This window comes from Nicotiana sylvestris, chromosome 3 (assembly GCF_000393655.2).
Source record: "Nicotiana sylvestris chromosome 3, ASM39365v2, whole genome shotgun sequence".
NCBI classification, from domain to species: domain Eukaryota; kingdom Viridiplantae; phylum Streptophyta; class Magnoliopsida; order Solanales; family Solanaceae; genus Nicotiana; species Nicotiana sylvestris.
Window position 1 is genome coordinate 23,040,418 of NC_091059.1, and position 72,089 is coordinate 23,112,506.

A 72,089-nucleotide genomic window follows, 5' to 3' on the forward strand; every position below is an offset into this window, starting at 1 on the left:
CGGGGTTGGTTCTTCTCAGTTCCACCGGAGCAAAACACCAACCTGATCGAGTCAGCCCTTGCGCTTCACAACTAACTTCCTCCACTTGTTTTCCTTTGTACATCACCACTGCCTTCTCGTATTTCCAAGGCACGGCCTTGCTATCAATCATCGGCAGCTGGACTACAGGTTTTATAGTGACCAGTTCCCTGTACACCCCTTTCAACACAACTGCAGGCGTGGGTGGAGTCCCTGATATTACCAACTTGTTTGGCTCAAGTTTGCTTGTTATGGCGGACAGAATCTTTCCCAATATCACTACTGGCTTGACGCATTCTTCCTGCGACTGTACCCCCGTCCCTCCATTGGTCGATCCTTCTTTTGGAGCAGCCTGGATCATCATCACTATCTGTGAGGGCTGTCTCAACTCTCCTCCCTCATACACCAACTCGATCATGTGAGTCTCGTGGTGCGCTGACAATGGGTTCTGATTGATGTTAGGTGCCTCTGGCGTCTGGACCTCAATTTTGTTAGCATCAATGAGGTCTTGTATCGCCTGCTTCAGTCTCCAACATTTTTCAGTTTCATGTCCCAGCATTCCTGAGCAGTACTCACAGCTTATTGACCTGTTCACATTTTGGGATGAGGGGTTTTGCTCTCTAGGTTCGACAGGACTCACCAAACCCAACCGTCTCAATTTGTGGAATACGGAGGTATAGGACTCTCCTAGCTCAGTAAAGGCTCTATGTTTTTGTAGCCTATCATTCTTAGCAGCTTGACTCCCTCGAAATCCCGTCCCTGGAGGGCTGCTGTATGCTCTTGGTGGAGGGTAGGTATTTTGTGGTGGTGGGTAGGTATTATGTGGAGCTGGGTATGTATTGTGGGGAGCTGGTGCGCGCCATTATGGATGAACCGGAGGTTGGGTATATGTCTGGGCTTGATGGACGGTAAAATGCGGTTCTTGGGGTGGATAGTAGTGATGTGGTGGGTTGTATGGGTAGCTTGGCCTGTGAGGTCTGGGTTGGTTGTAGTGTGGCCTGCCAGACCCGGACCAACTGCCTGCCTCGATCGTGGCAATTTCTTCTTTCTTTCTTCTCAGCGCACCTCTCGTGCCATTCTGATTAGCCTGGGTCGTTGCCTTGAGTGCTGAGTAATTCAGGATTTTGTCAGACCTCAGACCCTCCTCTATCATGACCCCTATCTTCACCACCTCGTTGAAGGATTTTCCAACTGTCGTCACCAAGTGACCAAAGTAGGTTGGATCCAATGTTTGTAAGAAATAGTCCACCATCTCTCCCTCTCTCATGGGAGGATCGACTCTGGCCGCTTGCTCTCTCCAGCGGAACCCGAACTCGCGAAAACTTTCCCCGATTTTCTTCCCGGTCCTCAATAATGTGAGACGGTCAGGGACTATCTCGAGATTGTATTGGAAATGACCCGCGAAAGCCTGCGCCAGATCATTCCAAGTGTACCATTTGCTGGAATCCTGCCTGGTATACCATTCTAGTGCAGATCCGCTTAGACTTTGGCCGAAATAAGCTATCAGCAGCTCATCTTTGCCGTCTGCCCCTCTCATTTTGCTACAGAATCCTCGCAAATGTGCCATGGGATCACCGTGCCCTTCATATAAATCAAACTTAGGCATCTTGAACCCAGCCGGGAGTTGGACGTCCGGGAAAGGGCATAGATCTTTGTAAGCCACGCTGACTTGGTTGCCCAATCCGTGCAGGTTCCTGAAGGACTGCTCCAGGCTTTTGAACTTTCTCAATACCTCATCCTGTTCAGGGGTTTTAACCGGCTTTTCAATCTCTGCCGCTACCTCCAAGTGCGGATTGTAGGCCTGTGGTTCGGGGACATGGAATGTAGGCTCAGGGGGATAGTATTGCATATCGTGGGCCTGAAACAATGACTCGCTGGTCGTTCTTTGCAAGGTGGCTGATGTGGGTCCCACAAAAGTCACAAAAGTGGGAATATTTGGTGTTGGGAGAGGTTGATGGGGTGGTGGAGCTTGGGAATCATGGGGGCTTCTTTCCTGATGATAACGAGTATTCGGGAGGCTTGTTGAAGGGCCGGAGTGAGGGTATTCCGGCATGTGCCCCAGTGGCTCAGGGCTCTTTTGTGCTTTGGCTAAAGCTAGCTGCATTGCATTCATCTCTAGTCCCATTTTTTCAATCTTTTCCATTGCTTCTTTTAACAATTGGCTCATCGGCCTTTCTTCCTCGTTACTATTCTCTGAAGTAGTCATGCTTGTTGCTACCGGTCCTTTGGATCTGGTTTGGTAAGGGTGTGTTGCCAGAATTCTTTAACAACTAACTGTCTGGTATCAGACAACAACAAACTTTGTTAGTGTTAGAGTTTAACAGATTTGATCATAACACATAGAGGATGCAATGCTCCTAGGCAGTTAACCGTTTCTACATGCTTTGTTTCAAACAACATGCGTCATCCCGGCTTGCTCATTTGTCCCTTTTTAAAGTACTTTGGGAAACCCTGTATTTTTTGTATTTCTTTCTTTCTTTATTAAAAGCGGTCGAATCTTATGGGGATTGCCTACGTATCATGTCCCCGCGCGAATCAGACCAGGCATAGTTCTGCCTTAAAGTAAAGACACATAAAAATTCTTCTGGAGTCACTTAATTTCATTATCAAAGTTTGCTATTACAAATTACTTCAAACGAAGAATAGCAACAGTACAGACTCCACAGTTTTTTAACCCTATTATATTAAAAGGAAAACAACATATGGGAAAGTAACAAAGCCAAATAAACAGGACTCGACCAAAGATTAATTTTCCAATTTAGGGGCCCACGAGGCATCTTTCGGCCCTTTCGCGGCCCTAGGTGTAAGGTCTTTCTGCAAGCTTCTCAATTCGTTCATGATCCGATGGACGCAGCCCATGATGGAATCAAGGAGGGTTTTCCGAGGCATTTGCTCGCATGCTAGGCATCTCATGTAGATGTAGTACCCAATCTCGTCGATCCTTCCTCGAATGTTGTCCCTTTCAGCGAACAATTGCTTTATTTGCCGGTTCTTTAATCCCAGTTCTTGAACATTGTCGGCAAGTCGATCCTGGAACATCTCCATTTGTCTCTCCATGCAGGCCATTGCATCGTAACAACATCTTCTGTCGGCCTGAGCGTCTCGTGCTTATTTGATGATCCGATCATGTAGAGTGGAGTTCGTTTCCCTTAATATCCCGATGCTCATTTCATAATCCCTTATGACCTGTTGCAGACGCTGCCTCCGGGCCATTGTACCTTTTGCCCATTTGACCTTCATCCTTGCTATGCAAGCTTCTGATTGTTCTAATTCTTCTTGGCTTTGGATGACCTGATTTCTCAAACTCGCTATCAATCTTTCGTCGGAGCGACGCTTCTGTCGGTCAATATTACTCTTACTGGCTTGACGAAGGCGGGCCTTCAGGGTCTGGTTCTCTTGGTCTAGCTTGTTTCTTTCAGCCTGCTCCGAGGCGACTTGCACGTTGTTTTCAAATACAAGCCTTTCAACTTGTCGCTTTAGCTTCCCGATTTCAACCCGGTAACCTTCCTCTTTTGCGAGCCAGCCCCATTGTTCTTGTGATGACTCAACAAAATCTTGGAGGTGAGGCCGTTTGGTTGGCCGCTCTGCAATGTTCTTCTTATTATGCCAAGCGAGATAGGCCGGCGAGACTTCACCTCTAGATACATCACCTACCCGAGTATTTGCCGTCAGGTACTGGCATTCACCCCATATTCAACGAACTGTCTTTTCAGGAAATTGGCCGTCACTATTGACCTCGACTGCATAAGTGCTGAGATCTTCGTCCGGGTGCACCACCTGACACCTTCCCAATTGCCTCATCACCCTGTAAGGGGCATAAGGCTGAATACCTCTAAGTCCCATTAAGAGGAAGTGAGGACCAGTGGCGGGCATGTATACAATTTCTTCCACAGGAAGCCAACCCAAAGTCCAATTTACTTGTTCTGCAGTGATGGCCCGGAGATAGGATATCCATTCTTCAAACTCTTCTGGTAATCGGAAACCTGAAACCCTCAGGTTATAACCTTCGATGCAGTCCTCGTTTGTAGACATGTAGCACATACACTGAGGATGGCGACACAAGTGTTCGATCATCCACATCAGTAATAACAAGTTGCACCCTTCGAAGAAGTCTGTCCCGGCCTTACAAGCCGTGAGGGCTCGGTATATTTCCGACACTACCATAGGAGAAAGGATGCTTTTATCGTTGGTAATCAGGACTTTGACGATTACAGCCACCTTCAGATCGATATTTCTATCTTTTCGGGGAAACACCACAATGCCCAATAATGCCACCATGAAAGCGAACCGCCTATGCTCATTCCACTTTGCCAGATTTCCTCTACTGCAGACACCACTTTCTGGATCATTGAATCCTCCTATGTGCCCGTACCTCTGGTATATGAATTGCAGGGTAGAAAAACCTCTATCCAGTTCAGCGTATGGGACTCCCTTGCTTATCTTCAACAGATCCATGAATTTGTGTGAATTCACAGCTCTTGGAGCGATCAGGTATTTGTGTCTCAAACCTTCAGTGACGTCCATGTAACCTGCCACTTCTTCTAAGGTTGGGGTGAGTTCAAAATCCGAGAAGCGGAATACGTTGTGGGCCGGGTCCCAAAATGTAACCAAAGCCTTTATGATGTCGCATCGGGGCCTGACATTCAACAGATTTGCCAGACCTCCCAGGTGCAGTTTGATCTTGTCTTGCTCTGACTTTTCCAAATCCTCCCACCATAATCGCACCTCCAGAGGGATTTTGCTCCTAACTATTACTGGCAAACTTGGACTTATGCTCATTCTGCATGTTTATTGGGGGTGATTAAGCAAAGATCCAGACTTATTTGACTCAAATACCAAATTGACACACCTCTCTTTCCTAGAAAAACGAATTTTGGTTGTTTCTGAAAAGCATGATGTCACCTTGACTATTTCAAAACTTTTGTTCTTTTGGACTGTACCTATTTTTGAAAAAGTAAGTTGGGCCCGATTGGGGTTGCCTACGTATCTCACACCCTGCGAGAATCAAACTGACGTAGTTCGGGCGGAAAACATAAACCAAATTTTGGAAACCATATTTCTCATGACAAACTATTTTTCCTTTTCCGTTCAAAATAAAACAAAGACTCTTTTTTTTCTCTCTTTTCTATTTTCTTTGGCTTTTAATAAAACAAATTAATAAGACACATTTTGTTTATTTTCTCAAAATTCCGGCAGAGTTTCAACCATTTTTGGGTATTGGTTTTTCCGAAAATAATTAATTCCCTAACCGTTACTTCCTCTCTTTTTTTCCTTTTTTTCACAACATTCCCGATATTCAAAAGTCGGTCAGCATGCAAGTCTGAAACAAGTAAATGCATAAAGCAAACAGGATGTAGCAGGATGGTCTTTCATTTTAGGTTGCTAGTCCTAGACGGACCCAACCCCTGTGTTGAGTCCCCTAAGTCAAATGCACATGATGCGAATAAGCGTTCCTACTAGGGATCCAGCATGAGGCTTTGTTATGCTAAGTTTAAAACCTGGGTATTTGTTCTAGACCTGGCTTACCCGAGCGGACAACTCGAGCCGAGGATGGGAGCTGTGTACCGGTAACCAAAAGGCCATCCGGTTTTGCAACTCCTCCGAATCCTCGTTCTATTTTGGTATATGACGCTAACAGAAAGAAGCCACGACCAGCGTGCACTCCTCAAGAGAGAGAAGAGAGGGGTTTCGGCACAGTTTATATATACAGTTCAGATAATATCAAAGCGGTAAAAACATCATTTTGCACATTTAGGTTAAAACATATAATAAAATCAGATAATAAATAAAGCCAAATAATAACAATTATTCTAAGCTCGAATTCTTAACCCTGAACCAGTGGTTCTGGGTTTAGAAATCCCCAGCAGAGTCGCCAGAGCTGTCACACCTCCTTTTTCCGCCCCGCAGGGGTGCAAGGGAGTTTTTTCCATTTAAAGGACAATCGAAACGAGATTTGTTTATTTATTTCAGAGTCGCCACTTGGGAGATTTAGGGTGTCCCAAGTCACCAATTTTAATCCCGAATCGAGGAAAAAGAATGACTCTATATTACAGTCTGCGTACCAGAAATCCGGATAAGGAATTATGTTAACCTAGGAGAAGGTGTTAGGCATTCCCGAGTTCCGTGGTTCTAGCACGGTCGCTCAACTGTTATATTCGGCCTGATTATCTGATTTTATACTAATACGAATTTATGTGCAAATTTTAGCTTTTTACCGCTTTCATAATTATTATTATTATTTTTATAAGGGATTATAACGTTGTGAAAACATATCTCGAATCACGTTACATCAATGCACCCGTGGTTGTTGACATATCTTGACTCGGTTGAGATTTGGATTTGGGTCACATAAATGTGCACCCGAGTTAAGGAAAATAGGTTATTAAAAGCGTGCCTAAGCAACTAGTGTGTTGTTATTTGGAGAAGGCCGTAAAATTCGCTAGACGGCCTGTCCCGAATTCTAAGTACTTCAATATATATATATTTAGAGGGCCCCATGACTTGTACATTTGTTTGTCGAGGCTCGTCTCATTTATTATTAAAGAATTTGCAACGTCATGGAAATGCATCTCGGGCCACACCATAATCAATATACCCGTGATTAGAGACACATTTCGATTCTGTTGAGATTTGGATTTGGGTCACATAAATGTGCACCCGAGTTTAAGGAGATAGCATTATTAAATACGCGCCTAAAGCGACTAGCGTGTCATTACTTTGGGTGGGGCCGTGAAATTTGCTAAACGACCCGCCCTGGAAAACTGAACGCTTTGATATATACATTGAACGAGGGCCCCGCATCTTGTGCGTTTTTATTTGTCGAGGCTCATCCCGCCTTTATTTTAAAAGGATATCCTATAGCAGCTACGTTTCTTGTCGCGTTTGTCTCTACTAATCGAAAGCAGAAATAGCCCTAGTTAATTACATGCTTGCCGGTTATTTACAGCAGGATTCCGAATACTTTTACAAAATTCAGAAACAGGGCCACGCCTACGGACACGCGATCGAATCTCATGGGCCCAAACCCAGCTTGTGCGGGGTTGGCCAATCCTGGGCCACTGACTTTCTGACGAGGGCCTGCTTGGTCCGTTTCAACTTGGGCTCGACCTTCATGAGGTTGAGACCGTAAACTTGTGTTATTTGTTCTAAAGGTGTGGTTTATCAATTATAATAAGGCAGTTTATCAAAAGGGAAGGAGGTTTAACTAATGATGGATAGTTTTCATGCATTAATGGACATGCTAATCACAGACATAGCTCATTTCTGAGCTATAGCCTATTATACTGTCAAACCTTTTATCTGTCAACCTACACACATAATAAAATATCAAGTTACCCTACCATTGGCATTTGCTATGTATGAGAGCTAACTCAAGTATCCAAACAGAAATGTAAAACTACTATACATTCCGTGATATTCAGTATACAAGCTATGTCTAAAAATGAACAATCTTCAATTCTTCTCTTTTGTATTCATGCTCAACTTTCAAGTTACATGGACAGTATTGATCGTGTACCTCAAACGAAACAGGTTTGGTTTTTTAGGGTTCTTGAACTCAGATTTGGGATTCGACAAGTTCTGCTTGCATTTGACCGGAACCAAAGCTGATTAGGGCCTGAGGGACGTTAGGGGAGTGACTAGGGTGAATATGGGGTGGTTTGGTGTAGATCTAGGTTTGGTCTCGGATCTTCGAATGAAGATTCGAGACGTTCGGGGAAGATTCGAGGTAAGCTGAGTGTGGATTTGGAGAGGGGGGTCATGGTGGTTCAGGGGTGTTAGACTCATGGCCAACGGCACCGTTGCCGCCGTCTTTCAGGCGAAAGGGTGGGGTGGCGGCTAGGGTTTGGGTGTTAGGGTTGATCAGGGAGACGATGAAGCCGGGGGTGTTTTGGATAGGGGGCGGGGTGACCAAGTTGGGCTTTATATATGATTTTGAGGTTTAGATCCTGGCCGTCGGATCATGTGAGATCAAGGGCCAGGATCTACTCATTGAAGGGGGACGACGTCGTTCGGGGGTGATGGTGGGTTGAGACCGGGTAGGGGAATGGATCGGATCAGATTTGACGGGTCTAGGGGAGGGCTTGGATCCATTGGATCGATGGGTTTGGACGGCTCAGATCAATTTCGCCTAAAACGGCGTCGTTTGGACTTAGCAGGGGCCGCATTGGACCGTTTGATTGCAATGAATCAACGGCTCAGATTGAGGCGTTGATACGACGTTGTTTGGGACGTGCCCGGGCAGCCTGTGTTTGGACTGGACCTGTGTGCTGGTGTTGGGCCTCACTTTGGGGCCCAATCCGATTTTCCCACAACCTTTTCCTTGCAACCCAATTAACAAAATTAAAAATTCCTAAAAATAAAACTGTAAAAATTAAAGATGAAATCATACACATGTTGGTTAACACCTATAACAATTACCACACAATTTAACGTTAAATACAATCACTCAATGACAAAAGACACTTAGGATTTTTTTTTTTGGAGTAATTCCCGCGAAGCAAAAATCACGTGCTTACAGTCCTCTTTCAGGCGAGGTCCCCTTGATCAGATTTTGATCCATACACCACTATGACACAATTTGACAATAAAACTTATGTTTGTATTGGCCATTTCCTTAGTCCAAACCTCTTTTAGGTAGGTTCCCCAAATAGTGAATACATTTGCAGTGGCATGATGGAAAACCGTCCAGATCACTACGATATTCTCTTGTAGGGATAAGTTTTTCTTGTGGAGATAAACCTCCCTAGCATAGTCTTTTAAATAAAATAGTGTATCAGAAGCATATCTGATGCCATAGTAATGCTTAAATGTATTGGATCCATCCCATATAATACATGTGAAAGAAAAGTTTTTTCTTTTGGTAAGAATTGCACCATCCAGATCCATGCTTTGTCAAATAAAAATTTGACTGGCAAGGAAAAGTCAAAGAAGAAGACAAGTTTGGTTAAGTTTAATATTATTAATGACATCACTCATATCCTTGAGAGGTTCTTCACCTCTCCTTCAGTCTTAAGACACACCAAACAAAGAACAATTAGCAGAGTAGCAAAATACTATATGAAGAAAAATATAGAGTTTGAGCGGTATGGTAATGATGTGGAAAAATCCAAAGAGGATTATTTCTTGCAAGTGTGTATTTTTCCAACAATTGGTAATGGAGATTTCTTCATATGACAAAGAAGGATAAAGGACTTACTCATCCAAGAAGGGTTAAACATTGCACTAGATGGAAAAAAAGACCAAGCCCAAATTTGTGAAAGTTGAGGATTGGGCGGCCATAGATAAAAAGGCGGCTAGTGCAATCAGATTGCACTTGTCCGATGAAGTGCTCAATAATGTTGGCAACGAAAATAGTGCATTCACATGCAATGCATGTGAAAATGCCTCTTAGAGTCTATGTAAGTCTGAAGAAAATATGTTTATATTTGGCTAATTTCCTACAATCTACTTATTTTAAAAAGTACTTTTTATCACTAGTGCTATTCGACAAAGTTCTTTGAAGAATTTCACTTTGATTAATTTAAAAAGCAATTTTACTAATATTGGAGTAACAAATTGTGCTTGGCAAGGTTTCAAAAGTGTTTTTGGAAAAAAGTTATTTTTTCAACTTCTGTCACTACACAAAAGTTTTTTTCTTCTTCTAAAAACTTAGCTAAATAGCTTATCTCTAAAATAAACACTTTCTTAAAAAAATAATATATATATATATATTTGGACCAAAAGGCATAAAAAAACTTGTGAGAGTAAAGAGAAGATTGAAGAAACTTGTAGGGCGAAAAATACAATAAACTATTTTATCTTTTTTGAGATGCGATGGGGAGGGGAACCAATAGGGTTCATTACTTGGTTCTAGATGTTAGGGCACACACACACTGTTTTGTAATTCCACCTCTCCAACTCCAACAAGTCAATATTAACTGCAAAAAGAGAAGATGGAGGAGTTGAAGAAGAGGAAGCTTGATGAAATGGCCAATAATGGTCAAAGTGATTCTAACTCAACATCATCATTATCAGTAGAAGAATTGCGGTCTTTGCTTGATCATTTTGCTAAACCCCAGCTTGTTGATCTTCTCGCTAAACTGTATGTATTTTTAATTTTCTTGGTGATATTTCTCCATTTTTTTCTGTTTTTTTTCTTTTTTGAATTTTTACAAGGTAAGTATTGGGGATGTTTATTGGGATGAAGGGTTCCGTAGTAATAAATGCTAAAAGTTGGTTGCTTTTTCCAATTCTGAAAAGCCCTTTAGTTGCTTTTATCATGAAGTGTGTGTAATATATAGAGGCATTTTTTTTCGTGAGATACTTCGTCCCGATTTAGGGGCGGTATTTGATTAAGCACAGAGTTTCAAATTAAAGACTTTTGAAATTTGTACCCTAAAATAAGTAATACACATTTGTGTGGCTATAAATCATCTAAATGTGTGGCTATAAATGATTCTTTCGGGGACAAACTTAAAGAGAGTATAATTTAGCTGTAACACTTTGGCTGTCTGAGAAGAACTTCTTTTTGTTAAATGAGAAGAAGTTGGAGCTGAGCTTTTGATTCTTATAGGCAAGTTAATCATGTCCTCAGTTACTGGTCAGAATTAAATTATTGAAGGAAACTTGGTGGACCATTGATGGAGAATATGGTTTTATAATTTCTCAAGTTATATAACAGGGTTAAAGCCGTTTAATGAAAGTAGAGAGGGGCCGGGCTTCTTCAAGGTTTAAGTTATTGGTTGAATGTGTCGAATGAGGAAACATCTGTGTTATCAGGAATCAAAGACTTTAGTGCTAATAGTAACACGTCGGTGACCTATCATTGAAAATTTCATCACATGCCTAAGTATAAGTAGTATATGTCATATACACTATCTCATGATTATCGTTTGGCCTTCTTATTGAGTTTACATCTGATTTTTTAAAAAAGTATTGATTTTAGCGCTCAATCTTGACTAGCAGAAATTCTTCACATTGAACATTGAATCACTTATTTGCCTATGGCGGGAAGTGGAACAATATTAAAAACATACTTACAATCTTATTTTTTCCTATTTTGAGCGAAGTTTAATGTAGGGTTTAGTGCAGTTTGGTCTTTCATGTTAGCACTAGTCTTATGGTTCAGTTTGAGTATATCCTATTTTCTTTTGATGGTGCTCGTTAGGTTATGTGCTCGTGCTAGGGGGACATTTTTTTATGTTCCTCGTAATTGTGTGTGGTGTGAATTGACATTGTGCATGTGTGCTTGTTTGCATGTTTGGCGTGAAGAGGGTCACAATACCCTTCTATTGCAGAAGAAATTAAAAGTGTTGCAAGCGCAGAACAATCAAATAATAAAGATAGTGTTGCAAGTGCAGATCCAGCTCTTCGAAAGCTTTTTGTCCGTGGTTTAGCTTGGAATACTACATCAGAAACTTTGTGTGCTGTGAGTGCATTGCTGTTTGGTGCTTGTGACTTTGTGTTCTCTTGGTGATTGTGCAAATGATGATATGAGTCCTTTAAAGGATTGTGGTCATGAAGTTTCATGTCACCTTCTTTTATCTTTTATTGAATCTATTTGATGTGACCTCTCTCAAACCTTCAGCAAATGCATGCATGTTTCAAATAGCATCATTAAGGATGATTGTGTCCGCAGGCGTTTACAGAGCATGGTGAAATTGAAGAGGGTGCTGTGATTACTGACAAAGTAACTGGAGTATCACGTGGCTATGGTTTCATCACTTATAAAGACGTGGAATCTGCTCAGATGGCCCTTAAAGCACCAAGCAAGATGATAGATGTAAACACTTGATTCTTTGATTATGTTGTCTTGATATTTGAACTTTGTTGGAAATTTATATGTAGTTTTATTATGTCGATTGCTTGATGCTAACAATAATAATAATAATCAAAAGAATTGCTTTATGCTAATATTTCACTCTCTTTTCAAGAAGTATTTGTAGGCCTACTGTAGCTAGATACTCTGCAATTTGGATTAAGTGAAACAAACTCTGAAGCATGTGTTGAACTTAAGTTCTTGAAGTAAAACTTACCTATCAAAACACAGGATATCTCAATATCTCACTTACCGTTTGGACCTTCTTGACTCAAGATAAATGAGATGTAAAGTTTTCTTTGCTAACATACCTGTGCAGGGTCGCATGGCTGTTTGTAACCTCGCTTGTGAAGGTTTAAGCAGTACTACTGTTACCGCTGACCAAGCCCAAAGGAAGCTGTATATTGGAGGTTTATCATCAGACACAACAAGTGAGATGTTGCTCAGCTTTTTTAGTAGGCATGGTGAGATAGAAGAAGGTTCAGTTGCATATAACAAGGACACGAAGACATCACGGTAAGAGATACTTCTCTGTTTGCATAATAAATAATAAAACTGTTCCGTCTGTTAGCATATCTCTAACAAGTTTGTAATTTTGTATGAAGTGGTTTTGGTTTTGTCACATACAAGACGGTTGAGGGTGCAAAGAAAGCTCTAAACGATCCACAAAGGATTCTTGGGGTAAGGAGACGGTCAGCTATCTTTCTACAGATGATGCTCATAAGTTTTGTACTATTCTGCATACAGTATATAATGAGACATTTTCAATGCTGTGAATATTATGGTCTCCTTGCTAAGAGTAGTACTGGTGCTCGGTGAAGTATTGAACTAGGAAAATTTTGTTATTATAGAATGAAATAGATAATGATTGTTACGTGTTGCTGGTACAATTAAGATTTCCAACTTATTTGTCGTCTAAAGATTTTATGTTTATTTATTATGGTTGCAGGGCAGGAATCTTACTGTGAAGCTTGCTGATAATCACAAGGGTAAAGTTACTCAGTCCCAGGTACGAGCAACTATGGTGCCAATGTCCATGCCATTGGCACCTGGGTATCCACAAGCTCAGAAGACGCATTCCGGCCCGGCAGCACCTGTTGGTTACGGTTATCCGCAAGCAATGGCTGCTTACACAAATTCAACATACTCAAGTCAACCAGCTGCTTACACAAACTCAACATACTCAAGTCAACCAGGTGCAGCTCCTCCATACTCGGGCCAGGCTCAATTTCCTTACCCCCAGTATCCTGTTAAGCAAGAGCCTCAAACAACACCAGCTTCTTTTGGAGGTTATCCATACTACATGGGAAAGCAATGAGTACCGGCACCTGAATCCTAGTAGTATTGGCCTCAGTTTGTTGTCTAATTATATAGCTACTTTGTGCTAGTCGCTTCAAAGTACCTGTGCCATGTATTTGATGTTGTGTATTCTTTCTTACTGTTAGAATACATACATTTTTTAGCTTAGAAGAGAATATGTAGTAAATGACCTGAATGTAAGATTAGATTTTACTCATGGAAGTTAGTTAAAAGACTAGGAGCCTGTTTGGATGGGCTTATTTTAAGTGACTTTTAAGCCAAAATAGCTTTTAAGCCATAAGTTAGGAATTCTAGCTTTTGACTTTTGGCTTGTTTTTGTCATTTTAGCTTAAAAATAAGTGCTTAAAAGTGCTCTTTTAACTTTATCCGAACACTACAAAATGGCTTAAAAGTTATTTTGGCTTAAAAGTACTTAAAATAAGCCAATCCAAACGCGCTCTAGAAGTTTTAGACAACGTGGAGGTGCAGGTCTCTGGTATCAGCTATAAGCTAACATCCTAGTACATAGATAGAACACGAATACGAAAGAGGGTGTGGCCTCTGATTCTTTCCTTGGATAGTTCCTTGTAATATTGCTTTGGCATCAGTTATGTTATTGTTGCATTGCCCATAGAAGTCAGAAAAAGCTCAAAGGACATCACCGTTGTCATTCCTGATAACTCCACCACCTAAATTTTCATTCCTGATAACTCACGACCTAAATTTCCTGGGTTATCCTTACTACAACCATCTTTATTAAGTTTGAAGCAACTTGGCCCTGGCTTGGTCTACCCGACGAGAGAACTTGATTTTCCTTCAATTGCAGGGTACTAAGCCACTAACCACTTCATGTTTGGGGAAATTTAACCTTAGAAATAAACATAAATCTACACACCTGTTGAATAATAATTCTAGTTGGCATGTTAATCTCTTCAAACTTAGCAATTCATCTACTCTTTATATTTCCCACAAATAACAAAGAGGAGGCATTAAATTACGTGAATCAAACTGTTAGCCTTAGCTAGGGGTGACAAATAGGCTGGTTGAATCGGATATGTGCGGGTTGAGAACAGATAATGCAAAAAAACGGATAAATTATCCAACCCGACTCATATTTAATACGGATAAAAAAAAATGGGTTAATCAGCCGATAATATGTGAGTGCCCTTCCCTCTTGCTTCCTCATCTTTTTCCAGATTGATCTGTAGGTGAAGTCACCTTTGGGATTTAGAGTCCAGATGGGATGATATGCCTTGGCTTTCTGTATCTGGATGTTGTTCCTAATAGTGAAGACCACTTCTCAAGGTGGGATAATATTGAGCAGAGATTTGTTTGGTTACATGCCTCCTATCTATAAATTCAGAGACCTCAGTATTCTTGTGAGCATTAATGTATTGGACCAATCTGGCCAGAGGATCCTTCCAAGTCCAGTAATGCCAAGTAACACAAATAATTATTAAAACAAATAAACTCAGGGTGGTTTGTCTATGAACAGGTTATACTAGGATAATAATGTGATGGTTATAATTTGAGGATTACGTAATGACGATTTATTTAATAAATATACTTTTACAGGTACCAAATATGTAGTGTATAATACAAAAATATATGTTTATTTTTATGCTAGATAATTCTAATTTTAACCTTGACTTTCTTAAAAGATTTTTTAGAAGAGTGGAGAAAAACAACTATATCATTTTATTATGGGATAAATAATCTCAGAATTGTTATCCCGCATGAGTATTGTATAAAAATAATACCACAATTGCAATAAAAATAATCCTAAGAATTATTTATATCGAAATAAAATAATCCCTACTTTATACTCTTTGGTTCACAATAAGCGATCATTTTACCTTTTTATTTTGGTCCAAAATAAGTGTTTATTTACATAATCAAGAAGGAATTAATTTTTATATTTTCAAAATTTGCCCTTATTTACACATTACAATGTGTCAAGGTAACAATTAATTAAGGTTACATTAGTGAATACATTTTTTTTTATAGGAGTTCGTATTTCTTTATTGAGTATGTCAAAGATAAAATAGTAATTTATTATGGACCTAAACAACATCATTTATAATTGTCCTTTATCCTCGTAACCAAACCACCCTCAAGAGATAGTTTTTGCAAATTGACAAGAATGACCCGAATTTCTTTTAAAACTACCACATTACCTACCAGTCCTAAAACCCTTTTCGATTTTGGCACAGAGAAACGACTTCTCTCCCTGAAGTTCTGCTTTGACAACTCTGAGGTCATCAAACTTGAGCTCCTCGAATGGCTTTCACCTTGCTATAGAATCAGCATACGTCATTGTTGTCAAAGCTCAAAACCCCTTTTCCCCTCAGAATCCAAAGCCAATATCCCACAAGTCTCAAGGTAAGGCATTTCTTGAATAAGCATATTTCTTGTTCTGTGTCCATTGCTTTACTGCATAAAACACAGATACCATTAGCCATGAACCATTTACAGAAACTGAGAACTCCATTAATTCTCAAATGGGTTTCTTTTGATTTTGTTTTTAACCATTCTAAATCATCAAAATCGATTCTTTGGGCAAGTGGGTCGTTCCACATTGCTGAAAAGGTTAGGTTTTATGCAACTAAAAAATCTGCTAAATCTAAATTAGAAGAAGAATGTCATATACCTCGTGCGGTGAGGAAAGAAGCACAAGCTGCTTTGTTAGAGTACTTGCATTCCACAAGAAGTTTGCAGTTTATGGATGCTGAACACATGAGTAAAAACTCACCCTTTTTCCTTTCCAAGTTGTTAGAAAGAGTGGATAGTGAGACTGATATTCGTCATTCTTTAACTCGATTCTTGCGATACCATCCAATCAATGAATTTGAACCATTCTTTGAGAGCATTGGTCTGAAACCTTCTCAGTACTTGGCATTCCTTCCCAGAGATTTGATGTTCTTGAACGATGATCAGAGGTTGCTCGATAGCTATCACGTCTTGTGTAATTATGGTATTTCGCGAAATAAGATAGGAAGGATTTTTGCTGAAGCTCCAGAAGTTTTTAGATATGATCCTGGAGAGCTGGACTCGAAACTTCGTTCTTTTCACGGGGTTGGGCTAGATCAGTCTGCTGTAGTTAAGCTTGTTAGTGCAAGTCCGCATCTTTTGATTGGGAATGTACATAATGAATTTTTTGAAGTTGTTGAGAAATTGAAGGGAGCGGGAGTTGAATACAGTTGGATTGAGGAGCAGTTGAATGGAAATTCCTTCAATTGGAACCAGTTATTCGAGCTCATGTGCTTCTTCAACAGGTTGGGGTTTACTGATGAACAATTAGGAAAACTAATATGTCAAATTCCTGGTCTCCTGTTTGATTGTTCCGGACATACTACATTTTCGCTAATTGGATTCTTGTTGAAATTTGGTTTTCAGAAGCCCGAATTACTTGATGTATTTCTACACTTCCCACAAATTCCAGTAACGAAATTTGTATTCAATATGCGGCAATGCTACCAGTTCTTGATTGAAATTGAGATGTCTGTCCTAGAGATAGGAAGTATTGTTCATTCTCACCCTACATTGCTAGGGTCGTGTGTTTTGAAGAAAGCTACCAGCCTGTTGACTATCCTGAATACTGGGAAGAAGCGGCTTTGTAGTGTGATCAAGGAGAATCCAGAATTTTTGAGGAATTTGGTTCGTGGAGCCAAAGTTGAACGATTGCCAATAGCTGTGGAGGAACTAAGATCCAAAATGATGAAAACTAAGTTCCTTTTGGATTTGGGTTTTGCTGAGAACTCGAGCGAAATGGAGAAAGCTCTCAAAGTATTTCGAGGAAAAGGGGTGGAGCTCCAGGAGAGGTTTGATTGTTTGGTAAATGCTGGTTTGGATACAAAGCATGTTACGTCAGTGCTGAAAATATATCCGCAAATACTCAATCAAAGGAAAGAGGTGCTTGAAGCAAAGATTGATTTCCTTGTGAATAAATTGGGTTATCCGCTGTCTGCTTTAGTTTCGTTTCCATCTTACCTCAACTACACAATTCCAAGAATCAGGCTTAGGCTTTCAATGTATAATTGGCTCAGAGATGAAGGAATAGTGGATTCAAAGTTGGCTTTGAGCACTATTATAGCTTCCTCAGAGAAATTATTCATGAAGGCATATGTAAACCCTCATCCTAAAGGCCTTCAAGTTTGGCAAGATCTGAAAAAAGAGATATATCCTGATTAAGTGATATATATCCTAGTCGCTCCATCTGGCTACATTCGCAAGGGAAAGGTTGAAGCTTGAAGTCTATTTAAAGTAGCAGTCTCCTGCTTAGGTTAAGATGAGTACCATTTCTAAATGTGTTTAAACGAAAAGGAGCAGCCAGCCAGGTAATTCCGGTTACTGATCCACCATTCAACTAGATTAAGGCTTGTAAAGAATGTTCACGTTTGCACGTAATGTTCGCTGTCTTGATTTCACCTTGTCTGTCTTTTCCAATGACAATAGCTTCTAACTGCTTTTATTGCCTATTCAAAAAAAAAAAAAAAAAGAGAAACTGTGTTTACTTGCTTTGCTATACTGGTAAAAAATTCTTCGTCTCCGTTATGAACTGTTCTTAACATTGACCTCTCACTTGCTTTATGATTGGTAAGTAAACAAAGGACCATCTTACTTGTACTAGGACTTCTTTTTTGATATGGTGACTTGAACCCACAACCGTAAGGTTCCAGGCAGAGGCGGATCCAAAACTTTGGGAAGATGGTGCACTATTATGAAGAGGTAAATCCAGGAAATAATTTTACAGGTTCAACCTTTACTTTTTTCGTATATATCTATACTACTCAATGTGTCAGACTTGGAAATTCATACACCAAACAAAGAAAGGAAAAATAAGAAAAAATACTTAATTAATACGCAAGAAATGACTCCAGGCATGCCCATCTCTCGTGGGTGCGGCAAATTCTAGAAAAAAAAAGGAAAAAAAAAAGATAGACATTAGATTTAACTCCCAACCTCACTTAGAAAGGTGCACCCAATAACCATTGCATCGTATGATACTTTGAGATTGGGTGTACACTTTAAGCATAACATTACTATACATGATCTTGGAAGAGGAGCATGGATTCACGTGACCCCGGGAATCCCGCTTAGATACACCCCTGGTTCCAGGTGGAGAGTAATTTACTCTTGAGCTAGCCTCTCTTGTTTGTCCTTGTACCAGGACTAAATACAGATCGTAGGAGAATAATGTTTTTCTTTTGCCAAGTGGAAGACTAAATTCCGGCATTTTGGGCTCATTTTGGTGCTTAGCATTCACGGAAAACTCCCTACTTGTGATCAATAGCATGCTCAAAGCACTCTATTTTGCATCTCTGGAGTTTGACTTTTCAGAAACCATTGAGTCATCATAGATGATAAAGAATGTAATTTGCCACTTTTATTAACGTCAATAAGTTTGTAAGTCTTCTTTCTTTCTTTCTTTCTTTCTTTCTTTCTGTTTCTTAAGTCAACTCCATAATTGATGAATCTAGTAACTAGATAACTGTAGGATTGACCAGAATTCAAGAGAATTGTTATCATTTTGAATACGACCAAATACTGGGCTGGAAAAATACATCTACCGAAAACTTAGAATTCTTGGATATTTATGAAGATAGTATTTAGCAAAATAGCAAAACACAGTAAAAAGTCAAAATGATAAGAACAGTTAAGGAAACCATAAAGGAGATCTACATAGTATGTATCAAAAAAAAAGAAGGGAGAGACTGTAGATAGCACTAGAATTTAGATAAGGGTGGCTGGGGTATGCTGCGGACATGAATGTACCTCTTCTTCTCTCTCCGTTTCCCTCTCTCTCTCTCTCTCTCTCTCTCTCTCTCTCGCTCTCTCTCTCTCTCTTGTTCTGCCTCTTCTTCTTTATTGAGTTGCCATTCTGTATATGGTGAAGCTATGGCACCAATATGCTCTTTACTCTAGCATGGTTTTCATTTCATTCTCTTTCCACTGTTTTATTTTCCTTTCTGCCCATAAATGGTTCTCTTGTTTTATCATTCTCGTATCTATCCATTCCACTGTGTATTTTGACAGTAAACATCATGCAGGTGCATTTCAGATCAAGGTATTAAACTATATGACATGCAGCATGAAGACCCAAAGCCAACTTTGCGTGCATGCTGTGCACATTGATCAATGCAGGAAGAGGTGAGGATAAATACAAATAAAGAAAACTAACAGATCCCCTGCTAAGACTACTATAATCAATAAAAGGCTTTCTTTTTCATTTATATATCCTTTTATTATCAAACATAAAACCAAAACCTTCATCCACGACATGCCAATCCAATCTAGAGTTGTATCCTTGGCAACAGGAATATTACTTGCTATATTTTCATGGATTAGATATTTCATGTCTGAATGTTGCTTTCAATCCGCAAGCAAAAATGCAGTCAGAAAAATAAAAATGCATTCTGTTGTTGCTAGCTTCGTTTTATAGTCACTTTGATGTGTTTTATTCTTCTCCATAATTCCTATACAAGCACTAATTAAAGGAAAAAAGGAAAAAAAGACATCTTTTATAAACAATAAAGTTCCCTATTTTTATCATTACACATTTTCTTCTGGGGCCTCCAGTTAGTTGCATGGAATTTGCATTGTTCTGTTATTGGTCATTGTTTATACAGGGATAATCAGCTGTACTCTTTACTTAATATCGTATAGCATTAGTATGTTTATATTTATGAAAGAGTGGAATACACAAGCCTGTATAATCATGTCAAAACACAATTTTTCCAATTTTTTTTTTCCTTATTCAAGTTCACATATATTGAGTTAAATAGTTATTTCATTAACCTGAGATGTCTCACATACTTTATCTCAAAATAAAATTATGTTGGATATTATAACATTAATAATTTTTCATATTTAATTTTGGGCAAGTAAACTAGTTTCCTAAGCTTTACATTCTATGTTTACCTTAATTTTTCCTTGTTTTCCTATTTTTCAATTTTTTGGTTGTTTTCTCTTAATTATTGATGGATCAATTAGATTGATGTCACTGATCATTGCCTGCAGCTGTTAACAGATCGGCAATCTTTCTGGTTGATCGCAATAAGGGAATCGGAGCTGGGAGGTGAACAACATCAAAGGTAATTTGATGGATGACCAAGTTTTGTTCTGGTATAGTTTAACTTTTTCATGGATGGATAGATTCGATACTCGTGCTAGCCTTACTATTTGCCTTTGTACATTCCTGCAATGTCTTAACAGTTCCAAAAGCAGCGCAGAATCACTCTAACAAGTAAACATCACGACAAGAAATCTCTAAGGTCTTATGGAATCACAAGATTCTGCACAATTGTCTGTTTAACTTCAAGAAAACGAGCAAGGTCAATAAGGTTGAATGAAGGCTTTGACTCTTCCCTATGCATTCCAGCTATGAGTTTGTTAGGGTCAATGCTCACAAGTATCTCAGCGAAAACTCAGTTTTGTTCTGCTAATATGTAAACATGGTTCTTCTGGTTCCTTTGTCCCAGCTGATTCAACCATGGAAAAACTACATTTTTATTTGTTTATAGAGGAATGATTCTCTCATATGAGAACCGCCATTCACGCAATATTCTCCTCACTAAAAAGTGTGATCAAGAATTCTTAGTCCTCATTCACTTTCAGTGCTTTCCCTTCCCGGTATGAATGTGCCAATGTGTAATACACTGACAAGAACAAAGAAGGGTTGTTACCTCAAAATGCAGGTTTCAGCTCCCCTGTATTAATGGTAGTTTCAATTTTATCCATGCAAAACCTTTTTGAATGTGTTTGGTATGATAGAAGTCATTTTCGTAAGATGTTTTCCGGTGTTTAGTGTGATCTATAGCTCACGGGGTCGAGCCGTGGAAGCAGCCATTAATGCTTGTATTAGGGTGGATTGTCTACAACTCTACATCATACCCGTTGGAGTGCAGTCGTTCCTCGGAAACTGCGTGAATACGGGATGCCTTGTGTACCGTGCTGCTCCCCTTTTTTTGGTTGGAGAGTGAAAAATATTTTCAGAAAAAGAACATTTATCATAGATTGATAATGATATTAGCAAACCTGGTAATGTCCCAGGAACCAGTGCATTGTTAAGGGCAAAGTGATTGCTTTGTTCTTATTTTGGTAATCAATGTTTGATGTGATAGAAATTTGGTAGACAAGACGGCAGTTTTCTTTCGATCACGTGTGCTTTATATCCTTATTTCATATTTGTCCGAAACTGAAATGATGTCTTTCTGGACATAAAATACGTTTATACAGTTTAAAAAGAAAAAGTTATATTTCTAACTAATTTTACATTAACGGAATTTATTAAAAAATTGTTTTTTAAAGGGAAACGCAGTGTAATACTACGTTTAAGGAAAATGCAGTATTATACTGCGTTTCCCTATAAAATTGGCCCCACCAATAATAAGAGTTCTGCAGGACTGCGGAGAATATTTGTTTTTTTTAGTGTAAAACGTATTATAATACTACGTTTTACACTGAAACGTAGTATTATACTGCGTTTACACTAATTTTTGGACCCACCAATAAGTGTTCTGCGGATAACTAACATAACAATAATTCAAATACATAAAACGTGGTATTATACTCCGTTTTACATAAAAAAAATTGCACCCCAAGCTTCGACTTGCCTTATTTAAAGGCGTTTGATTTTTATGAAAATTCATTCAAAACTTTCTTTCAAACTTCCGTTCATACTTCTCTCTTCTTCTTATCAAGCATTTTTTTATAATGTCTGAAGAGCCAAAATAAGGGTTTCATTTTATTGGGGGGGGGGGGATGAGGTTGTAATGGAGAATAACTCTGTGAGGTATAGCTCACCTCCACAGTGTCATGTTAAATTGCCGCTTACAATGGAGTACGATAAATTGGTATCGTTGTTACGTGAAAAATGAGTGTGAGGAAATGCTCGGTGAACCTTAAAGTAACCGGTAGATTTCCGTATTCAGAGACTCCGCAGGGGCTTGCTTATTATTCTGAGTTTAACATCGAAGATGATGAAACTCTTAGAGATTTTTTGCGGATTCTGGATGAATACAGGGAATTTATTGTAATAAAATTGTTGGAAATGTACGTCAAGGTTGAAGACGTTCCCAATAATGAGGGTGTGCATAGTAGGGATAACCCCCAATCATCGAGTGACTATTCTGGAGCAGTTTTTGCCGGACAGATTGCTGATGAAGAGCTTGCCTTGATTTAAACTTGTCACCACCGGCGAATGAGCAGCCACAAAATAATTTTTCGACTTTATATAATCCACAAGACGACTGGTAAACTTTAATTTTTCTACGCTTTAGCTATGTTTATTTTATGTTTTAATTGGATTTGTATTAACACTCTTATTTTTCATAGGAGGTACCGTCCGGATATGAATTTTACAAGTTATGACCCTGCCCCTAGTTGGAATATACGTAGTTCTGGCGTATTGGACCACGGTGGTCCATCCAGGAGTCATCACCAACAAGAAAATATCCATCATGGAATGTCAACACAGTACGACTTGTAAGTAAAGTGATATAGCTATATGTAAAGTATTTATCTAGTTGGATAGCTTATCATTTTGTTCTTTTTGTGCAGTGAAAACGAGCAACTTGATGTTCTTGACCTCACACAGTTGCCCATAGACGACGTACTGACTCGTGATTTGGCAGATGCGCAAAGTCAGGAAGATGATAGTGATTATGACAACAATGCCGATGAGTCTGGAGACACACCCTTCCATGATGAGGATGATGACGAGGAGGAAGTGGATGCCGAACCTGAGCTGACGAGGGAGCATGCTCCTCCACCTCCTGTTAGACCAAGAGCGTACGAGTCTCACGTTCCCTTTCATGAGCGGAATATTCCCTACCTTGATAATTTTCCAAGTATGCCGGACGTGGATGCCCTCACAAGGGATGATGATGAATTTCGGTTAGCAGTGTGGGATGAGTCTAGACCAGCAGTGCTTGCAAAGGGCATGTATTTCCTTGATAAAGCTCGCCTAATCAGGGCTGTAAAAATCTATAGCGTAAGAGAGTGCCGTGAGATGACGGTAAGGGAGTCAACTACGGAGGTATACAAGGCTGTATGCCGTAGAGACTTTATGGGTTATCACTGGATGTTGCGTGCCAGCAAGAAGAAATCAAGTTTGTGGAAAGTGGGTAAATTTATTAGCACCCACAGATGTGAAATGGACACATTCAATGAGAATCACTACAATCTGGATGTAGACTTGATTTCTCTTATCTTGATTCCATATTTGGAAGTGTCCATTAGATTCAAGATTAAAGAGTATATTACAGCCGTCCACCAGGAGTATGGTTGTACTATAACCAAAAGAAAGGCATATCTCGGTCGCAAACGTGCCTTTGAACTTATTTATGGTGACTGGGATAAGTCTTTTTCATCTCTGCCCAGGTACATAGCCGCACTGCAACACTTTAACCTCGGGACTATTGTTGAATGGAGGCATGAGCGGAGTCTGGACAAACCCGAATATATTTTTAACTATGTGTTCTGGTCATTTAAACCAGCAATTGATGGTTTTGTGCATTGTCATCCTGTAATTTCCATAGACGGTACTCATGTCTATGGAAAGTATGATATTAAGCTTTTGATTGCAGTTGCAGTAGATGCCAACGGACAAATATTTCCACTAGCTTTTGCCATTTGTGCTAACGAAAGCGAAGAGACGTGGACGCTTTTTTGAACCACTTGAAGCAGCATGTTATCAAACAACGTTCAGGTATTTGTCTAATATCTGATCGACATGGTGGTATTTTAAGTTCTATACGGCACTTGTCTGAATGGCAGGAACCCTATGCATACCACCGTTACTGTGTGAGGCACCTGAATGCCAATTTCTAGAAGAAATATCTTTACAAGGCCTTGCATGATTTAATGTGGATGGCTGCAACTGAGCACCAGCAGTGCAAATTCATGAGGCACATGGAAGCGATCCGACAGTTAGATCCACGTATACTTGGCTGATGGGACATGAGCTTCACATGTGGACATTGCATGCTGATGGCGGCAGATGATGGGGAGCCCTGACTACAAATGTGTCGGAGTCATTCAACGGCTTGTTGAAGTCTGCCCGTGGATTGCCTGTCACTGCCATGGTCCGCATGACATTCAAACAGAGTGCAGAGAGGTTTGTTGAAAGGCATGGAGCTGTATCGGCATTGATGGACAGGGGTGTTCAATTTATGCCAATACCGATGAGAAGATTTGAAAGGTACAAGAGGCGAGCACATTGGCATTCATTTTTACAGTACGATCACGTCCGGGATGTTTTTGAAGTTAAGACCGCTATCCGCGGACACCAGGGGAATAATCTACAGACAGTGAATGAAGCTAGCAGGTTGTGTTCATGTGAGAAATGGACCATCTACCACATGCCGTGCACACATGCCTTGAAGTGCTTTCAATAAGTTGGTTCAGGGGCAACCAACTATATTGATAGGCAATACAGTGTTGCTGCATACGTAGACACGTATAGTGGGCAGTTGTAGCCATTAGGTGCTGAGCATTATTGGCCACCGAAACCTTTTAAGATGGTGTGTAACAAGGACTATTTGCGCAAGCTGCAAGTGCAAAAGAGAACGCGTATACGGAACCAAATGGATGTTGGTGACACCATTTATGCGCGTAAATGTGGCATATGCTCTCAAACAGAACACGACCGTTGTAAATGTCATTCTGGTAGTCTACGTGGCGGTGGTAATCCAGCTCTTGGGTGCAAGTTCGTCGAATGTACCCAATTATCAAGGAAACACCTAGTCTTTTGTTTTCGTATTGTTTTTTGTAATATATGTCTGTACTTGTGTATGTTGCAATATCTATCAAATAAAATTATGTTCCACAATCTTGGTACATCTTATTTTTTAACATGACCTTTTGAATTGGGATGCTGATATGGTTGTACAAATATTAAACTTATTGGTGTTAGTAAAGAAGACCAATCTAAAAATTAAAAAAAATTTATAAAATCAAGACATCCTTTATTATCCTTCGTAAAATTTAATACGTAAAGCATGGTATAATACTACATTTCGTGAGTTGTCTTGTCGTTCTGAAAAAGCTGAAAACCATGTGAAAAAGCTATTTCGTTCCAGAAAAATTAAATATGTAAAGCGTGGTATAATACTACGTTTTGTGAGTTGTCTTGTCGTTCTGAAAAAGCTGAAAATCGTGTAAAAAAACTGTTTCATTCCAGAAAAATTAAATATGTAAAGCGTGGTATAATACTACGTTTTGTGTGTATGTAAAGCATGGTATAATACTGCGTTTTGTGTGTATGTAAAGCGTGGTATAATACTACGTTTTATGTGAAATCTTGCCTATAAATAACGGGCGCATTCTAGTTATTTTCTATGCTTAACAATAACCAATATCAAACATTTCCATAAAAACAAAGTTTCTCTTTAAGAAATGTCTCAACAACCCCTTTATGTCCCAAGGTGCGAGTGCGAAAAAATTGCATGATGTACGATTGTTGGGAAGAAGTTGGACGACGCTACTGGGCGTGTATGAACAAGTTTTATTGGCAAAACGACGAGCCTACATGCAATTTTGAAGTATGGATTGATGAACCCTGTCAGCAGGAATACTACAAAGGCCAGTTGTATTTTCTTCATAATTTGTGTACGAGGTACCGGGAAAGAGAGCGACAATCCAAGCAAGAAGTTGAGGAGTTGAAGGCAAAACTCAAGGAGGTAGAAGAAGAAAAAAAAAGCTGGAAGACCAACTCAAGTGGTTGGAGCAGAGAATACTAGGCGGTCGTGACTAAATAATGGCATGTACGTATTGAGCGCCGTAGTGTATCTTTATGTTTCCCTTGTCAAGCGTTTTCATTAGTTGTACTGTTTGTGTTGTTTTAGGTTTGTTATGTTTGTGTTTGTGTTGTACTGTTAAAATAAAATTGTTGTTAAAATAGAATTGTTGCCATTATTTACATAATGTAGTATTTACACAAAATACAAACAAAAGTAAATCAATGAGTCTCGCAGCCTGTGTGCTTCAATGCTGCAGCTGGCCTGAGTCGCATCCCCTGTCACCCGGGTACACTATCAGGATCATCATCATCAAGTTGTCTCTTTATGTGAGGATGCGCAGCATCATCGACAGTACAACTGGCAGGATCAGTAGAAGGGGCCGTCGGGCCGTCAGCAACCTACAAAACAATTACTAAGCTTAGCATGTGAAAATATATATTAGTATTGTACGTGTTAAGTCAAAAATATTTTCTCACCATGGTCTCGTCGGCCTCTTGAGTATACGCATCCGTGATGTCCTCATCATCGCATACAGTGGCCTCCGTGATGGGCTGCGACAAAGCGACTGCATCATTGTTGCTATGCTGCTGCATCTCCTGTCCCAACCGGTAGAACATGTGATGCCCAATAGCCTACACAACATTTATAATATTGATTAAATAACGCTATATCACAATTATAAGATATTAATAAGCCACAAAAACATACCAGTGCCTCGGGCCTCCCGGCGTATGGTCTGTACCGATCGTCAAGTACATGAATGGGGTTCCTGATCATCAGTCGGGTGTGACGGCGATACCATGACATATACAGCTCAATAGTCGCCTCGTGGATCTATGAAGGTGGTGGCGGAATCAACTCCTTTCGCTGGTCCTAAATATGGACCTGCTCCTCTAGCCATCCTACAAATTCATTGTCCACCCTGATACGGTCATCCCGCTGATAATGTGTAGGCACCCATGCAGGCTCCCCTGGTATCCCCTGGGGATGGTAAAACTGGCGAAGTACACGCTCTTTGGCATGATGCTCCACCACATCGAAGTACATCATTGGGACGGAAGTGCTCCGAAACCGTCGGTCGACTGAGCAATAATCGGGCAGCTGAGCTAGCAACTCGTCGTTGTATGGCGTCCAGATGAACTATGAAATAATAACATAAAAGTGAGTATGCGTAGCACAAGTGAATTTATAACAAGTAAGTTTAGGTACATATTTACCTGTCCGGGCACCAGCATATCTAACACATCCCTGACAAGGGGGAGATTATGATGAGCATCAGTCCCTCGGTAGTTCCCACGCCGGAGAACCCACCTCGTAGCTAGAGGGAGAAATGGAGGTACTACACCCGGCTCTAATGGTGGTAGAGGTGGCTGCAACGGTAGGATCCACTGCCAAGCCCAAACCTAAGATAAAAGGTTGACGTAAAATTTAAGAGTCATTTTGACTATATAGAATTCAGAGTAATGAACAAAGTATTCGAAAATATTGTCACCTGTAGAAGTGGTAAAAAACCACATATGTCCACTGGGTGCCCATGCTCGCCCAGCACATACTCTTGTACAGGTATGCTAGAACAGTAGCACCCCAGCTGTACTAGGGTAACTCATCTAGCTGCTGCAGATGATGTAGAAAGCGCATACTCACTAGATTTCCCGAAGTGTTCGGGAACAAGACACCCCCAAAAAGAAGGAACATCGCCAATCTCATGTACCGGTCAATATGGATATTCTCTGTCTCGCCGGTAATATCGGGGTGCAATACCTCCATATGCTCTCTGATAGCTGTCACAGAAATGCGACTGCCCCCCCTCTAAGTGCAGCCTCATCCTGTGGTCTGAAACCAGTATACTGCCCCAGCAAATCCAAATACTGGGGACGCGTCATAGCTCTCATATACTGGGGCAGTGCAACGGCCAGTCCATCTATGCTCAGCCCATACAAAACCTGAACATCCTGAAGCGTGATGGTGGCCTCTCCAGTAGGCAGGTGAAAAGTGTGCGTCTCCGGTCGCCACCGCTCTATCAACGCCGTGATGAGAGACCAGTCGAGCTGCATCCGCCCAATCTCAAAAATCCTAAGGAAGCCCGTAGCACGCAGGCGATGGACTACGCGGGCATGGAAAACTCTCCCCCTTAAAAAGTCCCACAAGTCGTCCGGTCTCCTAGCGCGGAGAGTTTGATCCAATAGATGTCCCTCCCATACATAGGAGGACCTATGCTCGCCCTGTAACACTAATACCTGATCCGCGACTGGTCCAGGATGCACAGGCGGCAAGTCCATGTCGTCTACTGTAATTTAAATAATATTAATTGTGTGTTTGTGTTATAATAAATTAAATAATTAATTTTATAATTGGACAGAGTAATTATCTATGGGTTCTAGGCTCGATATTTGAGGCCCATTAGCACCAAGTTATCCTTAATTATTATGTGTATCAATTTCAACATTTTTAGAATTTTGTTAGTTTTATAAATAAAATAATTAATTTTATAATTGGACAGAGTAATTATCTATGGGTTCTAGGCTCGATATTTGAGGCCCATTAGCACCAAGCTATCCTTACTTATTATGTGTATCAATTTCAATATTTTTAGAATTTTGTTAGTTTTATAAATAAAATAATTAATTTTATAATTGGACAGTGTAATTATCTATGGGTTCCAGGCTCGATAATTGAGGCTCATTAGCACCAAGCTATCCTTAATTATTATGTGTGTCAATTTCAACATTTTTAGAATATTGTTAGTTTTATAAATAAAATAATTAATTTTATAATTGGACAGAGTAATTATCTATGGGTTCCAGGCTCGATATTTGAGGCCCAGTAGGCAGTAGCACCAAGCTATCCTTAATTATTATGTGTGTCAATTTCAACATTTTTAGAATTTTGTGTGTTATAATAAATTAAATAATTAATTTTATAATTGGACATAGTAACTATCTATGGGTTCCAGACTCGATATTTGAGGCCCAGTAGCACCAAGCTATCCTTAATTATTATGTGTGTCAATTTCAATAAGTTTAAAATTTTGTTAGTTTAATAAATTAAATAATTTACTATTTAATTGGACAGAGTAATTATCTATGGGTTCCAGGCTCGATATTTGAGTTAATTTGACAATATATATTAATTTGTTAGTTTTGTAAGTTTATTTTATAAATTAAATAATTAATTTTGTAAAGTGTAATTGGATAGAGTTTGTAGTTAGTACATACTTAAACTGCATAGACTCTACGCTAAAAGGCTCTATATTTTACTACGCTAAAATGATCTATATTTTACTACGCTAAAAAGCTCTATATTTTACTATGCTATAAGGCTCTATATTTTACTACGCTAAAAGGCCACTATTCTTTAAGCAAATAAATAATCTAAACTAAATAAAATCAACAAACATATGAATATAACATTCACAAAATTACATATAAAACAGTAAAAGATATTTGTGAGCAATTTCATTAACAATAAAAATTATTTATCAAGTTTTAACTATTTTTTGTCCCAAGGCTAATAGTTCAATCCGAGTAAAAATAACATACAAATTTAATCGCAAATATAACACAAATTAACGTGGAAACACATTCAACAAAACAAATATGCATATGCTCTACGAGTTTCGACATAAACTAAATCGAAATACCTCGATTTAAGTTTTTTGAAATATCGAAAATTCAAAATTTGACCCCAAAAGAAGGAATCCAAAGCTTGGGTTGTATGCGGGACCTACGCTCTTCACTTTTTGTGTGATAGATGGGGCCCAAGAATCTTTTTTAATCGCGGGGGGGGGGGGGGGGACAGCAGCGGTGGGGTGCATTTTTTTTAAAAAATGGAAGAAGACAGATCGTGGGGAAGAAAAAGGAGGGATTATATTTTATTATAGGGAAACGCATTATAATACTGCGTTTTCCTATAAAAAAATTATTTTTTTAATAAAATACAGTATTATACTGCGTTTAACTTTAACGGCTAACTTTTCGTTAAAATAAAACGCAATATTATACTGCGTTTTATGTAGAAATGTAACTTTTTTTAACTGTATAAACGTATTTTAAGTACAAAAATACGTCATTTCAGTTTCGGACTCGACCTCTGGCTCTGAGATAATAGTAGCCTCTACTTTTCTGCACAACAATACAATGTTCTTTGAAGAGATACAGACTTTTAATTCATTGACATTTAGTTTTGCTTTCTTATAGATTATTCAAATATGAAAATATTAGATGATAGATTAATAGAATCAGCTGCAGATCTTTTTTTCCCCTTTTGGGTGAATAGGTTGGAGTTATTGTTTAGTCTACTAGTTGCAACCTTACTTTTCACCAGATAAGTGAAGGATCTCACAGAATATTTTGGGGTTTTTTTCCCACTTTTAGCCCGCACCAAAAACTATTTATATTCGATAGCCGAAAAAGTATATAAAATTGGATAAGATTCAAAAATAGCCAGATTTACAAATGGTAATTGAAAAATAGCCACTGTTTCAAAAGTGATTGAAATTTAGCCACTTTTCATGTAAAGATAAATCTGAACGAAAATACTGTTCAAAATACGAAAAGTATTCTAGCATAGTATACCGGAGTTCGAATTTTTTACATGTGAACTTCCAACATAATATATTGGACTTCCAGCATAATATACTGGAGTACCAACATAATATACTGGTCCAGCATAATATGCTGGAAGTTCATACACAGGTGCTCCAATCTCCAGTATGTTATACTGGAATTTTTCATGTGCTGGAGTTTCAGCATAATATGCTGGAAGTTTATACACAGATGCACCAATCTCTAATATATTATGCTGAAACTTTTCGTGTTGCAACAAAATAGTGAATTTATCAATGACTTTGCAAACGCTGACTATTTTTCAATTACCAATCCGAAAACGGGCTAGCCTGCGTTATTTTCACTATAATATTTGTATCATTTTTGTATATAACATACATAATATATGTATACAAAAAATATTTTTTCCGACTATTATTTTGAGAGCGGCTATACAATGTCATTAACCAATATTTTCATTTATACTATTCACAGGCCTATCCTTCAAAATAATTTTAAAAATAAAACAAAAAGAACTAAAAAAATATCTAAGAAGCCGAAAGGAAACAACTTCTAGAACTTATCCATCCTTTTCAGCTCATCAGCTGACATCGCAGGCCTAACCTCAGGCTACACTGCAACAACAGGCTGAACCACACCAATTGATAACACTCCTGGGGTCTGATACCCATACACCATATGCTCTGGAGTATGAGCGGCGGGAGTTTGAGCTCCTCCTTTGGCTTGTGAAGTAGCTAGTGTCACCCGAACCATACTTTCTATTAAGGCCAACCATACGGACCAAAGCATCCTAATGCACCAGGGTAGCAATAAAACCCTTTAGAATCTAAGCTGGCCTTACCAGCTCAACCTGAACTGGAATCCCGCCGTTTGGAGCTATTTGGGGCTCGATAGACAGTGCTCTAGCATGAGCGTGAGTAACTGTAGGTGCCGTTGCACGTGCTCTAGGTTTTGCTCTACCTCTTCCCCTGCCCATACCTCTGGTAGTGGCTATGACATAGGGCTCTGGCTCCTACTCTGTTGTGGCTGAAGTGCGTGTCCTCACCATCTTTGAGAGAATAGAGAGTAACGATTCAATCTTTAGGATATAAGAAACACTCACGATAGAAAAATAAAGAGAGAAAGTTTCCTAAAAGCCTTATAGCCTCTTGAAGATAAGTACAAACGTCTTCGTACCGATCCTCAAGACTCTACCAAGCTTGCTCATGACTCGTGAGACCTATACAATCTTGAACTCTGATGCCAACTTTTCACGACCCAAAATCCCAACCAAGGGGTCGTGATGGCTTCTAATCTACTTGCTAGATAAGCCGACACATTTACAATAAGCAATAAAAAATAACTAAACGATTAATAATATATAAATAAGGATAATAGCTCTAAAATCACATATTAAGTCTAAACTAGACAAGTGAGGCTTGCTCAGTTGATAAAAGCACCTCCACCTACGACTGTTAGGTCCTGGGTTCGAGTCACGCTAGAGGGAAAGTGTGGAAACACTATAGATCATCCTAAATTAGGAGAGGTTTAAAAAAAAGTCTAAACCAATATTCAGTCTGAACAAATCCCCAAGTTTGGTATTACTGAGTACATGATTTCTAAGGAATAATAAATACAAAGTCTGAAATAAAATACTATATTATCTGATACAATAAACAATAATAAAAATAATGAAAAGGTGACTTCAAGGCATGTAAACGAAAATGCAGTACTACCTCGAGTCTCCTGATTGGTAACGGCTAAGCACCTCTTGGAATCCGCTACAGAAGTATTATATGAGTACAACCAACCCAATGTACTCAATAAGTATCGATCCTAGCCTTGACGAGGTAGTGACGGTGCTATAATAAGACGCTTACCATATAAACATGTACAATAATAAGCAATAGAAATAGCAATTATAATAATAGAAATAAAGGCAAATAATAGTAAAAGGATTCAATAAAAGAAGTTGTGAGCACGTGATTTTTGCCCTATATGAGAATTACTCCCAAAAAATTCCAAAAATAAAACAATGTTTTGTTTGTTTGCATTTTTGTGTTATTTTTCTTGTATTGTTTGCATTTTGTCTGTGCATGTTTATTTGCTAAAATTAATAAAAAATACAAAAATACGTCGCATTTGCATTTAGGATTTAAGTTTACAATTATGAGTAATTAAGTTTGTTTTACAAGAATGAAAATTACAAAAATAGGCATCTTTTGCATTTTTAGCCTTTAATGTCCAAATTGCGTGATTGTATTTTAAATTGTCATTTCATTTTATATGATAATTATTGCTAGGAATTAATTAGTATTTTTAATAAGTTAATTTAGTTTATACTTAATTTATAATTTTAGTTTTATTAATTAGAAAATAAAAAGAGAGCAAAAAATATAAGAAAAATCGGATTGGGCCACCTTCTAATTTAAATCAACCCTGGCCCAAATCAAATAACCCCACCGGGTCGACCCGACCCAGTCCGCCCCATAACCCAAACAAGTTACCCCCCTTCCCATTTTTCATTCTTCATTTTCCCCAAAACCCTAAAAAACACCCGCCCCCCCCCTCTTCTCTCCATCTTCTCCAAACAACCCCAAGCCCCCTCCCATGGCTTCCGTCGCTGCTTCTGCTCACCTCACGTCCAGCTGACCACCAAAACCTGCCTCATCATCGTCGTTCTCCGACGTCAACCTCCATGTCCAAAACAAGCTCCATCTCCGGCAACCATGGTTGCCGCGTCTTCATCTTCTTCTTCTTCACTTCTGCTCCATCTCCTCACGTCAAACGACCACCCAACGCCATCATCTCCAGCCCCAGCTCGTCAGAAAACAAGCTACAATAGCCACCGCCCAAAAAATCAAACAGCACCCCCCCCCCCCCCCGTTGCCGCTGGACAGAAACCGACGAGCAACATAGCCATTGCTGCTTCTGCTTCTTCCCCATAAAAGACCACCCACTCAATCTTCACCTCACCTCACGTCGCCATTGACGCAGCAGCTGCTCCGGTCATCTTCTTCTTCGTTCCACCTGAAACCCCAGTGAGCTCCATCTCCGCACAACCCCTACGGACTGCCCAGCGCCCCACTGTTGCGTTCTTGCTCGTCGAGAAACCTAGCTCACTCGTGCGTCGACCAGTCACGACCCTCGTCGCCCACCAGCAGCTGAGCAGCTCACGTTAACCATCGTCGAGGTTGTCCACCAGCAGCAGCTTCATCTCATGTCGAGGTCGTTGGCAGTCTTGGTTCGAGTTTTCCGTTTCCGTTCAAGTTCGTTGTTGTTCATTTCCAGTTAGTTAGTTTAAGTTTCATTTCTGTCTGTATTTTGTTTGATATTCTCGGATTTGAAATCAGTATATGTTTAATTCTTTTCTTGTTCGTCGTTTATCGTTTTTTGATTATTTCTTCAGATTGTTTTATGTTCTTGTTTAGTTTAATATAGAAGTTGTTGGTTGTAATGTTGTTAGATTTAATTTGAAGTTCAATTGATTATTGAGTTTAGTGATTTGAATCTACTTGTTTGTTATTGTTGTTGAATCTGAAAGTAGGTTTGTTGTTAAAAAAAATATATATATTGTTCAGTCAAAATAATTCCAGTTGTTTCTTTGTTGTTCATCATTTAGTTTGAATTTGTTGATTGAATTTGATTAGGAATTGGTTATAGTTGCTGTATTTTGGTTAGAATTGATTAAGTGAATTGGTTATAGCTGATGGGGGTAGAATGGTAAATGGCAGTATTTCCAGGGGTAAAATGGTAATTTCAGTAATTTCAGAGGGGTATTTTTGGAATTGAAAATTTGAACAATTATTTAATCTGAGTGTTCCGTCCACTAGGTACTAATAATATTAAATTAATATATTTTTTAATACGTAGTGGGGGATAAGATATAATGGTGGGGAATTAATACATTGTTTAATATAGTGGGGGACAAAGCATGCAGTAGTGGGGAATAATGGAATTAAATAAAGAAAAGATATGTGTTAGTGGGAACTAATATATTTATTTAATATAGTGAGGGACAAAATATTAAGTAGTGAAAGTTAAAGGGGGATGGGTGGAAGATGGTGAGATTTTAATTTTAAATGCTTGAAGTTTGGCTATAAATAAGGGGTCTGGATATTAGAAGTAGGGAGAGAATTCCGAAAATATTGAGAGAGAATAGGAGATTTTCTGAACATTAAGAGAGATTTGAGGATTTTTAGGAACAGAAAAAACATTCTGGAAATTTAAAGACAGAGTAGTATGCACTCGATATACAATCTGAATACACTAGATATACGGATTCAAAAATTAAGGGTTAAACATTAACTGGTCTTTCAATCTGAAAAAGATTCACTTTGTTTCTGCCCGTTGATTGTTGTTGGTGTTTCTGGATTTTCATTTGGTTTGTTCCTTGAGTTTGGTTGGTTATTTGCTACTACTTCACTGGTTGTTGCTGGATTTCTGCTCGGTTTTTAAATCTGTTGCTGGGTGTTGCTGTTGTTGTATGCTACTGCATTCCTGCTGATCTTCCTTTTCTTTTGCTTCCAATATCAGGTACACAACTAACACGCTGGTTACTGTAAACTGAAACATGAAGCATGAATATGAAATGAAGAGTTGAAGTTCTAAATTTATCTTAGTTATATTCTGAATTTTATTTGTATATATACATTATTTAGCTTCCTCTAATCAGAATCATGTAGTTGTTTAATATATATAATGGAACATCTGACAGTAGCTTAGTGGACGAACTGTCTATGTATTGCCTAAAAAATAAATAAATGGTGTAGTAACTCTGTCCAGTTAGTTCGTTATCGTTGGATGATTATCATGTCTCAAAAAGCATGTTAGCTGATTTAGACTATTCTTAAACATTCAACAGTTAGCTCATTAAACGAATACACCATTTCGGAACTTGTAGGAATATTGTTTAGCTAGATACTATTGGTTAATTTCAGCATGTAAATGGTCTATGATTAAAATTAGATTGCCAAGTTTTTTTTTATTTAACAACTCGTAAGCATGTAAATAAATTAGGACCTTTTCTCTTTCATTTTTTAGAGACAAATTTAATAGAAAAAATGTAGGCACTTTAGGATTATCCTTTTAAAATAAATGAGATGAGCCTCACCCAATAAAACGCACAAGTTGCGGGGCCCTCAATAAATGGTTAATAATTGTATAGATTTCGGGATCGGTCGTTTAGCAAATTTCACGGCCTTACCCAAAATAATGATACGCTAGTCGCTTTAGGCGCGTCTTTAACAATTTATTTTCTTAAACTCGGGTGAACATTTATGTGCCCCAAATCCAAATCTCAACAGAGTCGAAATATGTCGGTAACCACGGGTACATTGATGTGACGTGGTTCGAGATATATTTCACGATGTTGCAATTCTCGATAAAAATGGTCTATGATAAAAGCGGTTAAAAGTTAAAACTCGCCTATATGTTCAACATGTATTGTGTCAGATCATCAAGACGAATATGACAGTTGAGCGACCGTGCTAGAACCAAGAACTCGGGAATGCCTAACACCTTCTCCCGGGTTAACAAAATTCCTTATCCGGATTTCTGGTGCGCAGACTGTTAAATAGAGTCAATATTTTCCTCGATTCGGGATTCAACCGGTGACTTGGGACACCATAAATCTCCCAAGTGGCGACTCTAAAATAAATAAATAAATCTCGTTTCGATTGTCCTTTAATTGGAAAAAACTCTCAACCGCACCCCTTTGCGGGCGGCGCGGGCGAAAAAGGAGGCGTGACAGCTCTGGCGACTCTGCTGGGGACATAACCCAGAATCTCTGATTCAGGGTTCAAAATTCGAGCTTAGATAAATTGTTATATTTGGCTTTATCTGATTTTGTTACATGTTTGGGCCTAATGTGCTAAATGCTTCTTTTACCGCTTTGATGTTATCTGAACTGTATATAAACTGTGCCGAAACCCTTCTCTTCTTACCTCCGGGGATGTGCTTGCTGGTCGAGACTCCCTATTCTGTTAGTGTCAATACCCGAAATAAGAAAGAGCCCGGACAAGTTACTAAGCCGGATGGCCTTTTGGTTCCCGGTACGTATCCCCCTCCTCGACTCGAGTTGTCCGCTCGGGTGCACAGTCTAGAACATATACCCAGGATAAACCTAGTATAACAAAACCTCATAACCGGATCCCTAGTAGGAACGCTTATTTGCATCATGTTGCATTTGACTTAGGGGACTCAACATAGGGGTTGAGTCCGTCTAGGACAAGCAACCTGAAATGAAAAAGACCATCCTGCTGCATTCTGTTTGTTTTGCACATTTATTTGCTTCAGATCCGCATGCTGACCGGTTTTTGAAATCAGGAAATTTTGAAAAATTGTGAAAAAAAAGAAAAAAAATATAGCAGTGTAGGGAGATAACTACTTATTTTTTTTAGAAAAAAATAAAACCAATGTCCAAGTAGTGTCAAAACCCTGCCGAAATTTTGAATTTTTTTTAGATTGATTTATTGGAAAAGAAAGGAGTATTGTTTACAAAGTTTAGTTTATATGTGGCGAACTACGCTGGTTTGATTCTCACCGGATGTGAAATACGTAGGCAGCCCTAATCGGGTCCCAACCTCTCCTTTGCAAAAATAGCCAAAAAATGTCGAATTTTTGTCATAGATAAGTCGGGTAATGCCACTCATGTCAAATATATCCAAGTGTCCCCAAAAGGGACGCCAGAAGGCTGACTTTGCATAAACGGCCACATTTGGTCATTCTTTTAGAATTTTGATCGGTTATCCACACAACCTTAAATTCTTCGTTCCCGAGGCGCTGAAAGGCCATGTTTGCAATACCGGGTCTTTTATTCTAATTTGAAAAAAAAACAAGAAGAGAGTCATAAATAAGTTGGGTCACGCCGTTTTGTCAAAATTAGCCAAATGTTCCCAAACGGGACGCCGGAAGGCTGAATTTTGCATAAACAGCCACCTTTGGTTATATTTTGATTTTTGACCCTCACAGCCTTAAAATCTTCGTCCCTAAGGCGCTGAAAGGACGTATTTGCAAAACCAGGTCTTTTATTATTTGAAAAATAAGAAAATAGTCAGTGGTCTAGTGAATACTGTTTGGTTTTTAGTTAAAATAAGCCGGCCCGGCTTCGGTGATGTCTTAAAACCGTTCTTGCCGAGATAGCCTTAGAGTATCTTTCAGTTGTCGAAGGGCTATTTTCGTAAAAGAACGAACAAGTTTGTGAAAGGTCGTAAAATAATCCTTCCCGGCCTTAAAATTCATGTGAAATTGAGAAGGGGCCCAAAACAACCATTTGGTTAAAATTGGCATATAGGGGAAGGAATCTGGCTGTTTGTTTTTGAGTTTGTAATTCTTTGATTAGAGTATGCGGGTTATTTGATTTTCGAGACCGTTTGTTGTCTTTTGTCAAAGTCTGTCAGTATGGTCAGTTTTTAAACTTTTGTAATCAAGTTTGTTTTATTATGAAAATTAAAAATTCCAAAAAAATATTTTATTATTATTTATCTTTTATTGGTCCGAACTACGCAAGGTCTGATTCATGCGGGGACATGATACGGAGGCAATCTACATAAGGTTCGACCACCGCTAAAAAAGAAAAAAAAGAAAGTGAATAAAAGAAAAGAAAAAAAGAGAGGGAGAGAAAAAGAAAAAAAGAAAAAAGAGGGAATGGAGGGTTTCCGAAACACTTGGAAAAGGCACAAATAAAACAAGCCGGGAGGATGCATGCGGTTGGAACAAAAACATGTTAGAAATGGTTAACTGCCTAAGAACATTGCATCCTCCAACGTGCAATTGCAATATCTGTTAAAACTCTAACGCTAACAGGTTTGTTGTTTGTCCAATTCCAATCAGTTAGTTGTTAAAGCGTACTGGCACCATACCATTATCAAACAAGATCAAAAGGGCATATACCAGAAAGCATGACTGGCTCAGAAAATAGTGTTGAGTCGGAAAGGACGGCACATCAGATGCTGAAGGAGGCAATGGCCAATATAGAAAAAATGAGATTGGAAATGAATGAAATGCAGCTAGCCATGGCTAAGGTGCAAAAGGGGCCCGAACCACTCGTCACTCCTACTCCCTCACCAGGACACATGCCGGAATACCCTTCCCCTGGCCTTTCAACAAGCTTCCCAAGCTACCACTACTATCAGGGGAGAGATGCCTATGATCCCCAAGCTCCGCCACCCAATCAAAACCTTACACCACCAAATGGTCCTGTCTTTGTGGCACCTCCCCCAGCCACATTACAAGGATTGTCTAGTGAACCACTGTTCCAAGTTCACGACACCCAATATTTTCCTCCTGAACCCACTTTTAAAGCTCCTGAGCCATGCACATATACACCCCAATTTGGGATCCCAAAGGAAGCTGAGAAACCGGTTAAGAACACAGAACATGAGGAGGTGATTCGAAAGGTCAAAAGCTTGGAGCAATCCTTCAGGAACATGCACGGGTTAGGCCACCAGGTCATCGTGGCCTACAAGGATCTATGCCCTTTCCCTGACATCCAATTGCCGGCAGGGTTCAAGATGCCCAAGTTCGATTTATACGAAGGGCATGGCGATCCTGTGGCACACCTACGGGGTTTTTGTAGCAAGATGAGAGGAGTTGGTGGCAAAGACGAGCTGTTGATAACTTACTTTGGCCAAAGCCTAAGTGGGTCAACACTGGAATGGTATACAAGACAAGATCCAAGCAGGTGGTACACTTGGGACGATTTAGCACAGACTTTCGCAGGTCACTTCCAGTACAACCTTGAGATAGTCCCTGACCGTCTCACATTGCTAAAGTTTGAGAAGAAGCCCGAGGAGAGTTTCCGGGAATTTGGGTTCCGGTGGAGAGAACAGGCAGCCAGAGTTGATCCTCCAATGAGGGAAAACGAAATAGTGGACTATTTTCTGCAAACTCTAGAGCCAACGTACTTTGGTCACTTGGTGACGTCAGTTGGCAAATCCTTCAATGAAGTAGTGAAAATGGGAGTTATGATAGAAGAGGGACTTAAGTCCAATAAGATCCTGAGTTATTCGGCAATCAAGGAAACGACTCAGGCCATTCAGAGCGGCACGGGAGGTGCGCTTGGAAAGAAAAAGAGAGAAGAGGTCGCGACAATAGATGAAGGCAATTGGTCCAGATCGAGAGGTCTTTCCCCTCGCTACCAATCCAGATCCCATCACCCAAACTACCCTCACACTCCAAATTACCCTCCACAACCCTACTACCCGCCACAAGAACCACACTTCTCCGTACACCAATCCCAGACATACACTCAGCCTCCGGCTCGCCTGTAATGGTGCGCGCCGGCTTCACAAAATATATACCCACCTCCACAAAACACCTATCCGCCGCCAAGGACCTACAGGAACCCTCCAGGGGCAGGTTTCCGGGGAAATCAGGCTTTCAGAAATGAAAGAATACAGAGAACATTCACTGAGTTGGGAGAAACCTATACTGCCATGTTCCACAAATTAAGGTAGTTAGGCTTGTTGAGTCCTGTTGAGCCCAGATTGCCAAATCCCTTTCCCAAAAATATGGACCACTTGGTAAGCTGTGAGTATTGTTCGGGGGCTCCCGGACATGATACTGAGAAGTGTTGGAAGTTGAAACATGCAGTGCAAAATCTTATTGACACCAACAAGATTGAGGTTCAGATACCAGAGGCACCCAACATCAATCAGAACCCATTGCCGGCACACAATGAAACCCACATAATCAAGCTAGTGCACGAAGGAGGGGAGCTTAAGAAGCCCTCACAAATGGTAATGACGATCCGTGCCAGTGAAAATAGTTCGAAAGAAAAACCGACCAGTGGAAAAGCAGTGGTGCAGTGTGTAGATAACAAGCCAGTTATGGTGATGGGGGAAGGGTCCAGCAAGGCGGATGTACAGTTTGTGGGGTTGAAAGCAAAAATCAACAATTGAATGGCTACTCATCTTCCTATCCGAAGGGAGTCTTGGTAGTGGGCTCTGATTTTCTTTCTATTGTCTGGATTATTCCAGGGTTGTAATCCAGATTTCTTTTTGTGCTCGCCAAAGTGTCAAACCTTGCTATCCCGTATTTTAATAAAGTGAAAGTTTTTTTTCTTTCTCTTCATTCCTTATTTTGTTTTAATTTTTCTTCTTCTTTTTCTCTTCTGAACAGTTTTCTTTATACTGGTTCTAATGACATGGCATGCATGACGGATCTTCAACCTAGTCTAAAAAAATCAATCTGATTTCGAACTTATAGTACAAGATTGTGATAATGAGTCGGAATACGATGAGGATGAAACCTTCGAAGAAATTAACAGAGAGTTGAGCCAATTTGAAAAAAAAAGAAAAAAAAAAAAAGCCAACTCAAATGACACGGAAGTCGTCAATCTAGGGGATGCGGATGATATTAGGGAAGCTAAGATTAGCGTCCACATTGAACCAAACATCAGGGAAGAACTAATCAAAGCACTTATTGAATTCAAAAACGTTTTGCATGGTCATACGACGACATGCCGGGTTTAAGCACCAATCTAGTAGTTCACAAATTGCCCACTGACCCGACATTTCCTCCCGTCAAGAAAAATTGAGGAAGTTCAAAACCGACATGAGTGTGAAGATTAAAGAAGAAGTAACCAAACAGCTGAATGCTATGGTTATTCGGGTCGCTCGATATCCTGATTGGTTGGCTAATGTGGTGCCAGTGCAAAAAAAAAAAGAAAAAAAAATGGAAAAATCCGGGTGTGTGTTGATTATCGCAATCTGAACAGAGCAAGCCCAATGACGCTTTATGTTTAATAGATATCGAAGGGAAATGCGTCGCCATGTTATCAATTCTGACGCAGTTAAGAGATATTATGTATGATTTCTTGTAATTGTAATTGTTGTTTGTTTGTACTTAGCATTTATCGGAGAATGAAATGACGGAGACAATTCTTTCTTCTATCCAAACACTTTAACCTTTGCTTCCCCTTTTGAGCCTTATTTATTCTTTCATACCCCTCTTTTTGGAATCAGTAATGAAAATGAAAGAAAAAGAAAAAAAATGATGATAATAAAGACAAAAGAAAAGTCACAAGAAAAAAACAAAGGAATTGGGAACTACGTTTGACCTGATTCCTCAAAGAAGGATACGTAGGCGCCTCACGGCTCAGTCATAGTGTAACAAAAAACAAAAATCCCCAAGCAATAAAAAACCGAGGCAGAAGTTTGTGTTTATAATTTTGGGAAAGAAAGTTGATTCCAAGAGTTGTAATGTTTTACCCATCAAAATTATTTTGAACCTCTTGTTACCCCTTTTCTTTTAGCCATACCCAAAAACCCATATTGATGTCCAAAAAAAACCTCCCGATCAGTATCCGAGAAGTGTCAAGTCATGCATAACACTCTGATCCCCAGCAGAGAAGAGGATCATAAACTGGAAATGAATTGATAACCAAAAAGAATCCCTAGAGCAGAGAGTCATATCAGCAGCACACCAATCCCCAGCTGAAAAATAAAATAAAATGAAAGAGTCTTATCGGTGAAAACCTTCACAGGCACCATAAGGCGACGAAAGATGAGAGAAATAAAACGAGAGAGTCTTATCGGTGAAAACCTTCACAGGCACCATAAGGCGAAGAAAGATGAGAGAAATAAAATGAGAGTCTTATCGGTGAAAACCTTCACAGGCACCATAAGACGACGGGAGTGGAGAGAAACGAGAGAGTCTTATTAGTGAAAACCCCTCGAAGGGCACTATGAGGCGACAAGACAAGATTGGCGGAAAGGATCCGCATTTGGCAAAGAGTTGAGTGCCTGTTTATCCCCAGCAATATAAGGCCGTCCGAAGGGTTGATTGATACAAATAGACTGGGTTGATTAATCCAGAATGCGCGACATGATCGTTGGGATCGGTTATATCATTCAGATAAGTCCTTTTCTTTCCTTTTCCCCAGCATTTGTTCAGAAAGACTTCTTCTTTTTCTATTTTTTGAGATCATCACTTTTTCATTTCTTGGTTTAAAGACTTTACCTCCCCAGCAGTTTGTTTTTGAAAAGGATTTTCAGAGCTTACTACCAGTTGCCAAAACGATGCAAAGCAAAATGCGAATAGGATAGGCCAAAGATAAGGCGATAAAGCAAAAAGAAGTTGGTCGCAAGACCAAATGATGAATGGGTCTAGATCCCAAGAGGACCCCCAGCAGATCATCGAGATGTAGGAGCATCCTCGATAGATTTTCGACCAAGTTCCAAGAGGGTCGGACAACACAGAGTGGGGAAAGAAGAAAAGGAAAATTCATCTCCAGCAAAATAATCCCCAGCAAGTTTTGATAGCGTAATGAAACACAGAGCGGGGAAGGGAGAAAGGGAAAAACCATCCCCAGCAGGAGTGACACGACAAGTCACCATGTTTTAAAACTAACAAATTTTCTTTGATTTGAAGCAGGAAAAGGAAATCTTATTAATGGAGAAAAACATGCCACAAGGAAAAGCACCAAAACTGGGGCAGAAAATTTTCTTCCATTGTCGAAAATTTTCTCGGAGGAACGAGGAAATCAATTCAAGTTTTAAGGGATAGCAAGACAACACGATTTTAAGAAAAACAGTCGGAGGTAAGACAATTTCAAGTTTTGAAGATGAGTCTATCCGCCCTCGAAAAGGATATTTTGGGTTCATCCGCCCTCGAATAGGATGTTTTGGGTCCATCCGCCCTCGAATAGGATGTTTTGGGTCCATCCGCCCTCGAATTGGATGTTTTGGGTCCATCCGCCCTTGAATAGGATATTTTGGGTCCATCCGCCCTCGAATAGGATATTTTGGGTCCATCTGCCCTCGAATAGGATATGATGGGTCCATCTACCCTCGAAATGGATATTGAATTTAATCCTTCCTCAAAAGGACATTTAATTGGTCTCGACCCGAGTGGTCCTGCTTGTATAAATATTGCCAAAATATATATTTCCATAAATCATTGTCAAATGATTTATTTTTCAAAGTTGCTGAAGAAGTTAGGAGCTCGCTTGGAGAATGGAGGCTGAATTATTGTTAAGTTGTTGTTGAAGTCAGGAGCCCGCCTGTAGAACGGAGGTTGTTATATTTTTAAGTTGAAGAAGTCAGGATCCCTCCTGAAGAATGGAGGTTGTGTCATATTTCAGAAGTCAGTAATGAGGAGGGTTACAACAAAAAATCCCCAGCATAACAAGCTTTAATGAAGGGAGCAGTATCCCCAGCAGACCGAACAAAATGATGACACTTGTAAAAGCAAAAGGCCAGTGTCATCCCCAGCAGTTTTCGAAAGAAAGGCACCATAGGAAAAGAAGCCGACAAGAAAGCAAAGCAACCAGAGCGTGTGGAAGATAGATAAGATTTTGTAATTCATAGACTATAGTTTAGTCTAGCTTCTTGTTTTCTTTTGGCACGGTGTATTAAGGAGATCGAAAAGCAGTAGCAACAGCATGCAGCAACAGTAACAACAAAATTGCAGTTCCATGGTAGTCCCAGCTACCAAAACTTTCCGAACTACATTAACCTGATTCCCTTCTAGCTAGGGATATGTAGGAAACCTTTGAAGCAAAGGTTCGGTTAAATCTTTTTCAAAAAAATGCTTCACACGGAGTACTCGGATGGGCAAAAAATCGCTCACTTTATCTTTGCACGAAAACCCTTCGTGTTTTCGGACAAAGAGGGGCAGCTGTGAGCACGTGATTTTTGCCCTATATGAGAATTACTCCCAAAAAATTCCAAAAATAAAACAATTTTTTGTTTGTTTGCATTTTTGTGTTATTTTTCTTGTATTGTTTACATTTTGTCTGTGCATGTTTATTTGCTAAAATTAATAAAAAATACAAAAATACGTCGCATTTGCGTTTAGGATTTAAGTTTACAATTATGAGTAATTAAGTTTGTTTTACAAGAATGAAAATTACAAAAATAGGCATCTTTTGCATTTTTAGCCTTTAATGTCCAAATTGCGTGATTGTATTTTTAATTGTCATTTAATTTTATATGATAATTGTTGCTAGGAATTAATTAGTATTTTTAATAAGTTAATTTAGTTTATAACTTAATTTATAATTTTAGTTTTATTAATTAGAAAATAAAAAAGAGAGCAAAAAATATAAGAAAAATCGGATTGGGCCACCTTCTAATTTAAATCAACCCTGGCCCAAATCAAATAACCCCACCGGGTCGACCCGACCCAGTCCGCCCCATAACCCAAACAAGTTACCCCCCCTTCCCATTTTTTTTCATTCTTCATTTTACCCTAAAAACCCTAAAAAGCCATCCGCCCCCCTCTTCTCTCCATCTTCTCCAAACAACCCCAAGCCCCCTCCCATGGCTTCCCCCGCTGCTTCTGCTCACCTCACGTCCAGCTGACCACCAAAACCTGCCTCATCATCGTCGTTCTCCGACGTCAACCTCCATGTCCAAAACAAGCTCCATCTCCGGCAACCATGGCTGCCCCGTCTTCATCTGCTTCTACTTCACTTCTGCTCCATCTACTCACGTCAAACGACCACCCAACTCCATTATCTCCAGCCCCAGCTCGTCATAAAACAAGCTGCAATAGCCACCACCCAAAAAATCAACCAACACACCCCCCTCGTCGCCGCTGGACAGAAACCGACGAGCAGCATAGCCATTGCTGCTTCTGCTTCTTCCCCATAAAAGACCACCCACTCGATTTTCACCTTACCTCACGTCGCCATTGACGCAGCAGCTTCTCCGGTCATCTTCTTCTTCGTTCCACCTGAAACCCCAGCGAGCTCCATCTCCGCACAACCCCTACGGACTGCCCAGCGCCCCACTGCTGCGTTCTTGCTCGTCGAGCAACCTAGCTCACTCGTGCGTCGACCAGTCACGACCCTCGTCGCCCACCAGCAGCTGAGCAGCTCACGTTAACCATCGTCGAGGTCGTCCACCAGCAGCAGCTTCATCTCACGTCGAGGTCGTTGGCAGTCTTGGTTCGAGTTTTCCGTTTCCGTTCAAGTTCGTTGTTGTTCATTTCCGGTTAGTTAGTTTAAGTTTCATTTCTGTCCGTATTTTGTTTAATATTCTTGGATTTGAAATCAGTATCTGTTTAATTCTTTTCTTGTTCGTCGTTTATCGTTTTTTGATTATTTCTTCAGATTGTTTTATGTTCTTGTTTAGTTTAATATAGAAGTTGTTGGTTGTAATGTTGTTAGATTTAATTTGAAGTTCAATTGATTATTGAGTTTAGTGATTTGAATCTACTTGTTTGTTATTGTTGTTGAATCTGAAAGTAGGTTTGTTGTTAAAAAAAAATAAAAAAAAATATATTGTTCAGTCAAAATAATATAGTTGTTTCTTTGTTGTTCATCATTTAGTTTGAATTTGTTGATTGAATTTGATTAGGAATTGGTTATAGCTGCTGTATTTTGGTTAGAATTGATTAGGTGAATTGGTTATAGCTGATGGGGGTAGAATGGTAATTGGCAGTATTTCCAGGGGTAAAATGTTAATTTCAGTAATTTCAGAGGGGTATTTTTGGAATTGAAAATTTGAACAATTATTTAATTTGAGTGTTCCATCCACTAGGTACTAATAATATTAAATTAATACATTTTTTAATACGTAGTGGGGGACAAGACATAATGGTGGGGAATTAATACATTGTTTAATATAGTGGGGGACAAAGCATGCGGTAGTAGGAAATAATGGAATTAAATAAAGAAAAGATATGTGTTAGTGGGAACTAATATATTTGTTTAATATAGTGGGGGACAAAACATTAAGTAGTGGAAGTTAAAGGGGGATGGGTGGAAGATGGTGAGATTTTAATTTTAAATGCTTGAAGTTTGGCTATAAATAAGGGATCTGGATATTAGAAGTAGGGAGAGAATTCCAAAAATATTGAGAGAGAATAGGAGATTTTCTGAACATTAAGAGAGATTTGAGGATTTTTCGGAACAGAAAAAACATTCTGGAAATTTAAAGAGAGAGTAGTATACACCCGATATACAATCTGAATACATTAGATATACGGATTCAGAAACTAAGGGTTAAACATTATTTGGTCTTTCAATCTGAAAAAGATTCACTTTGTTTCTGCCCGTTGATTGTTGTTGGTGTTTCTGGATTTTCATTTGGTTTGTTCCTTGAGTTTGGTTGGTTATTTGCTACTAATTCACTGGTTGTTGCTGGATTTCTGCTCGGTTTTTAAATCTGTTGATGGGTGTTGCTGTTGTTGTATGCTACTGCATTCCTGCTGATCTTCCTTTTCTTTTGCTTCCAATATCAGGTACACAACTGACACGCTGGTTACTGTAAACTGAAACATGAAGCATGAATATGAAATGAAGAGTTGAAGTTCTGAATTTATCTTAGTTATATTCTGAATTTTATTTGTATATATACATTATTTAGCTTCCTCTAATCAGAATCATGTAGTTGTTTAATATATATAATGGAACATCTGACAGTAGCTTAGTGGACGAACTGTCTATGTATTGCCTAAAAAATAAATAAATGGTGTAGTAACTCTGTCCAGTTAGTTCGTTATTGTTGGATGATTATCATGTCTCAAAAAGCATGTTAGCTGATTTAGACTATTCTTAAACATTCAACAGTTAGCTCATTAAACGAATACACCATTTCGGAACTTGTAGGAATATTGTTTAGCTAGATACTATTGGTTAATTTCAGCATGTAAATGGTCTATGATTAAAATTAGATTGCCAAGTTTTTTTTTAATTTAACAACTCGTAAGCATGTAAATAAATTAGGACCTTTTCTCTTTCATTTTTTAGAGACAAATTTAATAGAAAAAATGTAGGCACTTTAGGATTATCCTTTTAAAATAAATGAGATGAGCCTCACCCAATAAAACGTACAAGTTGCGGGGCTCTCAATAAATGGTTAATAATTGTATAGACTTCGGGATCGGTCGTTTAGCAAATTTCACGGCCTTACCCAAAATAATGATACGCTAGTCGCTTTAGGCGCGTCTTTAACAATTTATTTTCTTAAACTCGGGTGCACATTTATGTGGCCCAAATCCAAATCTCAACAGAGTCGAAATATGTCGGTGACCACGGGTACATTGATGTGACGTGGTTCGAGATATATTTTCAAGATGTTGCAATTCTCGATAAAAATGGTCTATGATAAAAGCGGTTAAAAGTTAAAATTCGCACATATGTTCAGCATGTATTGTATCATATAATCAAGCCGAATATGACAGTTGAGCGACCGTGCTAGAACCACGGAACTCGGGAATGCCTAACACCTTCTCCCGGGCTAACAGAGTTCCTTATCCGGATTTCTGGTGCGCAGACTGTTAAACAGAGTCAATATTTTCCTCGATTCGGGATTCAACCGATGACTTGAGACACCATAAATCTCCCAAGTGGCGACTCTGAAATAAATAAATAAATTCCGTTTCGATTGTCCTTTAATTGAAAAAAACTCCCTACCACGCCCCTTTGCGGGCGGCGCGGGCGAAAAAGGAGGCGTGACAGAAGTAATAACCATATTTCATGGCACAAGTCAAACACCAAATTTCATAGTATATATATCGCACAACCCAATTCGATAAAAAACTGTTGCAACGGAAACCCGATTTCATGGCCATATTTTTGCGGTAAGCAATCTGGTCCTATTGCAGCGGAAACTCGATCCAACTTACCAATTTACATGGTAAAATCCAACAACCAACCAAACATGACAAACCTCAAAATATAATATCAAAGAGAATTGATAAGCATAATTTATTAAGGAAAATATGAACACGAACAAGGTGTAGGGGCAATCCAATATCCAAGAGTTAATCTCACTCATATATCTCAACAAGAACTCAAACAAGCTCATTAACACGTGAATAATCAAGCAGTCACACAATCTAACATATCACAGGAGAATAAGGCCTTGAACAAATAAATGCATGAAACAAGTAAAGGCATGAAATAAATAAAGGCATGAAACAAGTAAATATATGAAACAAGTAAAGAATGAAATAAACTAGTTAGACCTGCATGCTTTAACACATGAAACACACACTCGTCACCTTGAATATATGCTCCAATACATTTAGCATAAAGCAAGCAAGCATTTACAATATAATTCATTCAAGTAAAGCTTAACCACGATACTTACCTTTTTTCGGAAAAAATCAACAATCAAAAATTATTTTTCCTCTAGCAAAAGCCTCCAAAAACTCGAATCTAGTCCATTAATACTCCTACAAGTCAAAACAAGCATTAAAGACTATCATAGTAACAAAAATATTCAATCTTTATCATATTTGGAAAGGTCAACAAAAAGTTAATCCGAGCCTACTTGGTAGAAATCTGAAATCAAGACCAAATCTTAATTAATCATTCTTCAAGAGTCCAAATATGTGATTTATGTTAGAATTGAACATTAAATTCGAGGTTTAAATCTCCTAAATTAGCTCTCTTAAGTTTTACCTCAAAATCCCAATTTTGAAACTATAAAATCTTAGATTTAAGAGTGAAAATCTATGCAAAAATCATGGAATTAAATCAACACTAAGTTAAAATTACTTAGAAGTTAGGATGAAAATCTCTTCAAAAAAGTCTACATCTCAAAAAATGGAGTAAAATAAGCTAAGGATCGAAGCCCTACCCGTTTTCCCAACTGCAAGCAGGTGGGCCCAAATGGATCACATGTGCGAGCTACGTCGATGCAGATATTGCAGAAGCGACAAGCCTTGTGCAAGTGAGAACCCCTCATGCGCGGCAAAAGTCATGCAGATGCGATCGGCCCCCACCTAAGCCCTCTTCGTAGATGCGAGCCAGCCTTCCACAAGAGCGGACTCGCACTTGCACACCTCCTTATCGCTGGTGAAACCTCAGCTGTTCTCACCCTCCCCTAGATGAGATACAACCCACACAGTGGTGACATTGGACATGTGCACCTGATCATCATAGGTGCAATACCCGCAAGTTCAGCAATAGCAAACACTTCCAAAAAATGCTCGAAATCAATTTGAAACTCACTCGAGTCTCCCAGGCTCCAGTCCAAACATCCTAAAAAGTGTATAGACCTTACACGAATCCACTCATAAGCTCATGAAATCAAAATAATATCAAAAGTAAAAACTCGAGAACTTTCAAATATTGATAAGTTCAAATTTCCAACTCTCAACTAGTAGCAGTGAATTGGTCTTGGTCACTCGGGACCCCAACCAAATATACATACTAGTCCAAAATTATCACAAGAACCTACCGAAATCGTCAAAATACTAATCCTAGATCGTTTATCAAGAATGTTAAATGTGGTCAACTCAACAACATATATATTCTAGAATCAAGATTTCTTTTTCAAAACACATATAAACTTTGTGGAAATCGAAATGAAACATGCACACAAGTCATACATCATCAAATGCAGCTACTTAAGTTCTCAAATCACGAAATGGAAAGCTAGAACTCAAAATAAACTATCGGGTCGTTATATTCTCCCCCTCTAAAAGAAACATTCATCCTTGGACAGCCATATAAATGTACCTGAACTGATATCTACTCCTCATACCGGACTCAGACTCCCAAATAGATTCACTAGTCAGCTTCCCTTTCCAAAGAACTTATATGAAAGAAATTTCCTTAGATCTCAACTTTCGAGCTTGTCGATCTATAATAGCTACTGGTTCTTCCTCATAAGTAAAATTCTCATCAAGATGCACTGTGCTGAAGTCTAATATGTGCGACTTGCCTTTATAATACTTCCGAAGCATAGAAACATAAAATATCGGATGTATCCTCTCTAAGATGGGAGGCAATGCAAGCCTATAAGCAACCTCCCCAACTCTCTCTAACACCTCAAACATGCCAATAAACCTCATACTCAACTTGCCCTTCTTCTCAAATCTTATCTCATCCTTCATGGGTGAAACTTTTAAAAGTACCCTTTCGCCCTCCGTAAAAGCCATATCATGGACCTTCTTGTCTGTATAAGTCTTTTGCCTACTCTGTGTTGTCCAAAGACGATCCTGAATTAACTCCACTTTATCTAAGGCATTGATAAGTGTGGAATTTAACCACTTATTAATACCTTCTTTCTATAGTTTTTTGTCTGAAAGAACTAATTTTGTCCCCTAATCTAATTAAAATGGTTAAGTGCAGGTGTGCTGGAAGATATAAGGTCAATGAAGAAGAATGACTTAAAAAGGAGATGATTCAAGCCATTTCAGTGAAGAGGAGAAGTGCTGAGAAAAGTGCGATCTGCAGAATTACAACTTCGGCTGCAAAAGCAATTGCGGTCTGCAAAAGAAGTAATGTGGACAAAAAAGGAGAACTGAAGCTTTAGGAACTCTAGGCAAAAGTGTGGTCCGCAGAATAAAATGTACGGTTGCACTTTGATCCGCAAAATGGTTCGTACTGAAAAACTTGAAATATTAGAGAATGAGCAGTTGGTCTATTATGAAGCCTCCTCAAACGCGATCCATAGAATTAAAAGTGCGGCTACAAAAGCTGATGTATGGCCATAATGCTTGAAGTGTGACCGCAAAACTTCACCCACTAAAAGTACATACAATTTCAATCCAACAAAGTGCAGACTGCAAAAACCCATTTAGTGGCTGCTTCTGAAGGGCATTTTTGTTAGAGATTTTGTGAGTCCTATAAATAGAACTTATAACTTTTTTAGAGTTAGTTACTTTTAGCTATTTTGAGAAAGTATGAGCTACAATTGGAGAAGATCTTCTACTCTTTCTATATTTTTGATTTTATGTTTTTGATTTCATCATATTCTCTCCTTCCATGTTTTGTAGTATGAGTAGCTAGACTTTTATATAGGGTTATAATTTAACTGCAGTGTGTAAATCTTATGGGTCATTAATATTATGCTCGTTATCGATTGAGTTATATGTAATTTAGCCTTGCTTATGATTTAAATTTTAGAATTGATGGCTGCAAATATTGATTCATGCCTTTTTGACCTTGTTCTTGCTTGACAAAGAGGAAATAAGTTTAGAAAAACTTAGCTAACAAGGAATTAAACTAGTTGAGGGATTGATTAGTTTAATTCACGGATTGAACTAGAGATTGCGATAATCCAACTTGGTCTCATAATTAATTGCATTTGAGCTGTAATAACTTGATGATACTATTTGATAGTTTGTAGTTGTTTGACACATTTAGTAATAATCAATAGTTTTGTTTTAGTAGTTTAAATAATTATATTTTTATTTCTTGTTAATTTTAATAAGACTTTGGATTTCTTAATGTCACAGTTCTTTTCAAAGCTTGTCTCTTGTGTGAATCAGGTGACTTTTTCCTAGAATGGATAGTGTATTTCTTAAGAAAATTAGTCTGTTACATGTTTAGGTAATGATAGTTGTAAATAGTAATGAATAAAAGCCCTAATTAAGCTCTTCCATGAAAATATGTTATTTATGCTTTATGTGGCGCCAACATACGTAATTGTATGTTTATGGTTTAAGATAAGATTGTTGTGAATCAATTTTGAGGAACTAACTCTAGTAAAGTGACTTTGAGGCTCTTGTGTTTTCTTTAAAAATCATTAAGTGGTTGAGTAGACCATAGAGATATTATAACTCGATTGTGATCATTGTAGATTTTAGACTCTATTTTCTTTTACGGTCTATTTGCATGAGAGGTGAGGTAAAATTTTGTTGCTAGTCCAAGTGTTTGAGTGGATATTCTAGAACTTGCCATGAATAATCTTCAAGACAATGAGTTTGTTTGGTTTGAAAGATGATTGTAGGCTTTCCTTGGACCGTTTGAGCTTTCAATTACCACCCTATAATCATTATCCCGAGTCAACCCCCTTTGAACCGTTAGCCTTGTTCTTTTGGCAACATTGCTACAAGTTTTTCACTATTTATGATCATAATCTACTTTTGGCACCCAAACCTTTCTAGCACTCATAATTATCTCGTGGCTTAAAGCCTAAGTTTAGGGGAAGAGTTGATAAACCTAAAGAGATGCCAAGGTGTCAAAAATAAAGAAAAGAGATGATCTTCATGAAAGAAAAAGAAAGAAATGCAAGTATCGTGAACAACGAAGACAAAAAATGAAATTGACAACAAAGAGTGATGGCAAGTCTATAACGACACGGCTAGTCATTTCATGAGTTACCGCTCTGTTTCCCCTCATTTCCGCTTCTTTATGTCTTGTTCAGCTGTATTATGTGGTATCGGGTTGGTTGGTTCGGGTTCGGAGTGATTCTGTAGAGGAATAAGACACTTAGTCTCTTAAGTTAGCCATTTAGTTGGAAAAGTCAACCGGAAGTTGACTTGTGAGTAAACGATCTCGAAATTTAGTATTTATGATTCGAATAGCTTCATGAGGTGATTTGGAACATAGGAGCGTGTTCGGAATATAATTTGGAGGTCCGTGGTAGATTTAGGCTTGAACTTGTGAAAATGGAATTTTGGCGCTTTCTGGTTGGTAGTAAAAATTTTGATATCAGGGTCGGAATGGAATTCCAGAAATTGAAGTAGGTCCATTGTGTCATTTGTGACGTGTGTACAAAATTTTAGGTCATTCGGAGGAGGTTTGATAGACGTTTTGATCATTTGCGGAATTCGGAAGTTTTGGAATCCTTAGGTTTGAATCCGAGGGTGATTTGGTGTTTCGTCGTTGTTTTGAGCGTTCCGAGGATTGGTACAAGTTTGGATTGTGTTATAGGACTTGTTCGTATTTTTGGTTGAGGTCCCGAGGGCCTCGGGATAATTTTAGATGATTATCGGGAAGTTGGAAGTTAGAGTTTGCAGCTAGAGCTGCTGAGTTCCTGTCATAACTGCACCTGCGGTTAGGAGACCGCAGATGCGATGACCATAAAAGCGAGAATTAGTCGCAGATGCGGCCATAAGTGAATAGTGCATAAGTCGCAGGTGCGGAGAAAGGAACGCACCTGCATGACCGCAGGTGCAGATATTGCATCGCAGGTGCAGTTAGGGAATTTAAATGAAAAACCGCAGAAGCGGTTGGATGGAGCACATAACAGGTCCCATAAGTACGTGAAATGGACCGCAGGTGCGATATCGCTGGGCAAATCATATAAATATGTGACGACCCGGCCGGTCATCTTAAGAATTAATGCCCCGATCCCCTATTAACTATTTTCCCCAAGTTTATTCAGCTATTTTGAATTGCCGGGATGTTCAGTTCTGAGTTTCGGAGAGTTTTGGGACACTTAGTCCCTATATGAGAGCTTAAGTGTTGGAAAAGTGACCTTAGTTGGAACAGTGTGGATACGGCCTCGGAACGGAAATCCGATGGTTCCGTTAGCTCTGTTGGATGATTTCGGGGTTAGGAGCGTATTCGGATTGTATTTTGGAGGTCTGTAGCTAATTTAGGCTTGAAATGTCGAAAGTTGAATTTTGGAAATTTTTGGTTCGACAGTGAGATTTTGATCCGAGGGCCGGAATGGAATTCCGAGAGTTGTAGTAGTTCCGTTGTATCATTTGGGATGTGTGTGCAAAATTTCAGGTCATTCGGACGTGTTTTGGTTGGGTTTTTGATCGAAAGCGGAATTCAGAAGATTTTAGAAACTTAGGCTTGAATCCGATGTATTTTGGTTGTTTTGATGTTGTTTGAGGTGTTTTGAAGATTTGTACAAGTTTGAATAAGGTTATAGGATATGTTGATGCCTTTGGTTGAGGTCCTGGGGACCTCGAGATGAAATCGGATGGTTAATGGAGGAAATTTTGCAGTTGAAGTTGCTGCAGCAGCTGGTCTTCTGGTATTTTCGCATCTGCGGTTTGGGGACCGCAAATGCGGCACCGCAGAAGCGGCTAAAGGGCCGCAAAAGCGGGTTTGTGTCAATTCCTTAGGAACCGCAGATGCGGTGAAGGGCTCGCAGAAGCGGAACAACTCCTGCGGTTAGAGGTCTGCAGATGCGGAAGCTGACATTTTAATGAAAGTCGCAGATGTGAAGTTGTGTCCGCAGAAGCGGAACTGCAGATGCGGTCTCAGGGCCGCAAATACGGAAATCATTCCCCTGAACATATAAATATTTGCCTTCGCGAATTTGAGGGATTCTTTCACCATTTTCATTCGGGGTTAAAGCTTTAGAAAGAGATTTTTGAGGAAAACAAAGGGGAATCGCTTGGAGGTAACATCCTTGACTTCATAACTCCTTTTTATGTGATTAAATACCTAATTAGTAGTGAGAAATCTGAGAAAAATGGGTAATTAGAGTTTGAGTTTAAGAGGCCTTTAATTAAGGATTTGAGGGGCCATTTGGACTCCGATTTTAGTGTTCTTGTTATGTATAGACTCGTGAGAGTACGAGGTTTCTGAAAAGGTAAATTTCACCCGATTCTAAGACATGGGCCCGCGGGGCATTTTGGTCATTTTGCATAATTTCACGTATTAGCTTAGAATTTAATTGTAGAATCAGTTACTTGAAGTGTTATTTACATTATGCAATTGAATTGAATAGATTTGGGCCATTTGGAGTCTAGTACTCGTGGCAAAGACGTGGTGTTGGGATGATTTTGAGCCGGTTCGAGGTAAGTGGCTTATCTAACCTTGTGCGGGAGACCTTCCCCTTAGGATTGGTATATTTGGTAATTGAAATGCCTTGTACGTGAGGAGTGCGTACTGGTGCTAATTATTGGAAATCCGGTTTTCTTTAAGTACTTACTAGTATGTTTCCTTGCCTGTTTCTATTACTTGCACTATTAAGCCCGTTGTTAGCTTAGGAAAGCATGTCTAAGTGACTTAATTGCTTTATTTGATTTAACCGCCTTACATGAATTTTGTGCAGCAAGATAGGCTAGAATCATTTATTGCCTTAATATGAATTTTATTATTTCTGTATATCTTCCTGCTGCTGCTGTGTATTTATTTGGGACTACGGATGTAGGATTCCGGTAGCTCCCCCTTGTCTGTTTACTTTGGGACTACGAGTTAGATTTGCGGTAGATTCCCCTGCATATTTACTTTGGGACTACGGGTTAGATTCCTGGTAGATCCTCCTACACAGTTATATGAAACTACGGGAATGCACTCGGTAGATTCCCGCAGTACTGGGTATTTAAATTTGGGACTACGGAATGGGATTCCGGTAGATCCCCATGCACTATGAGTTGGACTACGGGACGGGATTCCGAGAGATCCTTCGGACATATATATGATGGACTACGGGACGGTATCCCGGGAGATTCACTAGATATGTAAAGATGGGACTATAGGACGGTATCCTAGGAGATCCCCGATTGTTACTATTGGTGCTGAGTTGTATTTCCTTTCCATGTTTACTGTGTTCTGTATAATTGTTGTTGTTCTTTATATCCTGTGTTATTTTACTACCGTACTCATTTATACTGTTTTGTCCTATACTGTTTACCTTTATATTTGTTTAACCTTAGTAGGGCCCTAACCTTCCTCGTCACTACCCAACCGAGGTTAGGCTTGGCACTTACTGAATACCGCTGTGGTGTACTCATGCCCCTTCTGCGCATGTTTTTCATGTGCAAATCCAGGTATCGCTGATCAGGCCTACTATCCTTGAGGGAGGCAACTGCTCTAGAGACTTCGAGGCATATCTTCCACGTCCGCATATCGAGAAGTCCCTTTCTATTCCTGCTTTTAGTATTTAGCCTTTCTGTACTTTTTGTTCTCATTAGAAAAATTCCGGAGTTAGAGCTATGTAGTATTTCCTTTTCTTAGCTTGTGATTCGTGGGTTTCCGGGTCTTGGATTTAGATATTGGTTTTGAGATCTATATAGTTATGGTGTATGCCGAGCGGCACATTTAACATTGTTATTGTCTTATTTCTGTTTTTAAATTATTTTACTTCCGCAAGTTTTGGTTATCTTCCACAAGTTTTGGTTATCTTTCGCAAGTTTAGGCTTACCTAGTCGTAGAGACTAGATGCCATCACGGTGGTTCACAGAGGGAGAACCGAGGTCGTGACAAGTTGGTATCAAAGCTCTAGGTTCATAGGAGTCACGGATCACAAGCCGGTTTATTAGAGTCTCGCTGATCGGTACGGAGACGTCTTATCTACGAGAGGCTATGTAACTAATAGGAAAATTTCCACTTCATTTGATTTCCTTGTCATGTGGTATTTTGACATCACAATTCTAAACTTCTGTCTTCTATTCTCTCACAGATGGTGAGGACACATGCTACCCGAGACGATCAGGCACTTACGCCCCCTACTGCAACCGTCAGAGGCCGAGGTCGGGGTAGAGGCCAAGGACGCACACGTGGTGCAGCCAGAGCACTTGCCGAGCTGCTGCCGAGGTACCACCAGTATATCCAACCAGAGTCCAGGTACCTGACACGCCTACTGCTACTACCACTCCAGCTCTTCAGGAGACTTTGGCACAATTTATGAGCATGTACACCACCTTGGCTCAGGTAGGGTTGCTTCCCCTTGCTGCAGCTACGTCTCAGGCCGGGGGAGGAGCACAGACTCCTGCCACCCGCACTCCTGAGCAGTGAGTGCATGTTGAGCAGGTCCCTGAGATTATTCTTGTGTCGCCTGTAGTGCTAGTTCAGCCCTAGGACAGGGCAGCAACTTCCGAGGATGAGCAGTTGAGGCTTGAGAGGTTCAAGAAGTACAAACCCCCTGTATTTAGTGGTCTAGCATCAGAGGATGCTCTGGGATTTCTTGATGAGTGTTACCGCATTCTCCGTACCATAGGTATCTCAGGATCGAGCGGGGTTTCATTCACTACCTTCCAGCTTCGAGGAGCCACCTATGAGTGGTGGCGCATCTATGAGTTAGACAGTCTAGATGAGGCTGCTTCACTGACTTGGACTCAGTTTTCAGACCTATTCGTGAGAGAGTATGTTCCTCAGAGCCTCATGGACGCATGATACGCAGAGTTTGAGCATTTGCGCCAGGGCGCTATGACTGTCTCAGAGTATGTTGTCCGTTACACCAGTTTGGCTAGGCATGCGCCAGCCTTGGTTTCTACTATCCGCGAGAGGGTTCGCCATTTTATTGAGGGCCTTATTCCCAGCATCAGATCTAGCATGGCTCGTGAGTTGGAGATGGATATTTCTTATCAGCAGGTGGTGAGCATTGCTAGGAGGATCGAGGGTATGCATGCTAGGGAGAGAGAGGAGAGGGATACCAAGAGGTCTCGAGAGTCGGGCCATTATTTTGGTGCCCGTACCCCAGCTGCAAGTCGTCATGGTAGGGGTTATATGAGTCGCCCTATTCATTCAGCTCTTCCAGTAGCCAGTAGTGCTCCAGCTCCTCCTAGACCTTAGGAGACTTATTATGCACCACCAGTTTCTAGCGCGCCTCCTACGCGGGGTTCTTTCAGAGGTCAGTCCAACAGACCTGACCCTAGCCAGTCACAGCCACCACTTCCTCCCAGAGCTTGTTTTGAGTGTGGTGACACATGCCATATGGTGAGGGATTTCCCCAGATTTGGGAGGGGTGCACCTCCACAGACTTCTCAACCACAACATGCCCCATAGAGTTCTCAGGCTATGGTTACAGCTCCAGTTGCTATCCCACCTGCTTAGCCAGCTAGAGGTGGAGGTCGGGGAGGTAAAGGTCGCCCTAGAGGGGGAGGCCAAACCAGATACTATGCCCTTCCTGCCCGTACTGAGGCTATTGCCTCCGATTCTGTCATCACAGGTATTATATTGGTTTACCACAGAGATGCATTAGTTCTATTCGATCCAGGCTCTACTTACTCTTACGTGTCTTCTTATTTTGCTCCGCATTTGGGTGTACCTCGGGATTCTTTGAGTTCCTCTATTTATTTTTCTACTCCTGTGGTAGATTCTCTTGTTATGGACTGCGTTTATCGGTCGTGTTTGGTTGCTCTTAGTGGTTTTGAGACCAGAGTCGATCTATTATTACTCAGCATGGTTGATTTTGATATTATCTTGGGCATGGACTAGTTGTCGCCCCATTATTCTATTCTTGATTGTCATGCCAAAACCATGACATTGGCTATGCCAGGTGTACCGCGTGTTGAGTGGAGGGGTACTTTAGATCACACTCCCAGTAGAGTTATTTATTTTCTTAAAGCTCAGCGTATGGTTGAGAAAGGGTGTGACGCATATTTAGCTTATGTGAGAGATGTCAGTATTGATACCCCTTCAGTTGATTCAGTTCCAATAGTACGGGATTTTCCCGATGTGTTTCCAGCTGACCTTCCAGGCATGCCGCCTAATAGAGATATTGATTTTGGCATTGATCTGTTGTCGAGCACTCAGCCCATTTCTATCCCTCCATATCGTATGGCTCTTCCTAAGTTGAAGGAGTTGAAGGATCAGTTACAGTAATTTCTTGATAAGGGTTTTATTCGGCCCAGTGTATCACCTTGGGCTGCTCCTGTCTTGTTTGTGAAGAAAAGGATGGGTCTACGTGTATGTGTATTGATTATCGCCAGTTGAACAAGGTTACAGTGAAGAACCGTTATCATTTGCCTCGTATTGATGGTATGTTTGACCATCTTTGTCACGACCCAAACCGATGGGCCGCGACGGGCACCCAGTACCTTACTTTACCGAGTACCAACGTAATGTACCTTTCTTATTACATTATTATATACATGTAACATATGGGCCTAATAGGCTAACATAATCATTTATAAACTCAAACATAGGCCGACAGGGCCGTACAATCTTTCACGTACACGACATTTGTCTACAAGCCTTTAAGAGTACATAAGTGTCACAAAGGTCGGGACAGAGTCCCGCCATACCAAACAATAGACGTCTAAATCATACTAACCAAATACGCAACTCCGAAGCAAATGGAGCGCACCACCATCTTTCGCTGAGCTGATAACCTACTTGGAGGGCTCTCGACCTATCTATCAGGACCTGCGGGCATGAAACGCAGCGTCCCCATGCAAAAAGGGATGTCAGTACGAATAATGTACTGAGTATGTAAGACACATAAATAAATACATAGGAGACATGGAAGACATATGGAGTACATGACTCAACCCGTAAGTTTGAATAACTTTGTAAATCATAAATTACTTTCAGCGTCATGCATATGCGTATGAATGTCATATCGTGCATAGGTATATGTTTCATAACATCATTAACCTCTGAGGGCATCCCATCATATCATATCGTCCACTGTGGGCAAAGTCATAATCGTATACCAGGTGATCAGGTGGTGGTGCGTATATAACGCCATAACCATTCCCATATCCCATATACATATATATACATACATATATACGCGTATATAATGCCGTTTGAATACATACATATATATGCGTATATAATGCCATTTGAATACATACCCATATATGCGTATATAAACGCCGTTTGAATCATATTTCAGCCACTGTGGGCAACATCATCATCATATACCAGCTGATCAGGTGGTGGTGCGTATATAACGTCGTAACCTTTTCCCATATCCCATATACATATACTTACTTATATACGCGTATATAACACCATCTGGTCATGGGTCAATGCACATGAATGCAATGCATGAAAAGTACGTCAATAAAATCATTCAAAATGTCATAAGACCATTTTGCCTCTTGAGCAATATCATAAAGTAACATATTTTCAACTTTCGTATTTTTCTGAGACCCATGAACAGATGATAAAATATTATGACACATGGAAATTAAAGAACATAGATATTTCTATTACTTCTATGAGTAGAGTCACTTATGGAATTTGTGCATTTGCACGTTTCGTTCATATCATATGGATCATGCCAAAGAAAGAAGGGATAGCCTTAACATACCTGTTCCTTGACTTATTTGAACGAATTGAAGCTTTTTGCTTCTGCGAAGTATGAACAAAACCTATGCTTGAATATTTGGACTGAAATTTTGCTTGAAAGTTTCAGAAACGAAATTGGTTGCTTTTGGAAATTTCGATTGAAATTTTTGGCTAAAGATAAGAGTTTGGACGAACAATTGATTCGGCTTCAAGCCAAAGTAACGTTAATGAAGTCAAAGGCCTTAAATTAGGCTAAAGACAATAAAAATGAATCTTGAATACAAATTTGGATAAGTTTTGTATAAGTCTTTCTAAGACTTTGAGTTATTATTAAGTAGCCAACTAGAATTGTGACTACTTAGTCACTTTCTAGGCTTTGTGGCTTCTTGCCACGTGTGGGAGATTAGTTTATTAATTATTTATCCACTTATTAGTTAATAGGGTAATGTTCTGTTACCCGATAATTAATCAATTACCCGCATAATTTAAAAATTTCCACAAATTACTTAAAATTCTATTTATTTTTAAAATACATCATATATACTTTATATATTACACTACCGTGGTCATATGGTACCTTACATAGTACTAGTTTATAATTATCGGGTATTATCGCTAGAAATACCGCTCAACCCGTATTTTATCCCAAATGCCAAACTTGGTCGAAAATTCATTTTCTTTGACTTGTTTAACCTCTCACATTTACGAATTTATTTATTACTTGTTTGAAATAGCATAATCCTTATAATCTCCAAATAATCTTTTCCTTGGACTGATGTCAATTACCTTATGACAAATTCAACGTACAACACTACAAGGTGCAACATCGTCATAATGTAGTACTGCGGGACGTGACATCTCATTTCCGGGCTCTCATTAATTTATTTATGGCATATTTTTAAGTACGAAAATATGGGGTGTAACAAGCTTCAGGGCGCACGGGTGTTTTCTAAGATTAATTTGCGCTCAAGTTACCATCAGTTGAAGATTCGGGAGCCCGACATCCTGAAAACTGCTTTCAAGACTCGGTATGGTCATTATGAATTCCTTGTCATGTCATTTGGGCTGACCAATGCCCCAACAGCCTTTATGTATTTGATGCACAGTGTGTTCCGGCCGTATCTTGACTCGTTCATCATTGTCTTTACTGATGATATTCTGGTGTATTCCCGGAGTCGGGAAGATCGTGAGCAACACCTGAGGACTGTGCTTTAGACTTTAAGAGAGAAGAAGTTATATGCTAAATTCTCGAACTATGAGTTTTGGTTGGATTTAGTGGCATTCTTAGGCCACGTGGTATCGAGTGAGGGTATTCAGGTGGATCCGAAGAAGATAGAGGCCCTGCAGAGTTGGCCCAGACCATCCTCAGCTACCGAGATCCGCAGTTTCCTTAGTTTGGCTGGCTACTACCGTCATTTTGTGGAGGGGTTTTCATCGATTGTAGCCCCTATGACTAGGTTGACCCAGAAGGGTGCTCCATTTTAGTGGACGGAGGAGTGTGAGGTGAGCTTTCAGAAGCTCAAGACAGCTTTGACCACAACCCTAATTTTGATACTGCCTATAGGTTTGGGGTCTTATACGGTCTATTGTGATGCCTCGAGGGTTGGCCTCGGAACGGTATTGATGCAGGACGGTAGGGTGATTGCCTACGCGTCCAGACAGTTGAAGATACATGAGAAGAACTACCCTGTTCACGACCTTGAGTTAGCTGCCATTGTTCACGCCCTGAAGATTTGGCGCCATTACTTATATGGTGTTCCCTGTGAGATTTATACTGACCATCGGAGCTTACAGCACTTGTTCAAGCAAAAGGATCTAAATTTGCGCCAGAGGAGGTGGTTAGAGTTGCTAAAGAACTATGATATCACTATTTTGTATCACCTGAGCAAGGCTAATGTGGTGACCAATGCTTTAAGTCGTCGAGCAGAAAGTTTGGCTTATTTTACCAGCATCGGAGAGGTCTATGGCGATGGATGTTCAGGCCTTAGCCAGCCAGTTTGTGAGATTGGATCTGTCGGAGCCCAGTCGAGTTCTAGCTTGCATTGTTTCTCGGTCTTCCCTATTTGATCGTATTACGGAGTGACAGTATGATGACCCTCATTTTCTTATCCTCAAGGACAAGGTTCAACACGGTAATTCCAGAGATGTGACTATTGGTGATGATGGGGTATTGAGTATGCAGGGTCGGATTTATGTACCCAATGTTGATGGGCTTCGGGATTTGTTTCTAGAGGAGGCCCATAGTTCGCGGTATTCCATCAATCTGGGTACCGCGAAGATGTATCATGATTTGAGACAACACTACTGGTGGAGGCAGATGAAGAAAGATATAGTTGGATTCATTGCTTGGTGTCTCAACTGTCAGCATGTGAAGTGTGAGCACTAGAAACGGGGTGGGTTGCTTCAGCAGATGGAGATCCCAGAGTGGAAGTGTGAGAGGATCACCATGAACTTTGTAGTTGGGCTCCCACGGACTTTGAGAAAGTTCGATGCTATTTGGGTGATTGTGGATCGGCTGACCAAGTACGCTTACTTTATTCCTGTATGTGCTACTTATTCCTCGGAGCGGTTGGCGGAGATCTATATCGGGAGATTGTTCGTCTGCATGGTATTCCGGTTTCCATCATTTCAGATAGAGGTACTCAGTTCACAACATGGTTTTGGAGGGCCGTTCAGTATGAGTTAGGTACTCGGGTAGAGTTGAGTACAACATTTCACCCTCAAACGGATGGACAGTCCGAGCGCACTATTCAGATTCTTGAGGATATGCTCTGTGCTTGTGTGATTGAGTTTGGATGGTCTTAGGATCAGTTCTTGCCATTGGAGGAGTTTTATTATAACAACAACTATCAGTCCAGCATTCAGATGGCACCGTATAAGGCTTTATATGGGAGACGTTGTAGATCCCCGGTGGGTTGGTTTGAGCTGGGTGAGGCCAGATTATTGGGCACAGACTTAGTTCAGGATGCTTTGGAGAAGGTTAAGGTGATTCAGGATAGGCTCCGTACAGCACAGTTCAGACAGAAGAGTTATGCGGATCGGAAGGTTCGTGATGTTTCATATATGGTTGGAGAGCGGGCTCTGCTTCGGGTTTCGCCTATGAAGGGTTTTATGAGATTCGAGAAGAAAGGGAAGTTGAGTCTGAGGTTTATTGGCCCTTTAGAGATATTGAGGCGTGTTAGGGAGGTTGCTTATGAACTTGCCTTACCTCCCAGCTTGGCAGGAGTTCACCTGGTATTTCATGTTTCGATGCTTCGGAGGTATCACGGTGACCCGTCACACGTGTTGGATTTCAGTTCAGTCTAGTTGGACAAGGATCTATCTTATATTGAAGAGCCAGCGACAATATTGGATAGGCAGGTTAGAAAGCTGAGGTCAAAGAACATTGCATCAGTGAAGGTTCAATGGTGGGGTCAGTCGGTCGAGGAGGCGACATGGGATACCGAGCAGGATATACACAGCCGTTACCCTCATCTTTTCACAACTTCAGGTATGTCTCTATGCTCGTTCGAGGATGAACGAATGTTTAAGTGTAGGAGGATGTGACGACCCGGTCGGTCGTCTTAAGAATTAACGCCCCGATCCCCTATTAACTATTTCCCCAAGTTTATTCAGCTATTTTGAATTGCTGGGATGTTCGGTTCTGAGTTTTGGAGAGTTTTGGGACACTTAGTCCCTAAATGAGAGCTAAAGTGTTGGGACCGTAGTCAGAACAGTGTGGAGACGACCTCAAAATGGAAATCCGATGGTTCCGTTAACTCCGTTGGGTGATTTTGGGGTTAGGATTGTGTTCGGATTGTGTTTTGGAGGTCCGTAGCTAATTTAGGCTTGAAATGCCGAAAGTTGAATTTTGGAAGTTTCCGGTTCGATAGTGAAATTTTGATCCGAGAGTCGAAATGGAATTACGAGAGTTGTAGTAATTCTGTTGTGTCATTTGGGATGTGTGTGCAAAATTTAAGGTCATTCAGACGTGTTTTAGTTGGATTTTTGATCGAAAGCGGAATTCGGAAGATTTTAGAAACTTAGGCTTGAATCCGATGTGTTTTGGTCTTTTTGATGTTGTTTGAGGTGTTTTGAAGATTTGTACAAGTTTGAATAAGGTTTTAGGATATGTTGATGCCTTTGGTTGAGGTCCCGGGGACCTCGGGATGAATTCGGATGGTTAACGGAGGAAATTTTGGAGTTGAAGTTGCTGGAGCAGCTGGTCTTCTGGTATTTTCGCATCTGCTGTTTGGGGACCGCAGATGCGGCTAAAGGGCCTCAAAAGCGGCTTTGTGTCAATTCCTTAGGAACCGCAGATGCAGTGAAGGGCTCGTAGAAGCAGAACCGCTTCTGCGGTTAGAGGTCCGCAGATGCGGAAGCTGACATTTTAATGAAAGTCGTAGAAGCGACGTTGTGTCAACAGAAGCGGGACTGCAGATGCGGTCCCTGCGCCACAAATGCGAAAATCGCTGGGAAGAACATATAAATAGTTGCCTTCGCGAATTTGAGGGATTCTTTCATCATTTTCATCCAGGTTTGAAGCTTTTGAGAGAGATTTTTGAGGAAAACAAAGGGGAATCGCTTGGAGGTAACATCCTTGACTTCATAACTCGTTTTTATGTGATTAAAGACCTAATTAGTAGTGAGAAATCTGGGAAAAATGAGTAATTAGAGCTTGAGTTTAAAAGGCCTTTAATTGAGGATTTGAGGGGTCATTTGGACTCCGATTTCAGTGTTCTTGTTATGTATAGACTCGTGAGAGTATGAGGTTTCTAAAAATGTAAATTTTAACCGATTCCGAGATGTGGGCCTGAGGGGCATTTTGGTCATTTTACATAATTTTGCGTATTAGGTTAGAATTTAATTATAGAATTAGTTACTTGAAGTGTTATTTACATTATGCGATTGAATCGAATAGATTTGGGCCATTTGGAGTCGAGTACCCGTGGCAAAGACGTGGTGTTGGGTTGATTTTGAGTCGGTTCGAGGTAAGTGGCTTGTCTAACCTTGTGTGTGGGACCTTCCCCTTAGGATTGGTATATTTGGTAATTGAAATGCCTTGTACATGAGGTGACGAGTGTGTACTTGTGCTAATTGTTGGAAATCCGGTTTTCTTTAAGTACTTACTAGTATGTTTCCTTGCCTATTACTATTACTTGCACTATTAAACGTGTTTTAGCTTAGGAAAGCATGTTTAAGTGACTTGATTGCTTTATTTGATTTAACCGTTACTTGAATTTTGTGCAGCATGATAGGCTAGAATCACTTATTGCCTTATGAATTTTGCTATTTCCGTTTATCTTCCTGCTGCTGCTATGCATTTATTTTGGGACTACGGATGTGGGATTCCGATAGCTCCCCCTTGTCTGTTTACTTTTGGAATACAGGTTAGATTCTCGGTAGATCCCCTGCACATTTACTTTGGGACTACGGGTTAGATTCCCGGTAAATTCCCCTGCACAATTATATGGAACTACGGGAATGCACCCGGTAGATTCCCCCAGTACTGGGTATTTACATTTGGAACTACGGAACGGAATTCTGGTAGATCCCCGCGCAATATGAGTTGGACTACGGGGCGGGATCCCGGGAGATCCTTCAGACATATATTTGATGGACTACGGGACGATATCCCAGGATATTCACTGGATATGTAAAGATGGGACTACAGGACGGTATCCTGGGAGATCCCCGATTGTTACTATTGGTGCTGAGTTGTATTTCCTTTCCATCTTTACCGTGTTCCGTATAATTGTTGTTGTTCTGTATATCCTATGTTATTTTACTGCCGTACTTATTTATATTATTCTATCCTATACTGTTGACCTTTATATTTGTTTAACCTCAGTAGGGCCCTGACCTTTTTCGTCACTACCCAACCGAGGTTAGGCTTGGCACTTACTGAGTACCGCTGTGGTGTACTCATGCCCCTTCTGTGCATGTTTTTCATGTGCATATCCAAGTACTTCTGATCAGGCCTACTATCCTCGAGGGAGGCGATTGCTCTAGAGATTTCGAGGTACATCTGCCGCGTCCGCAAACCGAGAAGTCCCTTTCTATTCCTGCTTTTAGTATTTAGCCCTTCTGTACTTTTTGTTCTTATTAGACAAATTCCGGAGTTAGAGCTATGCAATATTTCCTTTTCTTAGCTTGTGATTCGTGGGTTTTCAAGTCTTGGATTTAGATATTGGTTTTGAGATCTATATAAATCTGGTGTATGCCGAGTGGCACATTTAACACTGTTATTGCCTTATTTCTATTTTTAAATTGTTTTACTTCCGCAAGTTTTGGTTATCTTCCGCAAGTTTAGGCTTACCTAGTTGTAGAGAATAGGTGCCGTCACGATGGTTCACGGAGTGCAAACCGGGGTCGTGACAAAATAGATGCCTTCGCGAACTTTTGGCTTATTTCACAAATTTCTCATTCGGGTTGGAGCTTGTGGGAGCATTTTGAAGAGGGGATTCAAGGGAATTTTGTGGAGGTAAGATTCTTAGAGCTAAAACCTATTTCTATGGTGATATTTTACTAATTAGACATAGAATTTGTGGAAATTAGTGGTTAAAAATTGGGGGTTTAGGATTTGGAATTAGAGACTTTGATTTAGGGATTTGAAGGGTCGTTTGTGGTCGAATTTTGGTGTATTTGGTATGTATGAACTCGTGAGAATGTAATTATTCTAGTTTTGTTAATTTTATTGAAATCCGAGATGTGGGCTCGGGGGTCGGGTTTGACCAATTTCGGTATTTGTGATGTAATTTGATTATTTTGCATGGGCTTTGTTCCCTTAGTGTATATTGATGGTTATATACTGATTTTGGTTTGATTCGGGGCATTTGGAGGCCGAATCAAGAGGCAAGGGCGTCGCGGGCTAGAGTTTGGCTTGTCTTGAGGTAAGTAATGCTTCCAAACTTGGTTCTGATGATTCGAAACCCAGAACTACGTGTTCTATGATTACTATTGAGGTGACACAAATGCCAAGTGACGGGCGTGTGGGCGTGCACCATGAGAAATGCGGCGTGGATCATTCCATGGAACCGCTTAATGACTCTTTCTTACTGATATCTGTGTTCTAACTATGTGATTAAGTTAATGAGCTGTAAGTCATGCTAATAATCATGTCAAGGCTTCACGCCAATATTGTTGAGACCCGAGAGGTCGTTTCTTGCTATCATATCATTAGCTTCATTGATATTCTATACTCAGTCCTGTTCATGCATATTATATCATGTCTCAGTCTCGATTGTTGTTATTTGACACATTATATCATTGTTCGGGCTAGTATTATGACATTTTGAGCCCGTGTGTGTAAGATTGGAGAGTAATGACTGAGTGAGGCCGAGAGCCTGATATTGAGCGACAATATGGGATCGGGTTGCACGTCGTAGCGAGATATTCAACATGCCTTCGTTGGCTTGTTATAGTGCTTGGGCTAAGAGAAGCCCCTCCGGAGTCTTTACACCCCTAGTGAGTGCAGTTGATGATATTGAGGGATGGATTTTTCCTGGATATGGATCTTGTGCGAAGTATTGATACCTGGAGATAGATCTTTTCCATAGGCTGGAATGGCATTCCTCGGTACTGGATGACTACGATCAGTGATGTATGTATATTCTGGGATAGATCTTCCCTAGGCCGGATGGCCATATACAGTACCGAGTGGTTGAGCACTTGTGAGTGGAGGTTTACAGATCATTGGTCATGCTATTTGTGCATTGGTACTTAGGGGTTTCTTGAGCTTTATACTCCGTACTGTTCATACCGTGTTTAGTTACTACTGAGAATTTACTTAAACTGCAAGCATGTCTAATTTCTATACAATTAAATGTTGCTACCTGTTGAGGTTTGGTTTGTCACTACCATCAGTCCATAGTTTGAACTTGTTACTTACTAAGTTGGTGTACTTACGTTACCCCCTGCACCTTGTGTGCAGATCCAGGTGTTTCGGGCCACGGTAGCGGTTGCTGATCATATTGGTTGGAGACTTTCCTTGGAGATTGCGAGGTAGCTGCCTGGTAACTGCAATTCTGCCTTCTCCTTCCTTATCTTCCTTGTAGTACTTTTGTTGGATATTCTCAGGCTATGTAGTCTTGTTTTTTTCGAATAGATGTAGTATTTTGCTCATGACTAGTGACACCCGAGGTCGGGCTTGTATTTTCCGCTTGTTTGGATTTTCACTTGATATATCTTATCGGATTTCTGTTAAAAATTATTGTTTTACTTAAGTTTTTAATGAAATATGGAGTAAATGGGTAATAGTTGGCAGGCCTAGTGTCACGATAGGTGCCATCACGACCGGGTCAGTTTTTGGGTTGTGACATATTGGTATTATAGTCTAGGTTACATAGGTCTCACAGGTCATGAGCGGGTTTAGTAGAGTCTTGCGGATTGGTACAGAGACGTCTGTACCTATCCTCAGGAGGTTGTAGAACCTTTAGGAAAAACTTAATATTCTTGAATTCTTGTCGTGCGAATCTGTTGACATGTGCTACCAGTCAGGACGGACGACCACCAATACCACCAGTTGGGGCCACTAGAGACCGAGGATGCGATCGAGGCCGTGTTAGGGGTAAGGGTATAGCCCGTACAGTAACTAGGGCAGCACCTGCAAATCCACCTGCCACCCTAGTTCATGATCAGGCTCCAGCAGGGGATGTTATGGCAGTACCAGCTCAAGCACCGACTGTGCCTATTATTATTTCGGGTGTCCAGGAGACCTTGGCTCAAATTCTAACCGTGTGCACCAGTCTTGCTTAGGTAGTCACAGTTTCTACTACAACAGCTACTTCTCAGGCTGGGGGAGGCACTCAAACTCCCGCTGCCCGTACACCCGAGTAGGTTATTTAGTGACTGCAGACACGGAGGTACCACTAGCCCAGCCGGTTGCACCTGCTCAGGATTTTGTGGTTCCAGTTATGCCTGATGACGAGCAATGTTGATTTGAGAGGTTTTGGTAGACTTCATCCTCCGACTTTCAGTGGCGCAGAGGGCGAGGATGCCTAGGTTTTCTTGGATAAGTGTCAGAAGATGTTGCGTACAATGGGTATTCTAGAGATTAGTGGGGTCTCATTTACTACTTTTCAGTTTTCTGGAGCTACCTTTACTTTGTGGGAGGCTTATGAGAGGCGTAGGCCTATTGGTGCACCGCCCTTTACTTGGCATCAGTTCTCCATTTTCTTCCTAGAGAAGTATGTACCGCATTCTTGTAGAGAGGAGCTGCGCAGGCAGTTCAAGTAGCTGTGTCAAGGGGATATGATCGTGTCGCAGTATGAGATGAGATTCTCCGAGTTGGCCTGTCATGCTATCTGGCTAGTTCCCACGGATAGGGAGAGGATCAGGAGGTTCGTTGATGGCCTAAACTATCAGCTATGGATTTTTCTTACTAGGGAGAGAGTATCTGGCGCTCCTTTTGAGGAGGTGGTTGACATTCCTTGAGAGATAGAGTCAGTTTGCCACCAGGAGCGGGATAAAAGGAAAGCCAAGAGGTTTTGGGGATCTTGTAGCTTCAGTGGTGTTCCTTCGGGAGGTCAACTTTATCTCGGCAAAGGCCATCCATTCAGACATGCTCAGCCAGCCCGTTCGGGCCATCATGGTAGATCGTCTGGCATGGTTCTCATAGTTCACATCTGGGTCACTCGTCTCTTAGTGCCCTTCTAGCTCAGAGTTTGACTCAGGCACCATCAGTGTAGGGCTCATCTATGCCTAGTTCTTCTAGCGGGTAACCAGCTGCACGGGGCTCCCTTCAGTCCCTATCACCATTTGCCTAGAAAGGTTGCTTTGAGTGTGGAGATTTGGGTCATATTAATAGGTTCTATCCCCGTCTTACGGGAGGTTCATCCCAGTAGAGGAGTCAGCTTTTGGCTTCAGCACCAGTTACTTCCCCTCTCTCTTAGTCAGCTCGGGGTGGAGGTCAGTCAACTAGGGGTCACCCTAGATGGGGAGGTCAATCAGGTGGTGGTCAGGCCCGTTTCTATGCCCTCCTAGCCAGACCAGATGCTATTGCTTTAGATGCTGTGATTACAGGTATTATCTCAGTCTTCCATAGAGATGCCTCTATATTATTTGATCCCGATTCCACTTTTTCATATGTGTCATCATATTTTTCCCATTATTTGGAGATGCCCTGCGAGTCTTTTGTTTCATCTATTCATGTATCTACTTCGGTAGGCAATACTATTATCGTAGACCATGTACATCGGTCGTGTGTAGTGACTATTAGGGGTTTGATACCCGAGTGGATCTTTTGTTGCTTAGTATGGTTGATTTTGACGTGATATTGGGCATGGATTGGTTATCTTCGTGTCATGCTATTTTGTACTATCATGCTAAAATAGTGACATTGGCTATGTCGGGATTGCCACGGATTAAGTGGCGAGGTTCGACGGATTATATACCCAGTAGAGTGATTTCATTTTTGAAGGCCCAACGGATGGTTGGGAAGGGTTGTCATTCTTATTTGGCCTTTGTAAGAGATGTTAATGCAGAGACTCCTACCATTGATATAGTCCCGGTAGTGAGGGACTTTCCAGATGTGTTTCCTTCAGACCCACTAGGCATACCACCGGAGAGGGATATTGATTTTGGTATTGATTTGGTGTCGCGCACTCAGCCCATTTCTATTCCACCATATCATATGGCACCAGCGGAGTTGAAAGAGCAGCTTCAGGAACTCCTTGATAAGGGGTTTATTCGGCCTAGTGTGTCATCGTAGGGTGAGCCTGTCCTATTTATGAAGAAGAAGGATGGAACTATGAGGATGTGCATTGATTATAGGTAGTTGAACAAGGTCACAATCAAGAACAAGTATCATTTGCCTCATTTGATGATTTATTTGACCAGCTTCAGGGAGCGAGGGTGTTGTCCAAGATTGATCTCCGTTCAGGTTATCACCAGCTAAAGATTAGGGACTCGAACATTCTTAAGACAACTTTTAGGACCCGATATAGTCATTATGAGTTCCTTGTGATGTCTTTGGGCTGACCAATGCGCCAGCAGCGTTCATGCATTTGATGAACAGTGTGTTTCGGCCTTATCTCGACTCGTTTTTCATTGTGTTCATTGATGATATTCTGGTGTACTCGCGTAGTCAGAAGGAGCACGCTGAGCATTTGAGAGTTGTGTTGCAGAGATTGAGGGAGGAGAAGCTTTATGCAATATTCTCCTAGTGTGAGTTTTGACTCAGTTTAGTGGCTTTCTTGGGGCACGTGGTGTCCAGTGAGGGTATTCAGGTTGATTCGAAGAAGTAGAGGTGGTTCAGAGTTAGCCCAGATCATCCTCAGCCATAGAGATTCGCAACTTTCTTGGTCTGGCGGGTTATTATAGCCTGTTCATTCAGGTATATTCATCTATTGGATCACCCTTGACCAGATTAACTCAGAAGGGTGCTCTATTCATGTGGTCGGATGAGTGTGAGGCGAGCTTTCAAAAGCTCAAGACTGCCTTGACCACAGCTCCAGTGTTAGTGTTGCCATCAACTTCAGGTTCTTATTCAGTGTATTGTGATGCTTCGAGAGTTGGTATTGTGTGTGTTTTGATGCAGGAAGGTAGGGTTATTGCATATGCTTCTCGTCAGTTGAAGCCCCATGAGAAGAACTACCCCGTTCATGATTTGGATTTGGTTGCCATTATTCATGCATTAAAGATTTGGAGACATTATCTGTATGGTGTGTCTTGTGAGGTGTTTATTGATCATCGTAGCCTCCAGCGCTTGTTCAAGGATCTCAATTTGAGACAGTGGAGATGGTTAGAGCTACTAAAGGATTATGATATCACTATCTTGTACCATCCGGGAAAGTCCAATGTGGTGGCTGATGCCTTGAGTAGGAAGGTGGTGAGTATGAGGAGTTTGGCATATATTCCTATTGGGGAGAGACCTCTTGCAGTTGATGTTCAAGCCTTGGCCAATCGGTTCATGAGGTTGGATATTTTGGAGCCCAGTCGGGTATTGGCTTGTGTGGTTTCTTGGTATTCCTTATTTGATCGCATCAGAGAGCGCCAGTATGATGATCCTCATTTGCTTGTCCTTAAGGACAAAGTTTAGCACGACGATGCCAGAGATGTGAATATTGGTGATGATGGGTATTGAAGATGCAGGGCCAGATATGTGTGCAGAATGTAGATGGGCTTCGGGAGCTGATTCAGGAACA

The 72,089-nt window shown here is 40.2% G+C and overlaps 3 protein-coding genes across 4 annotated transcripts; all 3 read left to right on the top strand.

Moving 5' to 3' along the window:
* The first annotated feature begins 9,865 nt into the window (after positions 1–9,865).
* Positions 9,866–13,590, top strand: LOC104246524 (UBP1-associated protein 2C-like). Its single transcript, XM_009802337.2, has 6 exons — positions 9,866–10,099; positions 11,269–11,425; positions 11,636–11,779; positions 12,135–12,331; positions 12,421–12,496; positions 12,765–13,590. Exons 1-6 carry the CDS (start codon positions 9,951–9,953, stop codon positions 13,131–13,133), a joined length of 1,092 nt encoding a protein of 363 aa, XP_009800639.1. The 5' UTR covers positions 9,866–9,950; the 3' UTR covers positions 13,134–13,590.
* A 1,732-nt stretch (positions 13,591–15,322) lies between these two features.
* On the top strand, positions 15,323–20,870 carry LOC104246523 (transcription termination factor MTEF18, mitochondrial-like). 2 transcript variants are annotated; one of them, XM_009802334.2, is made up of 5 exons: positions 15,323–17,451; positions 17,745–17,842; positions 19,165–19,264; positions 20,135–20,208; positions 20,330–20,870. In XM_009802334.2, the coding sequence occupies exon 1, from the start codon at positions 15,575–15,577 to the stop codon at positions 17,303–17,305; it is 1,731 nt and encodes a 576-aa protein (XP_009800636.1). In that variant the 5' UTR covers positions 15,323–15,574; the 3' UTR covers positions 17,306–17,451; positions 17,745–17,842; positions 19,165–19,264; positions 20,135–20,208; positions 20,330–20,870. The 2 variants fall into 2 exon arrangements, with proteins under 2 accessions (XP_009800636.1, XP_009800637.1); XM_009802335.2 differs by lacking the exon at positions 17,745–17,842.
* A 17,513-nt stretch (positions 20,871–38,383) lies between these two features.
* Positions 38,384–50,476, top strand: LOC138887145 (uncharacterized). The gene is made up of 3 exons (XM_070168860.1): positions 38,384–39,332; positions 39,996–40,269; positions 50,440–50,476. Exons 1-3 carry the CDS (start codon positions 38,384–38,386, stop codon positions 50,474–50,476), a joined length of 1,260 nt encoding a protein of 419 aa, XP_070024961.1.
* Positions 50,477–72,089: the final 21,613 nt, after the last annotated feature.

Bases quoted from the DNA above. Each gene is read 5' to 3' on its own strand.
- LOC104246524 (XM_009802337.2), top strand. From the start codon at position 9,951: ATGGAGGAGTTGAAGAAGAGGAAGCTTGATGAAATGGCCAATAATGGT. The intron at 11,426-11,635 runs GTGAGTGCATTG...TTGTGTCCGCAG, and splicing joins CATCAGAAACTTTGTGTGCT to GCGTTTACAGAGCATGGTGA. The intron at 11,780-12,134 runs GTAAACACTTGA...ATACCTGTGCAG, and splicing joins CACCAAGCAAGATGATAGAT to GGTCGCATGGCTGTTTGTAA.
- LOC104246523 (XM_009802334.2), top strand. From the start codon at position 15,575: ATGAACCATTTACAGAAACTGAGAACTCCATTAATTCTCAAATGGGTT.
- LOC138887145 (XM_070168860.1), top strand. From the start codon at position 38,384: ATGAGATTGGAAATGAATGAAATGCAGCTAGCCATGGCTAAGGTGCAA. The intron at 39,333-39,995 runs GCAAATCCTTCA...TGAAACATGCAG, and splicing joins TCACTTGGTGACGTCAGTTG to TGCAAAATCTTATTGACACC. The intron at 40,270-50,439 runs GTTTGTGGGGTT...GGTTAAGTGCAG, and splicing joins TCCAGCAAGGCGGATGTACA to GTGTGCTGGAAGATATAAGG.